Source organism: Felis catus, chromosome E1 (assembly GCF_018350175.1).
Source record: "Felis catus isolate Fca126 chromosome E1, F.catus_Fca126_mat1.0, whole genome shotgun sequence".
NCBI lineage: Eukaryota > Metazoa > Chordata > Mammalia > Carnivora > Felidae > Felis > Felis catus.
This window is the reverse complement of record NC_058381.1, coordinates 57,513,455-57,577,049: the sequence shown is the minus strand read 5'-3', so window position 1 is coordinate 57,577,049 and position 63,595 is coordinate 57,513,455. Positions and strand designations below refer to the sequence as shown.

At 57.3% G+C, this 63,595-nt stretch overlaps 2 long non-coding RNA genes across 3 annotated transcripts; one reads left to right on the top strand and one right to left on the bottom strand.

The window, feature by feature from the left end:
• Positions 1-10,255: 10,255 nt before the first annotated feature.
• On the bottom strand, positions 10,256-11,995 carry LOC109494476. 2 transcript variants are annotated; one of them, XR_006590000.1, is made up of 3 exons: positions 11,714-11,995; positions 10,568-11,009; positions 10,256-10,446 (listed from the first exon to the last, which is right to left on the bottom strand). It is a non-coding gene; the product is annotated as an uncharacterized LOC109494476 (long non-coding RNA). The 2 variants fall into 2 exon arrangements; XR_002738204.2 differs by having other exon boundaries at positions 10,568-10,644.
• Positions 11,996-15,108: 3,113 nt separating this feature from the next.
• On the top strand, positions 15,109-20,483 carry LOC123382107. Its single transcript, XR_006590007.1, has 2 exons — positions 15,109-15,960; positions 18,039-20,483. It is a non-coding gene; the product is annotated as an uncharacterized LOC123382107 (long non-coding RNA).
• Positions 20,484-63,595: the final 43,112 nt, after the last annotated feature.

Sequence of the window (63,595 nt, the reverse complement as noted above, 5' to 3'; positions counted from 1 at the left end):
TGTGTCCAGGAAGTGGCTGGCGAGTCCCTGCTCTGGGACAGTGCACCGGTCACCGTGGCCAGAGCGGGCAGAGAGAGCCCGACGCCTTTGCCCTCCCGGGTGCTGCTTCCCTAGTTGGCTGCTGTTCTGTTCCAGTCTCTGGGCGTGTCCTGATCTCCGCTGCTGGGCCCTCCCAGGCTGCCCAGCGTGGGCGAGACCAAACTGCTCAGTTCCCGCGTCCTCCCTCGGGTGGGACCTCCGCCGTCTGTCAGAGGTGCCCCATCCTACCCCCTGCTCACCGCTCCCAAACCCTGGGCCCAGACACCCCCTGTTCGTGGGGAACGGACACCAGACCAAAGCCTGCAGTTGAGGGAAAGACGGGTGCCTCACCGCTCTCTGACTCACCCCCACGGGGGCCTCTGCAAATATAGCCTTACTCGAGAGCCCCCAGTCCCATCGGTTCGGGTAAACGGAGAAGCCTGCTCACCGGACAGGAGCCTCGAAGTTCCAGCTCTGTTACCCAGGAAAGCAGACGCACTCTTTGGTTCTTCCTGGTTCCAGCTCACCTGCTTAGTCTCTGCTTCTGTACGGAAGTGCCTGGCAGGTGCATGGGTCCTATGGTGGGGGGGGGGCGGGGGAGGGGTGTAGCCGCGAACACGGAAGAGCCAGCTCTCCGAAGGTGGTGTTTGCGGTTTGCTGGTGTCAACGCTCCCACCATTACCTGTGCGATGTCACCAAACAGGGAACTGGCTCTTGTAAGTCTGTGCGGCCGGTTCCAACGCCCTGTGGTGCACAGCCCTGCTCCAGAGGCCCCCACACCTGCTCCAGCCACCGCCTGCCTCATGCACGCCCCGGCGCCTTCCGGGGAAGCAGAGACTGGTCTGCTGGTCAGGGAGGCCTAAGCAGGGGGCTGGGGGCACAGGTGAGCCCGGGACGGGAACAGAGCCGCCACGGCCCTCCATCCGGCCCCGAAGAAAGGGTGAGATTCCTAGAAACGTCCTTAACGTGAAACGGGGGTGGGTGGGAGCTGTCCTACCTGAGGATCAGCAAAGCCTAATGAGAAGGCAGATTTCAAAGCAGGAGACGATTTGAAGTTAATCCTCACCCAGGCAATTAGCCAGAAAGCCACTCTTATGGGGGATCTGGTTTCTTTGCTTATTCCGGAATCCCCTGGCTTTAGGGAACCTCAAAGCACAGGAGGCAAAGGAAAATGAAAATAAATCCTGTCTCTTTCAATAAAGCACAAAGGCCTTGCCTTTTCTGGCAAGAGCCCTGTTCGCGTTTCCCAGACGGCAGATGCCCAATGAGGCCTGGGCCCGGCCGGCTCGCGGCGGGCGGGGGGCTGTGGAGGGGGGGGGTGCTGCGAGGGAGGGGAGCCGGGCGTCATATCGCAGACATCACAGCAGGAACAAGGGCCCTCGATAAACACCCTTGCCACGCCGAGCCATCCGACCTGGAAGATGCCGTCATGTATTTTTAATCTGCCTTCCCCTCGCTGAATAATGAAAGACGAAAATCATAAGGTTTGACTGGCATTTATAAGGAGGCTCTGAAGGAGGCTCATCCGGGAGAAAATGAGTTCCAGGGCTCATCATGGTTAAACTCCTGCTCCTGACTCCCACCGCCTCCCAGACAGGCGCTTTCTGCCTGGGGACCCGCAGGACACCCCCCCCACCCCCGTTTCCCTGTGCGCTGCCCCCCCCCCCCCGCCCTTCTCTGGGAGCTGCTCTGGGAGACGGTACTTCCCTCTGAGAACAGGGAGAGCCCCAGGGCCTTGACCTGCACCAGCCCGGGCAAGAGGGAGGGACAGAGGGAACGATGGCGGCCGGTGATGGACGCCCGCCCTTTGTCAAGTTCCACGGCGTCAAAACTCCCACCAGGGGCCCTTACCAACAGGAAATGGCTGAACACAGAGTACGGAAAAGTCAAAGGTCTAATCTGCAGGGTGGGGGGCAGGGATGGCCAGCAAGTGCCCCGAGGTGGCAGGTCGAGGGCAGAGGAAGAGGGGCAGAGGGCCCGTGGGGAGCTGAGGAGACGGACAGGGTCCTTGGAGGGGCAGCGGGGATGGCTGTGTCACGACCAGGGGACTCCATACGAGTAATAAACGACCCGTGTTACCGCTGGAGATACGAGCTGTTACCTACTTGTTTCACGGGGCTGTCGGGAGGTTGGGAGGAGGTCGTGTGTCTACAATTACCTTGCAAAACTGCCTGTTACCCTTCGAACGTAGTATTACAGTCACAGCTAAAAGGTGACAAGAATACTGGGTTTCCCTGGCTGTGCTGGAAGGCAGAAAGGGAGCTAATATATACACACCCTTACGAAAAACTAACAAAGAGCACTTTGTGCACAGCAGGCAAGCGAGCCATGAAGGTGGCATTATAGCCCGACCCCCACGACCCTAAGTAAGAGCTGCTCACTGCTCGGGGTGGTCCGGCCAAGTGCAGGCACCGGCCCTTAGATGCTTTCCTCCCCAAAGAACCAGCCTTGCAAATAGCACCCCAGGCCAACGGTTGGCCTCAAGGGCACCCATTTGAGAGAGGGCCTTTGGATTCAAGATCTCGGCCTGGAGTTGGGTCCGCAGAGCTCCAGGGACTGGCGGATGATCCGTGGGGACACCCGAGACCCCCCTGAAGTCACACGTGAGGTGCTGCCGTGTGGCCCTTTCCTGGCGATCGGTGCTGTAGATTCTCTCACTGGTCTGTGCGAGGGAGGGAGGGTAGGACCAGATGGGAAGGTGAATGGGAACTCGCCAGGGAGGGTTCGGCTAGGAACACACAGGCGGGAATGATCTCGACCCGCGTGTCGGGGAGCCGTGTGGACAGAGTCGGGGGGCACGAGGCCAGGCTAGACTCAAGGCCGTTTGGATCCAGGCCTGAACCGCGGGGCGGGTGCTTGCAGAGAGAGAGAAAGCTTGGCTGGAGGTGAGAAGCAGAGGGACGCCAGGTCAGGGATGAGGCTCAGACGGGAAGACGGCCTCACACTCCCAGACGGAGTGAGGGGCCCATCAGACTCGGTTTCTCCGGCCAGTCCTTGTTCTGGGCTCAGGCCTGGCTCGTCCCCAAGAACCCTGGGTCTGTTTTTGAGAATCAGAGCCCCAGACCTTCAAAGTGATGGGAGAACGTTCTGTTCCTCCCCCTGGGAGGTGAATTCACTCCTGAGTGTCTACCCAGGCCCATTAACCTCCGCGGCTCCAGGGCTGTGGCCTCCAGAGGTTTCCAGGACATTTGCATACTCCGGCCAGTTTTGTGATTCGAGGAATCTGCTTTTAGTGCCTCCCGCCCCCACCCACCGCAAGCTTCCCCGAGGTCTGAAGGTGCAGAAATGATCTTCACCGTTCCTGCCCGGCCTGGCCCTGGGAGGGGAAGCCTTGTAGACAGAAGTGGATTCGGGGCTTGCGAGCCACGCGTCCAGAGGCCTCGTGTCCAGTCTCAGTGCCGTGTGCGGGTAGAAAGAGGAGGGGCAGGAGTCTCAGAGCACGGAACACACAACCCGCACTGGTGGGGAGCTGGTTTCTCCAGGCCAGAGAATTTTCCACCAACGGCCACCATCTCCCGAAACTGCACGGCCTGCCTTCTCGCCTCCTCCAGCGATAAATCACACTGACCCTTTTCGTGATACTTCAGGACTCTGCCCCTGGCCGTGAATCACGGCCCTCGGGTAGCTTATGGTCACGCCCATGGCGGCTACAGTGACAAGAGCTGTCTGCCCCTAAGCAAGTTGTAATATTTGGTTTCCCGACTCGTGATATTTGGTTTCCCGAGTGTTTTTTGTGTTTCTTTTTTTTTTTTTAATTTCTTTTTCAACGTTTATTTATTTTTGGGACAGAGAGAGACAGAGCATGAACAGGGGAGGGGCAGAGAGAGAGGGAGACACAGAATCGGAAACAGGCTCCAGGCTCCGAGCCATCAGCCCAGAGCCCGACGCGGGGCTCGAACTCACGGACCGCGAGATCGTGACCTGGCTGATGTCGGATGCTTAACCGACTGCGCCACCCAGGCGCCCCTGTGTTTCGTTTTTGTTTTTTATTCTGACTCCCTCCTCCCTCCTGTCTGCCCCTGTCCTGGCTTTCTCCCTGCCCCCCCCCCCGCCCCCCAGCTTGCTGCTTATAATGTGCTAGGGGTTGTAAACCCAGACTGTCGGTGTTCAAGCTCTTTGAGGAAGGAGATACAGTGAGCAGACCGTGAGTGAGGCCCAGGCTCTGGCTGATAAGAATGGGGCCATAGGACACCGATTTTGGCTACTCGGGGACATTTTGCCTTCCTCCTGACTCCAGTGAGCTGCCGGAGCCGTGATCTGTGTAGGCCCTGAGGGAAGTGAAAACCGTCGTGTTTGATTGGGCCAGAGAAAACACGACTTCAGTTCACTAAGCATTTATTATTAAGTGCCTGCTGTGTGCCTAGAGGCTCTGGTATGTTCGGGGAGGTTCCACAAGCAGGGCCGTGGGATCCCTTCTGCGACCCAAAGGGTTAGCTCTGCCCAGGGAGAGGCTTGGCCCTTGCCCCCGGCTTCTGGGAGGTCACCTCTGAGCACAGCGCGTTTACGCAGGGGCCTTGGGTTTGCGCGGTACCTGCGGGACCCTGCAGGGGCTGCAGACTGAGGTCAGCCTCGTGGGCGGGCAGTCCTGACGGAGACGCGATAACAACTCCGGCACCGAGGCTCAGGCGCGCGTCCCTGGTGGCAGCACTCTGTGTGTGCTGTCGCGCATCGTTCTGGGAGAACCGAGCCCGGTCCTCACAGCCCCACGGGGAGACGACACCCGGAAGCTCATGCCTGGTCTCTGTGGACCCAGCCCTGGCCCCATGCACCTCTTCCCTCTGCTGATCTCCAGCTGTGTCCTTCTGCTGTAATGGACCGTCCTCTTGGGAGTATACGGCTTTGCTGAGCTCTGGGAGCCCTTCGGGGTGAATCACGGAGCCTGCGGGTGGTCTCGGGGACCCCTGAACTCCCACCTGCCCGTGTGGAAGACGTATGCTAAGGTAAGTTGTTCCCTCTGTGCCCCTTAAGTCCCTTCTGTAAAGGTTGCTTTTAGGCAACAGGCTTGGGCAATTCTCCCTTGAGCCCACGGCCACCACCAACCGCTGAGCTGACACGAACAGGCTTGTTAGGCGACCCACCTCCAAAGAGCCATCGGCCATAATCGACCAGTTACAACCAGGCACAGTTCGTAAGGTTACCAAGTAAGGGAGAATTCCATATCTCCCCATGCTCCCTCACTCCGCAGTCCTGTGACTATAGTCCCCTCACCACCGCCTCCTGGCTGAGGGTCTCTCCTCTGCTGTCCTGCCCCCTGCTCCTTTGCGGTGTACTCAATAAACTTCTGCCTCTTTGTTCTGCCTTGGGGGGAGCTCTTTCAAGGCCTGCACCACCCAATCTGAACACACTACCCTTTCCCCATTGGTAAACAGAAGGGGAGTTTTCGGAAGACGCCCCGGCTCCTTATAGCACAAACATGGCATGATTCTGACAATATTTGCGTTGTTTTGGGGGAAGCCAAGTGACCGCTGTCCCTGCTGTACTACACTGCCAGGATGAAACAAGGTTCCAGAGTGAGGACAGCGCCAGAGTTATGTCCGGGGTCAGCGTCTCCAGGCTGGGGCTGGGCCCTCAGCAAAGCATGAGCTTGGGCTGGAAGCAAAGGGTGTCTTGGAATATCAGGCTCGAGCGCCAGAGGGGAGAAGGAAGGAGGTCTGACCTGGGGGCTGGTGGCAAAGAAGAGGCAACAGGCAACGACAAGGTGAGGAAGGGGAGCTTGGGACAATCTGGGTCACAGGTGCCTGCGGTCCTCATGGATCTGAATAGAACACAGCTACGGACTTAGAAGGATCAGAATGTACTTTTAACACACTCAGCAGAGCCCCGTTCAGTCTTGGGCGGTTTGTCTGGCATTTCAAAATCAGGCTGGACGTGGAATGTGGGCCGTGGAAGACCCCTGCTCAAATCCTGGCTGCTTGGGCCTCGGTATCTCTCCAGTCTATGAGAACAGACACCCCCTCAAGAATGGAGCTAGCTCCGTAACATTCGATTTTCCAGGTGCTTTGCCTGCAATTTGGGCAAGCTTTCACCTGGAGAACAGCCAGGCTTTGGTCTCCCCTGAGGTTTGAACCTCAACACGGGTCCCGGAGGAGACCAGCACACGGCTAGTCAATTACGATTTTCTATGGAAACTAATCTCTTTCTTGCAGTAGAATTCTTTATTAATCAGTAAGCCCGGAGTGCCATAGAATATTCTATCTCTGAGAGGTAAAAGCACACTTTTAGGTAACACTCGGCACAGTCACTCACAGATTTTGTTTTTGAGAGCAAGAGAGACAGAGCACGAGCAAGGGAAGGGGCAGAGAGAGAGGGAGACACGGAATCAGAAGCAGGCTCCAGGCTCCAAGGTGTCAGCCCAGAGCCCGACGCGGGGCTGGAACCCACAAACCGCGAGATCATGACCTGAGCCGAAGTCGGATGCTTCACCGACTGAGCCGCCCAGGTGCCCCTAAATCATAGAGGTTGGAGCCTGAGCCTGGCCACAAATTCATGGGGGTTTCTGACCTCTCGGACTTTGACGATTCACTGAAATGACTCCCAGAACGCAGGACGGTGCTATATCTTTGCGTACAGTTTTACTATAAAGAGTAGACTTTGTCTCCGTCCCTCCAGGGCCTCTGGCTGGCCCCCTGTTCCAACCTTTAATCCTGTGGTTAGTCTTTGCAGAAGCCAGTCCTCCAGAGGCCACGGGAGCTGCTCATTAGCATCACAAAGAGGAGTTCCTATCACTCTAGAAGTTTCCAAGTGCTTTTGAAGATCTGTGGGGGGTGGCGGGGAACTGGGGACAAAGACCACGTATCCTCTCTAGCATGCCACAGTGGGGTCGTCAGCGTCGTATTACCTAAAGCTGGCTGTGGCACCACCTGAAGGACTCAGGGAAGGGGAGCACTGAGCCAACTCTCCCGAGAGCCAGTGCGGATCAGCTGTCCGGAGGTGAAGTTACACACAAAGACAAGGTTGCTGCTAAGTCAGGAGAAGAGCTTCTGGCGTCAGGGAATCAAAACGAGGGCCTGGTTTTGACTTCAGATCAAGGACACGGAGCCCCTCACATGAACATGACCTCACAGAAGCCCACCAGTTAGAGAAGACTTCCCCAACTCCAACCCCAGCCCTGCCCTGCCCGTCCACACCAGCACCGGCTTGGGCAAGTTCAAGAGCCCCAGGAAGACTGATACCAGTTAAAAGAATGGATTCTCAGCCAATGTAAGAAACAGCCTATTACCCAGGTCTCCAAATCAATTATGGCTAAAGGGTTTTATTTTTATCCTTATTGTATACTGATTTTTTTTTTCAACGTTTATTTATTTTTGGGACAGAGAGAGACAGAGCATGAACGGGGGAGGGGCAGAGAGAAAGGGAGACACAGAATCGGAAACAGGCTCCAGGCTCTGAGCTGTCAGCACAGAGCCCGACGCGGGGCTCGAACTCCCGGACCGCGAGATCGTGACCTGGCTGAAGTCGGACGCTTAACTGACTGCGCCACCCAGGCGCCCCTATACTGATTTTTAAAAAAAGTAATCTTGGGGCACCTGGGTGGCTCAGTCGGCTGAGCGACCGACTTCAGTTCAGGTCATGATCTCTCGGTCCGTGAGTTCGAGCCCCGCGTCAGGCTCGGTGCTGACGGCTCAGAGCCTGGAGCCTGCTTCGGATTCTGTGTCTCCCTCTCTCTCTGCCCCTCCCCTGTTCACACTGTCTCTCCCTCTCCCTCAAAAATAAATACACATAAAAAAAAATTTTTAAAGTAATCTCTACACTGACTGTGAGGTTCAAGCTCACGACCCTGAGATCGAATCACATGCTCCTCTCTGACTGAGGCAGTCACGCGCCCCTGATTTATTTATTTATTTTTGAAGGTTTATAGCAAGCTGGTCAAAACACGAAGCTTTGGGAAAGATCTAGATTTCAAGGCTATGGTTTCTCACCGGACAGTTCCGTGTGTGTTTGTGTGTCGGAAGGGGGGGGGTGTCTGGGGGTTGCGGTCAGAGAGGCTGGATCGCCTCCTTCTCTAGGGTCCTTTTAGCTCTGGAAACAAAGAGTAAAGGATCCCATCCCTCCGTATTACATTTCGACAGAGTTGTGTGTGCCCGGGTCCCTTTTTTGGGGGGAGGTCAAGAGCAGTGCTGTCCAATGGAAAACGCTTGTGAGCCACTGAGGTCATTTTCAGATTTCTAGCAGATACAGTAAAAAGAGACAAATAGCATATTATCACTTGAACACATAATCAATATGAAAATGATTAATGAGCTATTTTCCATCTTTGATTCATACGAAGTCTTTCAACTTTTACACATAGAGCACGTCTCAGTTTGCATGTCGAGAACTTAAGAGTCACTCCTGGGGCACCTGGGTGGCTCAGTCGGTGAAGCGTCCGACTTCGGCTCAGGTCATGATCTCGCGGTCTGTGAGTTCGGGCTCTGTGCTGACAGCCCGGAGCCTGGAGCCTGCTTCCCATTCTGTGTCTCCCTCTCTCTCTGTCCCTCCCCCACTCCTGCGCACACACTCTCTCTCTCTCTCAAAAGTAAATAAACATTAAAAAAATTAAAAAAAGTAAGAGTCACACGTGGCTGGTGTCCGTCCTATTGGACGGCTCATTCCTACATCCCATGCCCAAAAGGCACCCGCTAGGACCCATAACGTTACAATCTCTGCTTAGGTGTCCGCCCCCCTACAGCTTCTTATTTGCATATGCAAATGAAGGTCATCCCCTTCAACTCTGTCTTAAACACGCAGGTCTTTTACAGACATGATACTTTGACATCTGGGGCTTTGCTGGCCTTAGAGGAACCCTCCCTCCCTCCCCTGGCCAGGGAGAGCCAATCCCTAGATATTGTAAACAATTCACCTGAACCCACTTTTCAGATACGAACCGACCAATCCAGAACCCACACCCCACCACCTTGTTTGCTGGGCTCTCGCACTTTGGCCGCGCCCCCTCCCCCCCGACCACCTACCTTACGTATCCCGGGACCAGGTAGGAGACAACCGAGAATAGCTCCTATGCCCCAGAACCCCTGAAATTACTCGAAGTACCCAATCCTAAACCTGCTTACCCTGACCCACTGGGCCCTTCCCACGGAAACCACGAGAAACATTCTTGCCGGGTTTCCCACTTCTTCGCCACGTGGCCCCTCTCCTCGGGCTCTGTGAGTCACAAACCATCTTTTCCGTGGCAATTCCCTCCAGTCTGGTGGCCTCACTCTACCTCAACTTGGCCGTGATCACACTGGATGTTAGAACAGTGCCTTCAGCTTTGCGGGCGGGGGGTGCCGGCCGGGAAACCCGGCAGGTGTCTCTGCGGGCGCCATAAACTGATGACAAATTTCGCTCATCCACAGAAACCCTGCCGGAGCCACCTGTGCAGGACTTCCTCAGGGCCAATTTGGATGAATCTGGAGAGGAAGTGTTCCCTGGGTCCAGGTCATTCTTGTGCCCACCCCCCCCCCCCCGAGTCTGGGAAGGCCGGATGATGTTGCGGGCCCCTGGGAAGGACAGCCTGTGATCAGCGAAGGGAGCCCGCCGGGGTCAGAGGCCGCTGACATCACAGTCTAGGCGAATGCTCGGGGACAGGCACCATGACAGCTGAGTTACAAGAGGCTTCCCAGAAGTTGTCTGACCTCGTGGAAAAAATCAATGCACCTCTTGTTTTTGTCTCCTGAAATATTTCATCCGTGATGATGCTTCCCCAGGTGACAACATATTTTATGACAAAGCGCAGCAGGCTGCTGGGCCCCTGGTGGCTTCAGACGCAGCCTGACATCCTTTCCTGTCGTTACTGATGAACCTCACCTGCACGAGGCTGGGAGGCAGATGCGCCACCAGCCGCTCCGGCCAGTTAGGGAGCCCGGAGGGAGCTCGGAGGCCGGAAAAGCCATTTCCGGAGAAGATCCCACCCGCACTGGGGGGGGGGGAGGGCCGGGAGCCTAGAATGTCAGAGCAAATGTCAGGGCATCGGGGCCCACTCCGCGCCTTACAGACGCAGACAGGGGCTTGGAGAGAGGAAGTCCCCAAGGCCACCTGGAGAGAGAGAGAGAAGCCGAGGCCATGCAGCCAGAGGACAGGGCAGAGATCGAAACACGAGGCTTCTGGATCCAATTCAGTAACCCTTCTGTTCCCCCACCAGCTTTCAGAAAATGGTTCCTCCCTCCCCTTGCACTCCTCCTCCTCCCTCCCTCCCACCCTCCCTTCCTCCCTCTCCTCCTGCGCTTCCCCCCTTTCCACAAACAGTGGAGAACCTTCCGTGTGCCAGGTACTTCTCCGCGTTTATTCCTTCAGCCACCAGGGGCCATTTTAGGGGCGAGCAGAGGAACCATACTGAGAGGCACACTGTCCCACAGTCCTGTGTCCGCGCTGGCCCTGTCTCCCAGGTAGCATCTGCTGTCAGAGCAGGGCCTCTGGGCCCCGGTCAGGGTCACCTGGGCCAGGAAGGGTCACCTGCGGGGTTGGGACGGACCGAGGTCAGGTGGCTTCTCCTAGGTCAGGCGGTTCGGGTGGGGGGAGGGGGTCTGGGCATGGTCCCCAGAGACTCAGCCCTTCTCTTGGATAGGCACCTCACCTCCTGGACGTTTAGGGGCAGTGGAGTGTCCGCACGACTCCCCCGGGGTCGCCTTCTGTCTCGGCACCCGGTCCTGGCTGGGGGATGCAGAGGAGAGTCTGGAGCTCTTTCCTCGACTTCAGCCTGCACCGTGTGGCCAGCTGCCATGGGTCGCCCCGCTCGGTCTCTGGGCCTCTGTCTACAAGTCTATACCACCGGGGCCTGGACAAGCTGAGGCAGGGGTCCCCTCCAGCCCGGCCACTCCCTGGTGGGAGGACTAGGGCAGTGTTCTCAGAACGTGGCCCACGGACCACGGCTTCAGGGTCACCTTGGGGGAATTGTTCAAAATGCAGCCCCCCGGGGCTTGGGACTTGGGGGCTGGGCTCGGGGCTTGGGAGGCTGCTCATCTGCCCACACCTCCCCGCAGGTGAGTGCACGGAAGACGGATCCCTCGATGGCAGGCCTGGGACAGAGGGGCCACAGAGGTTTAGCCTGGAGGAGCCCTCTGAGGACACTCCGGGGGCCCTGCCCCCCCACCCCTGTTAATTGGAGAGGAGCCTCCGCCCCTCCTTCTCCCTCTCCCGCCTGGCCCCGCCCCCTGGGCTGCCGGCCAGCCCTTCCCAGGATGGAGACTTCCGCCTGCCTGCCTGCCTGCCTGCCCGCCCCTGGCAGATCCTGGGAGGAGCCACAACCCAGCCTGCACTAACTCAACTCAGGCTTAACTACCACGCAGATCCCTGAGCCCGGGGCCTGTCGCTCAGCCAGCCGGCAGCTCCCCAGGGACCTGAGGTTCTGTAGCGGGGAGGCTGCTCCAATGAGGGGCAGTGCCAGGCGTGTGGCGCCCGTCACCTCCACCCCACTGGGGCTGGCACATGCCGGGATGCCAGCTCCCGATCTTGGCAAAGGGAAACAAAGTCGCTGCTGCTGAGTTAATTGAGGAGGGAGGGAGGCAGGTGGGTGGGAGCTGGCGAGCGGAGCGGCCTTGAGTGCCAAATGTCCAATCAGTGCCCACGTGCCAGGTCCCGGGAAGGGGGTGGGACATGGAGGGACGGGACTCCTCGTAGAGCAAAGCCAGCCGTGCCGTTTGGAGGTCAGTTCTGCTCCCCCCTGCCTACGCCTGTCAACTCAACAGAAGGGGATGTCTGTTCCCCCACAGCCAGGACTTACCCGGCGCTTCCCGGAGGTGGGAGATCCAGTCCCCACGGTAGAGGCTCACAGGAGGCTGGTGGCTCCCTTGCTGGACAGGGCAGGTACAGGACCTTTCCGGTGTCACAGAACGTTCTGTTGTCCGGTGCCCAGCAACTGGCCCAGCACTTCATAAACAACACAAGCACCTGATGGCTGCGACGATCGTCCTGACAACTGTGTTGATTGCAGCTTAAACACACGAACGTGATTCCTGTGGAGTCCTAGGAAGAGACACGAACACACACCCCCCTCATGGAGGTTGCCAACCAATGCAGGCATCGTTACCAAGCCCCGCCGTGTGTGTATCAGGCTCCCTCCAAAGTCGTGGGGTTGCTAAGTAAGACCGTCCCCCACTCTCAAGGAGCGTGACGCACGGGTGCGCATGAGGGTGATGTCAAAATCACTCCATGTGACGGGACCCGTGCTGGAGGGAAACACAGAAAGCCAGAAGTTCAGAGGAGCTGTTTGGCCAAACCTGGGGTTCAGAGTTAGACTTCTGGAAACATCTGAATCTTTCTTCCCTTCCTTTGAACACTGGACTTAAAAAATTTTTTTTCCTGTGTTTGTTTATTTTTGAGAGAGAGAGAGAGAGACAGAGCACAATCGTGGGAGGGGCAGAAAGAGAGAGGAAGACACAGAATCGGAAGCAGGTTCCAGGCTCTGAGCCGTCAGGGCAGAGCCTGACGCGGGGCTTGAACTCACGGACTGCGTGATCACGACCTGAGCCGAAGTTGGACGTTTAACCGACTGAGCCACCCAGGCGCCCCTGAACATTGGGTTTTTCTGCTATATTTCAAGACTCTGCTCTGTTGGGCCCTGAAGTCACCTTTCTGATACGGTTACTGAGCAGATCACCGTGAATGCTGTGTGGGGCCACGCTGTGTCCTATGCTGCAGAGAGACCAGCTTTGACCTTCCCATTTAAACCGTCCCGGTCCCCACTTAACCCTATAGAACGTTGTCATCCAAGTCTGCAGACCTAGGGGCTCTCTTCCCGCTGAGCACAGACCCCATCTTTCCCCAGGCGGCCATTTGGGGACCCGAGGACAAGGTTGCTGTTCCCTGCCTCCCCTGGGATGACGGTGGAAAGTGGAGGTAAGTATGTAGCCTGCGATGCCTCTGAACACTGTCCCTTTATGTCCGTGAGGTCACGGGGTGCCGTGTGGTCCCCACGGAGCGCCGAATCCCAAGGCCCCATCTCCAGCCCAGACTGTCGCTCCTGAATGCCGCACGCTTACACACGGTGGCAGATGCAGTGGTTCTCATCTCTGCTTGGATGTGTCACCGGCACCTCAAACTCCACGCATTCGGAAAGGAAGGCATCCTTCGTCCTTCCGAGCCCTGACTCTTCACGCTCCCCTCCTCTGCTGCTAGCTAGTGGCCCTGGGGGATTCAGCACCTTGTCGCCTCGGTCAGGAAGCTTTTCCCAAGTTCTCCCAGCCTTGCCCACCTTTCCCGCCTCAGTCCGGCCTGCACGGGACCATCCAGCCACCTTCTCTGTTGTACCCTGCAGCCGCAGTCGTGGTCACGGTCTCTTAGGCTCCTGTGAGCCCCCCGAGGTCGGGACCACGCGTGCCTTCTGTGTATTTCCTCGGTTACTCTAGCTCTTAGCTCATGGCAGGGGTTCCGTAAATGTTCAACTAAGTGACTCTCCCACAACAGTGATTGACAGGTTGGACCATCGGATGCCCCAGGTGTATGGAAATGAAAAAGACGAGCCATGGGGCGCCTGGGTGGTGCAGTCGGTTGAGCGTCCGACTTCAGCCAGGTCACGATCTCGCGGTCCTTGGGTTCGAGCCCCGCGTCGGGCTCTGGGCTGATGGCTCAGAGCCTGGAGTCTGTTTCCGATTCTGGGTCTCCCTCTCTCTCTGCCCCTCCCCAGTTCATGCTCTGTCGCTCTCTGTCCCAAAAAGAAATAAAAAAACGTTGAAAAAAAAAACAAAACAAAAAACAAAAAACAAAAAAGACGAGCCTGAGAACATTCCTGTGAGCAATTCCCTAAACCAGGGGCCAGGAAACTTTTTCTTACAGGGACAAATAGTAAATACTTTAGGCTTCAGGAGCCCTATAATCCGCTCTTAGCTCTGCTTTTGAAGTCTGAAAGTAGACACAGGCCACAGACACACACACACACACACACACACACACGAATGGGCACGCCGTGCGCCAGTAACTACAAAACAGGTGGGGGCTGGATTTGACCTTCCAGCCCTAGTTTGCCTTCCAATGCGCTAAACCAAGCCCAGGGGGGGCTTGACCCAGCACACCGCGTGCCATGCCCGCCCATACGTGCCCCCTGCTTGTACCCTGAAAACCCGCTCCCTGCCCCCTGCCCCCTGCCCCCACGCGATTACTTCTTTGATCCGCATTACCAGCCTGAGTTTGAGACGTCGGAGCATCCCTCTTACTGGGGGCCAGGGACAAAGTTCCAAGCGCTGCAGGGAGTGAGGGCATGGCAGAGGACCCCCCTCGACTCGCAGAGCCGTGGGAATAGGACGTGAGAGATTATCCGGGAATACGCCCTGAAGATAAATACAATCTAGTCCAACTCGGAAGTCAGACTTTCAGGACAGGGACCGGGTTTCCAGGTGACGGTGGAAGATGCGGGGGTTGGCAGGGGAGGCCGGGTCCCCCCACCCCCTACCCACCACCCCCCCCACCCCGCCCCTGCCCAGCTGCAACAGCATTAATTCCCTCATTTTTAAAGGAGGACAGTCCTGGCCCTTCGACTTCGCCAAGCCTTGGGGTTCGCGGCTCTGAATGCATTTTGTGAACAGCTCAGGGCTGGACACGTGTGGCGAATTGGAGAATGATTTCTCCAGTTCCTGCACTCAGACATGAAGTACTTCTTCGTGCCTTTTGCAGAAGAGGCCCCAGAAGAAGGGGTGGGGCAGAGGCAAAGGGGGACGATGAAGACAGGACAAGCCTCGAGCTGAGATCTTCATCGTTCAGATGGAGACGCCTCCAGAGGGTTCTGGTTGCCCTCGGTGGGTGCTCTCATCTCCTCCCTGGCCTCATCGGCCTCCCCTCGCTCCTTTCAGGATGCTGCCTCCCCTCCCCCTCGGAAGGTAGGGACCAGGCCCTTGGGTGAGGGGCACCGGGGAGCTTGAGTGATGGAGGGGCTGGGAGGGGCTGCCATCCCATGCCAAGCTTGCAGTGGAATCGGGTTCATTTTTAAAGCCAAAACCCCTCGTGGGGCTCCCTCACCCGCCCCCAGAGCCCCTCTATTATCCTTAGGCCATTTGGTAGTTGTTGCTATGGAGACCACAAGCAAAATGGCATGCAAATCAACACAAGCAATAACAGCGGAAAGGGCAGGGGGAGGCTGGGAGGGCGGGTGGGGGGAGGCGTGGGGGAGGGCGCGGAAATGCTTCCACCTGCAATGCTCATTAGGGTCTCAAGTGCAAAAAAGGCTCAGAAGGTCTGGGCAGGGGTCAAGGAGGTTCCAATCCAAACTCTAGAGAGAGAGGGAAGACACTGAGAATACAAGCCTCTGTGGCAGGTGGCAGATCAGCCTGGGAAAATACAAAGGGGCCGGTTACCCCCCACCCAGCACTGACAGGGGCGCACGAGGTGGCTTTGGGGGAAGCCCCCCGCCCCCCCCCCACCCCCCGCAGAGTTTAGGCTTGGCTGGGGGAGGGGCTAGTGGGACTTGTCCCAAGGAACACTCCAGCAGACAATGAGAACGTGGGTGGTGTGGAGCTGCCGGCTGGGGGCAGGTGCCCAAGGAGACAGCACAGAGCAGGTGCAAAGGGCTGGGTCTCTGGGGGCAGAGGAGCCAGGGCTCTGCCAGCTAGGGCCCATGGAGCAGGGCAGGTGACACGGAGTTGCAGGTGAGCGAGGAGAGGGACTGTGATGGATCGCTAGCTTGCAGCCACTTCGAGCAGCCGTAGGAACCCAGGTCCCCGGGGCTCGGCCAGGCCCCTCCACTCCCTCCCCTTGGGAACAGTCTGCCTCTTCTGCATGTGTCCGGCTGGGCAAAGGGGCAGCCGAAAAGTTTGGTTTTTGAGAGGAAAACCCGCAGCCCCCAAGCATATAAATGCACGCAATGGAGGCTTCTTGATTGAAACAAAGACCGACTCCATGGAATGGAGAACTTGGGGAGCTTCCCCCTTGTTCCTAGAGGTTTCCCAATCAAGGCAGATCAAAGCCACCGCAGATGTGCTCCCGTGGGCTCCATGAAGGCCGTGCCCAGGACGCCTAGCTCGGAAGCCCAAGAAAACAAAGGTAAGCCCTTCGCACTCCTGCTCAGGGCACAGCCCTAGCACTCTTGCACAAGGTGAGTCAAACGGAGATTAACACTCAGCCTGGGGGCTGCTACCTGAACTTGAACCTGAGTGGCCAGGCATTCTACATGGAGCACGAGGTCTGTAGGAGTTTCGGGAACCTGGGCGGGAAAGGGCCTGCCCATCCCATTCTGCCCGGGCGGGGCCTTCTCCACCAGCGCCCCCTCCCCACCCAGAATTCTGCGTCTCACCAGGGTCTGCATTCCCAGGGCCCTTTGCTTGCTCAAGCCTTTTACTTGAGCTAAAAGGATGTGGGGGTTCCTGGGGCCAGGCTCTGTGCTCATGCTGCCCCAGGGACCCCGCTTCCCCCTGGGATCTTATCTCCCCTCCAAGTAAGTGGAGTATTCAGGGCAGGATGAGGCCAGGTGCCCATCTCCCTCAGCAGGGGATGAAGGGACCAGCCCTCCCTCCCTGCCCAGGACAGCCAGGGGGTGGGCGTGCCCCAGCTCGGCCAATCAGACAATCTCCTCCCTGCCCAGGACAGGGGGTGGGCGTGTCCCAGCTCGGCCAATGAAACAATCTCCTCCCTGCCCAGGACAGCCAGGGGGTGGGCGTGTCCCAGCTCTGTCAATCAGACAATCTCCTCCCTGCCCAGGACAGGGGGTGGGAGTGTCCCAGCTCGGCCAATCAGACAATCTCCTCCCTGCCCAGGACAGCCAGGGGGTGGGCGTGTCCCAGCTCTGCCAATCAGACAATCTCCTCCCTGCCCAGGACAGCCAGGGGGTGGGCGTGTCCCAGCTCAGCCAATCAGACAATCTCCTCCCTGCCCAGGACAGCCAGGGGGTGGGCGTGTCCCAGCTCGGCCAATCAGACAATCTCCTCCCTGCCCAGGACAGCCAGGGGGTGGGCGTGTCCCAGCTCAGCCAATCAGACAATCTCCTGGGACTTTGGCTCTGGAGCAGGGGACTCCAGGCGGGCAGGAATTGGGCAGAGCTGCCCAGTGTGAGCCCACAGCTGCAGCTCCTGCTGCCAACACCCCCAATTGTGTGGGCACCTCCCCCTCCCACCCCCAGCCTCCCAATAAATCTCTTCTGCTTCCGGTGACCGGTGACCGGAGGAGTTTTCTGTAACCGCGGAAGAATTGCCTCTCAGGCCCTCACTTAGAGCTGGAGTGTCCCGGGATGGGAGGCTCCCTGTGGCCCTTGGCACCTGGTGTGCCTTCCCTGCGGAGGTGCAGGGAGCATACCAGAAGGACTGGGACGGGTGAGGGGAGTAAGAGGTCTGGGGCCGCAGGGACCTGCCACCATCAGGCTCAAGTGAGCTGTTCCCCTGACGCTGTGGGCTTCACGGAGGGAGCGGCTGAGCAGACAGGGGCTCGGGTATCGCCGAGTGGCTTCGCCTTGCCCTGGGCCACCTGGGACCTGCCCCACTCAGTTTACGAAGCTCCTCTCCTTCCCCCAGGGGTCTCGGCTCCCGTGCTGACGGTGGTGTTCCTGCTGGTTTCTGAGCGTGTAGTTGAGTTAGGCAGGTCCCACCTACACACACAGGTGCATGCAGCTGCGGGAATGGGGGGAGGCGGCTGGAAAGCACCCAGCTCACGGCAGGAAGGCAGTGGGATCGTCACTGTGAGGACAAGGGAGGTGGAGAGAAGGAATTTCTTCCCTGTCAGCCAAAAAAGGTCTTAGAGAGCACCTCTGCTCCAAATGGCTTTTTAAAAAAATTTTTTAATGGTTATTTATTTTTAAGAGAGTGAGAGAGAGACAGAATGTGAGCGGGGAGGGGGCGGAGAGAGAGGGAGACACAGAATCCGAAGCAGGCTCCAGGCTCCGAGCCATCGGCACAGGGCCCGACACGGGGTCCGAACCCACAAACCACGGGATCACGACCTGAGCAGATGTTGGACGCTTAACCCACTGAGCCACCCAGGTGCCCCTGCTCCAGATGGCTATTTAAAGCCTGTGATGGACGAAGCCCCTTCACCCCCTTTGCAAAGTTAAGCTTTCCCGGATGCTGCTCTCTCTCCGCCAGCCGCCTCTTCCAGGAACTTGTGTCGTTGATTTTGTCGTCTTTTTCCTACAGATGCGCATCTGTCTGTGTCCCTAGACCACTCCAATCAGCTAAACGAAGGCCAACCACGGACGCTGGCATCTAGGGCTCCGACTGTCCCGGCTCCCGGGCGGGCGGCAGAGGCACGGGACAGGTCAAGCCACCAGTCGGCAAGGCAGTTACTTCCAGGCGAGAGGTGAAGGTGACCTTGCCCTTGATGAAGGCTCCAGGAAGCCCCGGGAACCGCAGCTTCTCGGCCAGATCCACGGGGGAGGACTGTCACTGGGAGGGTGGGAAGACGATGGAGGGGCTGGACTGTCCCTTCAGCGTGTCGGCGATCCGGGACCCCCGGTGGTCCCGACTCAGGTGCACAGGACCTCACGGTAACCTTGTCAGAGCTGCTCAGAACGGACCCAGAGCTTGGTGGTCCCCTTCTTTGGGACCCTCGGGTGTTGTGTCCCTCCTGGCTAAGCTTGCTCCACAGATGGTCAATAAAGGAGGTGACAGAGGCCAGCAATGGCTCATCTGGACGCGAGTCCTCGCAGGGGTGAGGAGGCCGTGTGGTGCAGTGGTTAAAGCTCAGTCAGAGACCAAACGGCTGCCAGAATCCTGGCCCACAACATCCTGGCCGTATGACCCGGGATAAGCAATTCAAATGCCTGGACCTCAGATTTGCCCGTCTGACTGTTCACGAGCAGCGGTTGGTATTCACTCTGTTGTCAGCTGCTTGGGCGTCCGGGAACCCCCTCCAAGTGGGACCGGGGCTCCCTAACACCGAACGGCGTTCAGCAGCCCTGTGGGCCAAGCGACTCACGGATCCTGCTGGTGACATCTAAACTAATCACTCCAGGGCAGACATCAGAGCTGGAGAGCTGAGGCAGCCATAGGCCAGAAATGGCAGAAGGTTCCTTGTTGATAAAGACCAGGCATGGACTCTCGCGGGGGCGCGCTGGGTACTTTTCCAAAGGGGGAGGGCTCACCTCGCTCGCCGCTGTGGCCTGCAGGGGACAGGAGCACAAAGATGCCTTCTGCCCAGGGTATTGCTTACTTGGCAGGGGACCCACAGCAGCGTGGAGCGCATGTGCCCAAAGCAGCAAAGGCAGTAGTGTTTGACAAGTCGGACCAGTGCTATTTCCAAATTAAATCACCCAGGCTGGCTGCTGGTATGCCCTCGTCGCAGATGGAGGGTGGCCAGCTCTGACGCTTGGCACGCGGAGCCCCAGGAAATGCTGCCAGACGACAACAATGGGACCCAAGGTGACAGGCCACGTACTTCTCATAGGACCGATGGCACTTGCCATATTCTATTCCCCAAAAGGGGAGACTAGGATTCCGGAACACCCACCAGGCGCCATTCGTAGGCATTGCACTCCTGCCCAACGAGGAAGGAAACAGAGACCAGGCAGAGGTCCTTCGCCCAAACGTACAGAGCTGAGACGTGGGGGGGGCAGCATTGGAACTCAGATCTGGGTGTGCCAATGTTCCCTCTCTTCCCTGCAAAGGTCTCCCTCTCTTCCTTTCTTCTTTGTTCATAGCGGTCATCCTGGGCTCTAGTCGGTGAGCCATGCACGTGTACCTGGTATCCTTAGTGCTGTTTTCTGTAACCGAGGACACTGAAGCTTGGGGACTTCAGTTAACTCAATATACGCTTACTGAGCACCGATACGTGCTGGACCCCCTGCGCTGCCGCGAGCGCTGGATGGGTTCCCCGTGTGTGCCCGCTACGGTGCCTGGTGTGGGCGAGGATGTGCGTGGTCATTCACGGACCTTGCCCCCAGGCTACACGCTCATTAAGGGAGTGTTTGTCTTCAGATGCAGAATGAGCCAGAGCATTTCCTTGACTTGGCTGTTTCCCTAACGACTAACACTAACACGTCGTGAGTTTACCGTTTTATGTAAACTTGACGTCTTCTCATGGGTTATCTGCTCACATCCTCACAAGGCCTCCGGGAGGTACACGGGCTGGGTGTTGGCACCTGTTATAGATGAGGAAATGAGGAGGGAACAGAATGAGTGGGGCGGCAGAGGGCAGGCCTCAAACCTGGGGCTGGTCCTGCTCCTGCTCCCGGGCCAGTGTTCCCAATGATGACTGTCCTCACTTCCTCTGCCTCCCCTGCATGGGCTCCATATTTTGCAATACGTTGCCAACAAGACCGGATGCATTAAGTAAGTGTGAATGTGTTTCCCCATTTTTCTTAATCAAAGACATATGCACCTGCCACTCACAGCTCCTGCTCGGGATCCACCCCCCGAGGAAGAGAGGCTTGAGGGCCTCCACTTAGTGGGGGAGGATTTCCTCCGTCCACTCAGCCCCCAGGATTTTGTGCGCCCACTGAACGCCAGGCGCCGTTAGAGGTGCTTGAGATACGTCGGTGCAAGAGGTGCTTGAGATACGTCGGTGAACCAAAGATCCCCAGAGAGTACGTTCCAGCAGTGGGGAGACAGAGTGAACAACACAATAAATAAATATGTTATGGATGGCGTGTGTAAGACATAAATGCTACGGAAGGGGGGTGGGGAGCAGGAGGGAGCGGGTTCTAGCATAACACAGGGATTCAGGACAGATCTGCAGAGGCTGTGACTCTCAGTTGGCATTTTGAAATCCTGAAAACAACTCAGACTTGTATGTTTGGGGGGAGCCCAGGTTGGTAACGCTTAGATTAGCGTGTCTACTCAGTCTGGAAGCAGACACGACATGGGGGGGGGGCATCTTTGGAAGTACCCACGAGCACGACACCGGGTGCTAGGGTGGGATGGGTGCTGAGTGCTTGTGCCCACTGCGCTCGGGGCTGTCTCAGGGAGGGACGCCCCCATCCCCCGCGCACACCAAACTACAGGTTGAGCCGGGCTGAGCTCTGCCCCAGGATGGCCGAGAGCAGCAAAGCCGGAGAAGAAGGCTAAAACCAAAATGGAGGTAGACTTCATTCCTCCTGCAATTCTGAGTGATTGCCAGAGGCTTCCCTGGGGTCCTTTACCGAGAAAGAGTGGGAGACTCGGCAATCGATTGGTGATGTCTGCCACGGTCGGCAGTGAAAAACTCATCGCTTGCCCACCGTGGTCTAAGTTCTTGTCTGGGAGGGGAGCAAAAGTCTCAGCCAGAGCAGCAGTGCTGACCTTCGAGGCTGAGGGATGGGACAAGCCGGAAATGAGATGTGAAACACTAGGGTTTAGGATGAGCTGGAGAGAGAACAAACTGGGTTAGGCAGGTGGATGCCTGAATGAAGCCAGGTGCCCGAGGCCCGACTTTGTGTGGAGGGGCTGCTGCCTCTGTAGTGGCTTCTTCTGCCCCCCCCCCACCACGGACAGGTCCACACCCCATCCCCCTCTGCTGCTGCTCCCTGCATCATCTGCATCATGTGCCCGATGCAGCCGTGGGTGGAAATGATGCTTGGGACAGGAGCTGTCAGCGGAGTTAGGAGCCGGGGTTCAGATCCCGGCCCCAATCCCAGACTTTCTCTGTGACCTTGGGCATGTGGGCTTCTCCCCTGTGACGTCAAGTTTCCGTATTCACAAAGCGTACACTTCAATGGTGCCCATTGAGCAGAGTCTCGAGGAGTACAAGAGATAATGTGGGTGAGACTCTCCACAGTGTTTTCCTGGCTCAGGAAGGCCCATTAGGTAAACTATTCCTAATGATCATCAGGATGCTTTTGATAGAAACAACAGTAAATTTCCACACACACACACACACACACACACACCCATGAGAGGGACAGCATGGGGGTCATTCATCAAAGGAGTCCCGGACAACTCCACTTAAATTAGGTCCCTGACATCCACAGACCCAGTTAGAGATCGAGTCTGTGGTTCCAGAATGCACATTGGAATAGACACACTTGATGGTTGACGGGGCCCCCGTGTTGTTTCTAGATCCGTGGGGAAGGGCTGTGGTAGCTGAGCCAACCCAGTGGAGACTACTCCTTGCCCCTGACCGAGACGGTGGGTAAAAACCAATAGCTCTTCCCGTAAAGGGTTAACTGAGACTATCCCTCCCACCATATGCAACGAGAAAATACAACAAAATACAGGAAATGGCTCTGTGTTGAGACTTTGGGCAACAGGTGTTACGGAATGGTGACCTTTGAGAGAAAGGGATACAAAGGAGTGAGCCCCGAGATTGCCCATGTGTACTTCTTGAAGGTGGGTGCCGGGCCACAGTGCGGGGAGGGCGACCCACACAGGGTCCCCACATTTCCACTCATTCCACTTGGAATGAGTGTTCCAAGAGACTGAGGTGTCAGGGCCAGAGGAGAGAGAGCCGGAGACAGACGGGGAGACCGAGCTTGGTGTCTCTTCGTCCTTGAGAGGACACCGGTCCCATGGGACTAGGGCTCCACCCTTATGACCTCATTTCATGTAAGCGTCTCCTCCAAGGCCCCAAGTCAAAGACAGACTTGGGGGCACAACTCAGTCTGTAACATCCCCCTGTAACTTACCAGGAGGGTCCCTGGGAAAGTCATCGTGGCTCCACAGCTTCCGTGGGATCAGTATGGCCTCTGTGGTAACAGCATCAGAGTTGAGTTTCTCTCTCTGCCCTGTCCTGTGGCCTCCACTCCCCCCACCCCCACTCACCGCCTGTGACAATCCTCAGGGGGCCCCAGCAGACCCTCCAGACAAATCCTTCCAGGACGCCTCCCAGAAAAGCCAACCTCAGTCAAGTGAACCTCCCGAATGGTCTCAGGATCCGTCTGGAGTTCTCTCTCCTATTTTTTAATCCCAGGACAATGTTTTTCCAGAAATACATCTATCCGGGGGCTCCCGGGTGGCTCAGTTGGTTAAGCATCCGGGTTCAGCTTGGGTCACGATCTCATGGTTCATGCATTCAAGCCCTGCATCAGGCTCTGTGCTGATGGCTCAGAGCCCGGATCCTGCTTTGGATTCTATGTCTCCGTCTCTCTCTGCCCCTCTCCTGCTTGTGCTCTGTCTCTCTCTGTCTCTCAAAAATAAATAAACATTAAAAAAAAAAAAAAAGAAAGAAAGCAATACATCTATCCACTTAGAACAGCTGAGGGCTCTCCAGCCTGGGTGGGGGGCTCATTTTTCTTGAGTACTTTTTGGAAGCAGCAGACGTATGAGAGACCAACAGCAGAGGCAAACCTGTCGTGGCCTTTCGTTCAAGCGCCTTCTTGAGGGAAGCTGGCTCACGATCTGAAGCGGGGTGGATTGCGTCAGGCCCTCACCTGTTGTCACTCTTGTGTGATTTAGTCTGGTTTCCGGGGTGGGGAGCGGCGGGGGGAGGTTAACCGCTGCTCCTCGGAGAGTCCGTAGCAGCGACAAACCCAGCCCGGGGCTGTTATCCAAGGAAGGGCAAGAGGGCAGAAGCCAGTCATTTTAGTGTGGCTGGGACTCCGTGTCCAAGTGACAGATGGGCCCAGCGATGGGGCAGAGAAGACGGAGAGCTTGTGTTGGCCAGCAGCTCATCAGAGTCACGGCTTGTCCACACAGGGTGCACAGAGCAGGGGTTAATAGTCACAAAGACCTGTGTTGGAACTCAGCCCCTTGCTGGCCGTGCCGCTGGGGGAAGGTCCCTCCTCTCAGGCTCTGCTGTCCCATCTGTGACATGGGATAGTAATCTCTCCAGCTCAGGGCCGCAGCGAGGGTGAGCAGGGGGAGGAGCAGAGGCAGAGCGAGCCCAGCTGCGCCCCTCCCTCTCTTCTCGGCCCTCACCCCCTCCACGCTCCCCAGACTCCCAGCCCTAGAGCTGGAACGGATGGCCGGACTCCCCACTTAAGGAAACCAAGGTTCAGAGAAGGAGAAGAGACTCATTCAGAACACAGGGCGATGGGGCCGCGCGGTCCAGCTGGGACCCCAGGCTGGGCTGCTCGGCCTCTTTCCACCATAAGGACCCTGAGGGTGGACCACACTTTCCACTCCGGCTTTGGAAAATAGCAAATGTGATGAATCACGCATTAGTGGCGCATTTTTGTATCAGACACTTGGGTGACTGAGTCGCCCTTGCCTGACATCCTCGATCAGCTCCCTGCCATCCCTGGACGAATTCATCCCTTTGTGGGAAGTGTCACGGGACCCACTGCTGTTCTTTGCGGGTGCACCTGTACCCCCTTCTTGTCTCTCAGGCCCTGGAAGGCAGGGACCACGTCTGGGACTCGCCCGTGTGTCCTCCCTCCCAGGACAGGACTCGGAACACAGCTGGGGCTCAAGAAAGTTGGGACGTGCATCGGAACTTGAGTCACGAGATGATGATTATGTCCCGAGCATGAAAGCTGACAGCTCACTTAGCTTGTGAAGACCGCCGGAAGGGAATTTCTGGTTTAAAAAAATATATTGTTATTATATACGTTCTCTTGCGGGCCGAATTAGGTCCCTCCCCAGATTCGTAGGCGGAAGCCCTCACCCCCGGCTCCTCGGGATGTGACTGTGCTTGGACGTGAGCCTCTAAGAAGGTGATTTGAGTGGAACTGAGGTCATCGATGTGGGCCCTGGTCCGATCTAACTGGTGGCCTTGTTAGAAGCAGAGATAAGGGCACAGACACGCACGGAGAGATGACCACGTGAGCACACGGAAGAAGACGCCACCCACGAGCTGAGGAGAGCGGCCTCAGAAGGGGCCATCGGTGCCGACTCGGGGATTCTGGCCTCCAGGACTGAGGCCGTCCACCTCCGTGTCGAAGCCGTCCACAGACCCCCAGGAAGCCCACGGGTAGGCTTCCCTCTGTCTCCCATCACGGCACGGTCCTGCACGGGAGAGGGCGTTAAGACCGGTCGCTAAAGTAAGCACCTGGCCCTGCGACGCTGATCATTCACACCCCCTTCCACAAAGCCTACTGAGAGTCAACGTCAGAGCGGAAAACACGGCCCTCCCCCTTCGGAGCCAGCTGTCCTGTCCCCAGCCAGGCAGGTGAGGGCCCGGTCCCTCCCCCATGCCCCCCCCCCCCGCCCTGCCATCCGGCAGCCTTGCATAGCTCCCCCCTCCACCCCCTGGTTCTGCTCCGATGCAGGTGCCTGGCCCTCGCTGGCCCAGCCTGCCACCCAGGGAGAAGGTCACCAGAGCCATGCGCCATTTTCCCCCGTGAGGTGGGCGCTCCATCCGATGGACCCAGCTCCCCAGCAAGTACAGATGAAGCGTTTGCTGCGGCTAATTACATTTATTTATGGAGCCCGGAGAAGGTGGGGAAGGTTGTTGCATCAATGAGGCGGAGGCAGGAGCTGCCCGTGGATGTGTTTTCCATTAGGGGCACGGTTGGCCGTCAGCTCCGTCAGGCTTCTGTTGGCTGCCCACAGGGACGCAGGGAAGCAGCGGGGACGAGGGGAGAGAGCCAGAGTGCCTGGGGCCAAAGGGGCCGGGGGGGTGGGGGGGCGGCTGGAGACCCAGGCCCAGAGTGGAAAGAGAAGGAAGGAGAGAGAAATGTCGGGCTCCGGAGACACAGCTGGGGCGGAAAGAGGCTGGGAGAAGCTTGCCGGCCCCTTTCAGGAACCGCTGGAACATTCTGGAAGGAGAAGTCCCTGATCTAGCACTTGAGGGCCCCGTCCCTGGGCAGGGGGTGGGGGTGGGGGGAGGGTTCTGTTGGAATCCTGGTCACGTAGTTGAGGCCACAGTCTCTGCTTTTCCGAGAGCCTTGCAGGACCTGGGCAGGGCCCCTGCACCCTAGCCTGGGGAAGCCCCGGGGAGGTCAGGACCGGGCCAGGACTCCCACCGGCCTGGCCTTCGAGGGCCCCCAGACCAGGCTTTGCTCCAGACTCAGCAGGTCTGGGGGTGGTTGTGGGAGCTCAGAGGCCTGGAAGGCAGACCCACAGGGATGAGAAGTGAGTTCCCCTGCTCGTCTGCAGAGGTGCTAAGGGGTGACAGGGCCAGAGACCCGCCCTGGTCCCCTCCCCCCCCACCATGGATCCAGGGGCCTCCTGGAGACACAGCCTCTCTCTGCGCCTGTGGACCCGCAGGGAAGGTCATTTCTCAGGTCCCCACACTGCCTCCTGCAGCCCAGAAAATTGGTTGTGTGGTCAGCTTCCAGCGTCGGTCACTCCCGGCTTCTCTGTCCCCGTCGTCCTGTGGGAAGGCGGCTTTGATTCCGGCAAAGCAAAAGCGAACAACAAAAAATAAAACAAAACCCCACGAGGGACATGCCTCCCGCAGAGGGACCTACCGCCATTCACAGCGTTGGCGCCTCCCCCGGTGTGCCCCCCGCCCTTGGGCTGGAAGAGATTGCTCCCCAACGCCCCCCCCGCCCCGTCGCCCATGGGTCCCCCGGAGACCCCATTCCCAAGCAACAGAAGGCACAGGGGACACCCTGTGTCTCTCTTGGGCCCTCGGTTTGATTTACAGTCAGTCTCGTGTCAGCGTCTGTATGTGAACGACACGAAATGCAGGTGCCGTGCTGCTGGGAACGGCTGCCTGGAAGGGCCTTCTCCCTGCAGTGGCTGCTCAGAGTAAGTAACCACCCTTCCTCCCTCCCTCCCTTCCTTCCCTCCTTTCCTTCCCTCCCTCCTTTCTCTGTCTCTCTTTCTCTCTCCTTCTCCCTCTTTTCCTTTTTTCTTCCTCACTCTTTCTTTCTTTCTTTCTTTCTTCCTTCCATCCTTCCTTCCTCCCTCCCTCCCTCCCTCCCTTCCTTCTTTCCTTCCTTCCTCCCTCCCCCTTCCTTCCTTCCTTCCCCTTCCTCCCTTCCTTCCTTCCTTCCTTCCTTCCTTTCTTCCTCCCTTCCTTCTTTCCTTCCTTCTTCCCTTCCTTCCTTCCTTTCTCCCTCCTCTTTCTTTCTTTCTTTCTTTCTTTCTTTCTTTCTTTCTTTCTTTCTTGTAGGCTTCATGCCCAGCATGGAGCCCAACACAGGGCTTGAACTCATGACCCTGAGAACAAGACCTGAACTGAGATCAAAAGTCAGACGCTTAACTGAGCCCCCCAGGTGCCCCGTATCTCCCCTTCCTTTAGTGGACACTTAATATGTGCCTTCTGCCACAAGGGTTTACAGAGATCATCTCACTGAAGACTAATGAACGGACCAATGCATTGGGAGCTCTGACTTATCCAGTTTTACCCGGATGAGGACACCAGGCACAGAGAAGTTAAGTAACTTGCCCAAAGTCACACCGCTTATAAAGGGTGGGACCGGGTCTCCAGTCAGGGAGTTTGTTTGTAGACTCGGTCCCCTTTGTCTCGTGTCTTCCCCCAGGGGCCACAACTACTGTGGAGATTTTCCCTTGAATTTGGGTTTTCTGGAGCAATGAGACCATTCCTGGGAGAGCACATTAGTGCCTTGACCTCCACGGAAGAGAGGCTCTCAGGAACCAGGAGCTCAGGTCCAAAAGGGACCTTGCGACCAGGGACAGAGCAGGCGTGGCCTGGACAGGTGTCTGGGCGATGGGGGATGGGAAGGTTGGGAGCTCTCTCCCCCCAGAACCTCGCCAATTCATGATTTTGCCTGCTGCCTATCTTATTTTCCCTTCGAAATTACTTGGATTGCTTTTGGCTGCAAGGGAGATCCGCTGTGAAGGAAGGTGCCCTCTGGTCAACCCCGCTCCCTCCCCTCTCCCCCAAATTAACCAATGTTTTAAATTTTTTTTTAACGTTTATTTATTTTTGAGACAGAGAGAGACAGAGCATGAATGGGGGAGAATCAGAGAGAGGGAGACACAGAATCCGAAACAGACTCCAGGCTCTGAGCTGTCAGCACAGAGCCCGACGCGGGGCTCGAACTCATGGACCGTGAGATCGTGACCTGAGCCGAAGTCGGCCGCTTAACCGACTGCGCCACCCAGGCGCCCCCAAATTAACCAATGTTTACAGGTTTGGTGGGGGTTTTTTTCCAGAAAAAAAAAAAGCCTCCAACTGCACTTAGGTATCTATTTCTATAAACCCCTCTTTCTTCGCACGAAGGGCTCACGCGTAGGCGTTCTTTAGGCACGTATTTTTTCCACACAGCCGAAACCACTCTCCAAGTGCAACTCGTACATCCCGCGTTGTTCGCTTGCCAGTGAAAAGCTTTCTCTTGAGAACGTTTGCTTTGGAGCAGTGCCCCAGTGAGGCTTTTGGGGGGGGGGGGCTTTGGGAAAAGCCGCTCAGGAAGAGGGGGATTTCAAATGCCAGCCTTCCAGCTGACGGAGGGGAGATAACGCACGGCCGTGTCTGCCCTTGCTGATCTCCAGATCCATCCAGCCAACGTTGCCCGCGCGCCGACTGTGGACGGAGGACCGTTTCCCTGGCGTCTTGTCGCCGTGTATTTCTCGAAGGAAGGTCGTGGTGACAGTGCGAGTGACCTCGTGGGCCCTTGCGTTTCGGAGTGCGGGTCTGGCTGGACACAGGACGGACCCAGGGAACTCCGAGCCGCTCGGAGCTCCTGCAGAATCAATCCTACCGAACACCTCTGCCTCTGCTCGTGGCTTCAGAGGCCGCACCCATTTTTCTCTTGGTTTCTGTGCAGCGTAGCCCCCGAGAGCAGCAAAGCAGGGGCCCGAACAGGCTAGGGGTGGTGGTGGGGGAGGCTGGGAGTCAAGTGCCCCTCCTGAGCCCCAAGCCATTGGTGTTGGGCCAGATGGGGAGACAGGCAGGTGTGGGGGGGGGGACAGACGGGCAGGAAGGAGGCCCCACCGTCCTCCGTAGCTGCCCGAGCTGCTGGCCCAGGGTAGAAAGTGGGCACCGGGGCTGGGCTGCAGAGCTAGGCTCCTGGACCCAAAGTCAGAGACCAGCGCCCCACGCACTGGGTGTCCACAAGGCCACTCGGCTTCTGTGGCTTCTGCAAACTGGAGTGATCGTCTGGGGGTTCATCAGAGCCCGTGAGTGTGGGTGGCAGCGCTCAGCAGCTGCCCACGGCCTTGGGGGATTCTCTTCCCAGACGAGGGCTTGCAAGCTGGTGTAAACTTGCTAAAGCCTCAGCGGCCTCATCCGTGCAATGGGACGGCAGTACCTGCTTCCTCGTTGAGCGAAAGCGCGTTTGGTTCTCGACGAATGGTGACAAACACGATGCTCATTGTGCTCCCCCAGTCCTAAGCTGCTCCGTTAGTTTCCTAGCACGGCCACACGAAGTGCCACAAACCAGGGGGCTTAAAATCGCAGCCGTTTCTTCCTGCACAGGTTCTGACATCGGGGCGTGAGCAGGGCCTGCTCCCTCTGAAGGCTCGAGGGGAGGATCTCTCCTGCCTCCTCCAGCTCCCGGTGGCTCTGGCTCCCTCCCGTCTCCGCCTCCATCATCGCGTGGGTTTCTTCTTCTCTGTGTCTCCGAGCCCCGACTCCCCCTCTGCCTTTCTCTTACAAGCACCTCTTGCCCCCGGATTAAGGATGAATCAAGAAGGAGGGGTGACCCCAAGGCTTCCGTCTGGGAACGGGAGGGCTTGAGGCGGGAGCAGGTTAAAAGCGGGAGGAGAGGCCGGGTTTACCTTGGATCTGACGCACCGTCCGGCTGGACACCGCGAGTAGGCAGGTAGACCGGAGTCTGGAACTTGGGGGAGAGGGCGAGGCGGAAATAAAAATCTCACAAAGTGGAAGCATCCCATGCGCAAACTTAGAGAAAAGGGGGTTTCAGAGAAAACTTGACTCTGTCCCGGGGTCTGTAGGGAAAAGCAGGCAAGGACGGCCAGTCAGCCGGACCGCCACGCCCCAAGACTCCTCGAGGTCTTTTCCCAAAAGGTGTGGCCAAGGGCCCTCTGGGAGAAGGACGCTGGACACTGAGGCAGAGGCGAGGCAGGGTGACCTGTGGAGCTCTCCCCACTGCCCCCCGCCCCGGCCATACACTCACCTGCTGTGCATGCTGTGTTCTCCCTCCCTCCCCCTGCCCTTTTCGTCCACTGCTCTCCCTTCCTTCCCTGCCCATCTCCATCCGCTTTGCACGACTCCTCCCAAAGGCCCCTGCTTTCCCTGCATGCCCGGTGGGGGGGACTCGTTCCCAGGGCTGTTCCCAGCTAACCCACAGCTTGTTCTGTGCAGCAGACCCTGCTAATCCGCCTCCGGCCCGAGACTAGCCCGGTGCCCGCCCGCGCCCAGTCGGTATTTATGGAAACGAGTGGGCACGGGCTTCTGGGGGCCCGAACAGAGACAGGCAGAGAATCACCGAGACCCCAAGGGCCCCGGCCCCCAAGGGTCAGGGCTGAGAGTCATCGGGAACTGCGACCGAGGCGCAGGGCGAGCCCGCTTCGGTCCGTCCTCTGGCCGCCCCGTGCCACTGTCCGGGGGAGCCGGCCTTCTCCGGATGCCCACCCACCGCCCGCACCTGCACCAGGAGGAACAACCCCTGTGCCCCCCTCGATGCAGCAGGAGCGATGAGCCTTTGGAGCAGGGTGGTCCGTTGATCCTGTGGAGCACCAGTGACCGTCACTTCTGGAACCTGGTGGGAGGGGGTGTGGGGAGGGCCCTCCGCTCCAAGGCAGCTTCCTCAGACAAGGTGGGGCGAGGGACAGCGTCTCGGGGCCGGAGCGGGGCTGCTATGCCACAGTGTGACTTGCTTTTCCCAGAGCAGCAGCCTCTGAGCTCTGCAAGTTTCCCTGGGAACCGAGTCTCTAATGTTGCATGTGGCCTCCCTGGGGAGGCCAGTCTGGGGTTCCATCCCAAACACACACACACACACACACACACACACACACACACACATACACCTGTGCACAGCCACCCACATACACACACACACACACACACACAAATGCACACCTGGGTGGGGGGCAGAGAGAGGCAGGGGGGCGGAGGACAAAGGCAGCCCGCGGCCCCGTTGGTGACAGAAAGCCCCACCCCATTACTAAGCTGCGGGGCAGCCGATGTGGCCCTTCAATTACGTGGTGGGCGGGCTGCCTGGGCTCGGGGACTCATCAGCCCCCCGGGAGCCGAGGCCCCACGGTCTGCAGTGAGGTGTGGAGAATGGAGAGGCCTCGGCTGCGTTAATGACAGCAGCCCGCACTCCCCGAGCAGCGCGAGCCAACTCGATCGCTCTTTAATTATCTGGAATTAGAGAGCCGTCCTCGCCCGCTTTATGTTCTGGTGGAGGAAATCGGGGCATCCATTCATTACCTGATCCATATGTAAAGTGTCACACGTAATTTTTCGAGAGCCAAAGGGTTCTTGCCCCAAGACCCACATCATCTCTCTCTCTCTCTCTCTCTTTTTTTTCTTCCCCTGCATCATCTCTTAATAATGACGTGAAGCAAAGGGGAAGAAGATCCCGGATTCAGAGGACCCCAAGCCTGGGTCCCGCCAAGCCTGGGAGGCGGCCGAACTGAGGGCTTCACCCAGGATCCTCGAGCGCCAGGCCCTGTGGGCTCTTCTGCAGGGGGGGGGGGGGAAGAGGAGAGAGGGGCCCAGACACAGAATGTAGTGTTTGATAAAGGACCACTTTCCAGCCCCTCAGAGTCTGGTAAGTAGAGAAAGGAATGAAAATTAATTTTTTTTAAATGTGTTTATTTATTTTTGAGACAGAGAGAAACAGAGCAGGAGCAGGGGAGGGGCAGAGAGAGAGGGAGACCCAGAATCCGAAGCAGGCTCCGGGCTCCGAGCCGCCAGCCCAGAGCCCGACGCGGGGCTCGAACCCACAGACCGCGAGATCATGACCCGAGCCGAAGTCGGGGACGCTTAACCGACTGAGCCCCCCCCCCCCGCCAGGCGCCGCGGGAAGTGAATGAAAATTAAAAGCAGACCATGAAATAAGTTTACGCTGCAGCACGAGGGATATAGATGAGATGCGAAGAAGGATTTTCCGGCAGGAGGGAGAATTCAGACGCGATCCTTCTCCCCGGCCGAAGCGTCATGACCAGGCTGGGGAGAAATTCCCTTCCGGGCATCACCAACACAACAGCTAAACAAGCAGATAATACAAGGCCACAGACTCAGCAGTAGCTTCGGACATATGTTCCGGGGGCCCTGGGTGAGGAGAGAGACAGAAGACGTTGGAGAGACAGAGACAGGGACGCAGAGAGATGGACAGAGAGAGAGGCTGACCTTCCGTTTTGCGGACTAGAAACGCCTTCGCCTTTGACCTGGCCTCCCGTGGCCCGTGGAACATGCTGATGGCGTCACACCTGTAGGAAAGACACAGGCTGGTTAGGCCCCCCACCCCCACCCCCACCCCGGCCAGGTTTCCTTCCGGGCAGACCGAGGGGGGCCAAGGGTATGGGTGACGGACGAGGCAGCGACAAGGGTGGGGTGAGAAGGCGCCTGTTGCCTCCAGGGCCCTCCCCCCTCACGGCCCCACCCCTCCTCGCAATTGCCCTGTGAACAGGTCCTACCCTTACCCCCAATTTACAGAAGAGAAGGCTGAGGCCCAGGGCCACACGTTGAGTAGGTGGCCGAGCTGGCCCAGGGGCCCCGACTGCAGCCTGGGCTTGACCACGGGCCACATGGCCACCCACCAAAAAGCACCGGGCGTCCTTCGGGCTCACGGGAGGCGTCATCCTGGGTTGCCTACGTTCTCCCGCCCCCGTGTCGCCTGTCTCCTGGCCTTCTGGAGCTGGGCCTTCAAGGTGGAGACTTGAGGCCACCCGTGCCCCATACCTAGAGTCCTAGTCCATTGAAAGACAGGCTTCCTGGGCTGCGCATGCCCACACTGTCCCCCCCCCACCCCTGTCCCCCTGGTCCTGGTGAGTGGACAAGAAGGAGAAACTACTGTGTCTTTCCAACCTCGGGCTTCCCGGCTTCTCCTGCTGCCAGAAATGAGCCTCCCCTGGGGGCAGCGGGGGCTCGGCCGCAGGAACCCACCGTCCAGGGGAGCAGAGCTCCCTTCCCCCTTCCAGGGTCCCTTGCCACTGGCCCCAGGGTCGGTCCTCTGGGAGCCTCAGAGACACCGGCCTCCCATTCTGGGGTTTTCGGTAGGTTCAGGGTGGGGCCCCGTGGCTGCCCGAGGCACAGCCAGGTTTGGGAATGTCTGTCTCCGAGTTCCTGGAGGACAAGGACAATTCTTCTTCTGCCCTGTGCTTCCCCGAAGGCCCCCCCCCCGACACTGGGATGTCCCCTCGAAACTCCAGAACCCTCTTTCCTGTGTGGCCTTGTTCCCCTCCAGTGTGACTCAGAAATGTTTTTCTTCCCTCTGCTTCCCAGGTCTCAGGAGTGTGAGCTGGCCTGTGGCCTGAGCAGCGAGTGTGAAATGAGGAAAATCTTTCTAGTGGAAAGTCGCTGGGGACCACTGGCCGCCCCCGGGGCAGGAGACGGGGGTCCCCGTGTGGCCCCCCCCCCCCCCCCGGGCATCTGGCACGCTCCGGGACAGAGCTGCGCCTGCCGCCTCCCACCCCCCGCCCCGCCTGGATCTAAAGCTCCACTGAGTCCCCCAGCTGGCACTGGGGGGACCAGGCTTCTGGCACATTCCAGGAAGAACCGCCATCCTTCTGCCCTGGATGTGTCGTGGGGATGACCTAGTAGTGATCACAGCGTGGTTGGCTCTGGAACTTACACAGTTCAGGAGAGGGGACACTTTGAGACAAGGAACACCAAGTACAAAGGACAGAAGGGGATGTGACCGGAGGAAGTGGATGGTGCCCTGCTGGGGCCCCAAGAAGCGGGGGACATCTGGCCCAAGAGGGGACCGCTCACGGGCTCCCACTGCTCTCAGCTTTGGTTGGCAGCCAGGTCGCCTCCTCCTGTGCCCTCAGTCACCCCTATGTGCCACAGCCCAGAGGGCTGGTAGTTCCCGGATCCGAGGCTGCTGGCGAGAGGGGCGCAGCCCAGTTCTTGGGGGGCCGATGAGGGGACTCCACCGCTCTCTGCCTCCCTCCAGCCGCCATTCCGGACCCTGGTCCTTGGAGACCCCAAGGCTGCCCCCGCCCCCCTCCTGTGCGCCAAGCTCCCTTGAGGGGGACGCCCAGGCTCCCTGGCAACCCTGGACACCCAGCCTGGGGGCTCTGGTGGACCCCCCACACCCTGGTTCCCACGGCATCTGCAGACCACCTTCCCCGCCCGAGCCGCTGACTCCATCAGTGGAGGCTGAACCTGGGGGGGAGGGGGAAGCCAGCATCGCTTGTTTACAGACACCCCCCCCCCCCGCCCCGCCCCTCGCTGGCTCTCACTCTCCTTCCCTGCGCGCCGCGCCGAGATCTCCCCAGCCTCTCCCTCCTCCTCCTCCCCTGCGTTTTCCCCTCCATTACATCTTCCTTACATCTCCTGGAATAAAAAACAATTCTCTTGTGCCACCTAATTCCCCCTCCCGACAGTTTAGGACCATGATGTTAAATAATGATAATCACAAGCAGCTCTTTGTTCCGTCTTCAACCACCGCCTGTTCGCTTTAAAGCTCTCAAGCCCAAGGTCACAGGCCCCTCCACGCGGCTGAGATAAATCTTTCCCATCGCTGAATTCTGACAAATCCCCGCGTCTGCCGGCCCTTTGTTGTATAGTCTTTGTTTGAAATATGGCATGCCGTGAGGATGCGCGCCTCGCGCCTGTCTCTCCACCTCTGCATATTAAATCTTGGCCGCTTCCTGGGGCAGGGAAGGGAAGATGAGGGAAGGGAAGGGGAGGGGAGGGGAGAAGATGGAGGGGGAGGGGAGGAGAAGGGAGAAGAGGGAAGGGGAGGGGAGGGGGAGGGAAGGGAAGAGGAGGGGAGGCAAGGGAAGATGAGGAAGGGAAGGGGAGGGAAGGGGAGGGAAGGGAAGGGAAGGGAAGGGAAGGGAGGGGAAGGGAGGGGAAGGGAAGGGAGGAAAGGGAAGGGGAGGGGAGGGGAGAAGATGGAGGGGGAGGGGAGGAGAAGGGAGAAGAGGGAAGGGGAGGGGAGGGGGAGGGAAGGGAAGAGGAGGGGAGGCAAGGGAAGATGAGGAAGGGAAGGGGAGGGAAGGGGAGGGAAGGGGAGGGAAGGGAAGGGAAGGGAAGGGAAGGGAAGGGAGGGGAAGGGAGGGGAGGAAAGGGAAGGGGAGGGGAGGGAAAGGAAGATGAGGAAAGGGAAGGGGAGGGAAAGGAAGGGAAGGGAGGGGAAGGGAGGGAAGGGAAAGGAAGGGAAGGGGAGGGGGAGGGGAGGGGAGAAGAGGGAAGGGGAGAGGAGGGAAGGGGAGGGGGGGAGGGAAGGGAAGATGAGGAAAGGGAAAGGGAGGGAAGGGAATGGAAGGGAGGGGAAGGGAGGGGAAGGGAGGGAAGGGAAGGGGAGGGGAGGGAAAGGAAGGGGAGGGAAGGGAGGGGGAGGGAAGGGAAGGGAAGATAAGGGAAGGGAGGGGGATGGGAGGGGAGGGAAGGAAGGGAGGGGAGGGGAGGGGAGAAGAAGGAGAGGGGAGGGAAGGGAAGGGGAGGGGAGGGAAGGGAAGGGAAGGGGAGGGGAGGGAAGGGGAGGGGAAGGAAGGGAAGGGGAGAGGATGGGAGGGGAGGGGAGAAGAGGGGGAGGGGAGGGGAGGGGAGGGAAGGGAAGGCTGGGCCTTCCTCCCCCCGCCCCCCACCAGTGCTCAGTCAACCCTGGCAGCTCCCCTCCCACCTTGGCACCTGGTCCTTTGTTCTCTGTTGCCTGCTGGTCCTTATCACCTTCCTGGAGAGTGCTTGTCTCTGCTCCTGAGTCACTGATTCCTAATAACTCGATTAAGTCAAAAGGCGTCGTCCTGGTCCCCCACAAACAGAGGCGAGAGGGCACAGGGGGATGGTGGAAGGCTCCAGACGGTGAGCCCGAGGAGGGAGGTGGGTGGGGGGCTCTCCACTCCTCTGCCCCCTGGACCCTGCCACCCCCTGCTGGGCCCATTCCTGCTCGGGACACTCTCGGTGCCCCCATCCACCCTCGGGGACTGTTGTATTCCCCTCTGCTGCTGTAGTGGGTTGGGTAGCATCCCCCCGACCTTCCCGTCCCCCCAGAACCGGAGGGTGTGACCTCACGTAGGATAAGGGTCTTTGCCGATGGAAGTACGGTAAGGCGGGCCCTGAATCCAGTGAGGGTGCCTTGTAAGAGACAGACAGACGACACAGATGCAGAAGGCCACGTGAGGTGGAGGCAGACACCAGGTGGGGGGGCCACAAGCCAAGGAGCGCCAGGGACTTCGGGAGACCCTCAGGAGCCAGGAGACATGGAACATTCTCCCTCAGGGCCTCCAGAAGGAACCAACCCAGTTTCCGCCCTCCAAAGCTCCGAGAGAATACATGTGTGCTGTTTCCGGGCTTCCATTGGTAATACTTGGTTTTGGTGGCCCCAGGACACTAACTTAGCCTCCTTCGGGGCGGAGACCCTTCTGCAGACAAGACCGGGAGGGGCACCAACCACCCAGGTGTGAATGCTGAGGCCTCGGGCATGAAAGGACTCAGGCCCAGGAACTGAGGGCCTCCGCCACCCCGGATTCCCAGGCAGAGACAGGACGGAAGCTTCCAGAGCGCTTTGGCCTCCTCTGTCTTCCTCCTTCATGGGAGAGTGGCCAGGCAGTGGGCTCTCTGCCCCTCCCCGCCTCTGCACTTAGGACCCGGGACATACCCTGAGGTGGCAGAAAAGGATATTTTCCTCCCCATAGATGGATCTTTGACCCCATGGAGCCAGAGTAGAACCCGCTGGCCCCTTGTGTCACAGCCTGAAACGTGCAAAAGTCCAGCAAATGACTCCGCCGGGAACGGGGCGCCTTGAGTTGTTGCTTTTTCCCCTGAGAGGCGACACAAGTGGGGATGTTTTCTCCCTGCTGGATGCCCTTCCGACGACAGCTCGGGAGGCCAGTGGCGCCCCGCAGGTGTGCCTGGGGCTGAGCTCCCCGAATCGCCTTCCCTTCCTGTGCCTTCAAGGTCTCCCCCGTGTCTGCTTCCCAGACACCCCCTCCTGCGCCTTGTGCGCCTGCTCCCAGTCTCTCCCAGGGAGCTGTGTGCCCGGGTTTCTGCCCAGTCTCTGGTCCTAGTTCCGGCCCTTTTGCTTCCGCACCTGCCCACCCCGAATGCACGCAGCGCTCGGTACACGCACGGCTCTCCACACCCCAAACCCAGGGTCCTGGCATTGCCCTGCTGCCTCCTTGACCTCCCTCACTTGGCCCTCACTGGCCAGCCTCTCCTCCACCCTGATGTCCCCCCACGCGTTTCTCCTGCTTTCCGGCCACCTTACCTTGCAGCCCTGAGCCCCGTCCCAGCGTGCTCCGTGAGGACCAGGCCGAGGGGAGGCGGTTCGGGAGGGGGGCTCCTTCACAGTTCTAGAATGATCCGTGCACACCATCGGATGCCCTGCAGCCCCAGTCCCCGTTTCTGGGCTCCTGCCGGGCACGTCCACCTGGGTTATTCAACCCATACCTGCTAAGCGTTGGGCCTGCGCTGGCTGCTGGGACAGGTGCTAGGGACGTCCGGCTGGAAATGGGCTGCAGGGCTCACACCTTTCAGGCACCGAGAAGCCCGGCAGCCAGGCCTACCCTTGGCCTTCGCCTGCACCCCAACAGAGCCAAAGTCAGCCTCGCCTTCCCCGGCAAACCAGCGCCCCCTCCGCTAGCTCCCGGGCAGCCACGCGGACCCCTGGACCCAAACCCTGAAGGCCCCATCGACTCCTGCCTCGCCCTCCCCATGGCCGGGCACAGCCACCTCTAGGCCCCACGTGCTGATTCTGTGTCAGCCATCTGACCGGCGCAGGCCTTTCCCATGGCTTCTGCTGTCACTCGGGTCCGCGTCTGCCTCCCTCAGACTGAGACCTCCACCTGCCCCAGCCCCCTCTCTGTGCCCTCCAGCCCACGCTCCACACCAGGGCAGGCCCGATGGGGGACAAAAGGCCTAAATGCAGGTACAGAGGTGCGTGTATAACACATATGATCAGTAATAAGTACAAGCGATGTGAACGTGCACCTGTGCCTGCCGGAATGAGTTATCGTCACCCTGAGGGAAGACACTCAGCCCCGAGCCTCGCAGCCGGGTTCCCTTGGACGGGTGGCACCCCTCTGGGTCTCAGGTTCCTCGGGGACAATAAAGCGGGGAGACAGGGAGGGGGCTTTGGTGGCCTCTCCCAGTCTGAATTCTTTGCTTCCATGCCTGCCTTATCCGCATGTTCCTGGTTTCACACAGGGGGGTCCCCTGCCTGCTCCGGTTGGAGATCTGGGAACAGAAAGACAGAGGGAGGGTGTCCAGAGGCCGCCCGCCCCCCCTCCTCACCCCTGCCCAGCTGCAGTCAGACCCCGGGAAGGCCGCGCAAAGCAGTGCACTCTTGGGGTCTCTGACTCCCTGCCGGTGAGGACAAGCCCCTCGCCCGCGCCCGTCCCTCCCGCGGCTGCCCTTCAGTCCTTGGCCAGGGAGCCTTGGGGTGTCCTCCTCTTTCTCACACCTGCGGCCCCTCGATGACTTCTGTCCCCGCCTCGAAGCACTCAGACAAGACTTCACCGCAGTCCCGGGGGGGGCCGCGGCCGCAGCGAGGAGATTCGACCGCAGCCACCAGGGCACCCTCGTCGGGACGTGGCATCGAGCGGAGGAGGGGCTGCAGGTTCATGCCTGCCTGGCGCGCACCTGGCTGTGACTTGGGCCGGGAGAGGCAGAAAAGCGCTGAACGCACGAACTCTATTTTTCCCCCTTGGCGGGAGGGAGCAAGGGTTTCTTAGAGATGTAAAATTAAGCGTTAAAAATGACTTCGCAAGGTTTAACCCTGACGATTAGCCTGGACAAACGGTCCGTCGCTGGGCCGGTGGGTAATTTATACAAGGTCCGTGAGGCGGGGAGGCGGGCGGTCTGCTGTGCTGCACGTACATGGAATGGATGACGCCGGGGTGGGGGGGGCACCCTAGGTTCCCAGTCCCAGGGCCCTGACATGGCAGGAGCAGGGATGGGACTGTCTCGAGCCACGGGATCTTCCTGGCCGTCATCCACCCAGCCCTGGGCCGCGGCTGGAAGGAGTTGGGGTGACAGAGGCAGGTGTATACGTGCTGAATACGGCCCAGCACGTCTGCAGGGTTTAAAGGTTGTTCTGCCCCCGGGAGCCGGGTGGGCTTGGGTGCTGCTCAGCCGTTCTGCACCCCTGTTTCCTTGCATGAGAAGTGGGGAGGCAGTGGCCCAGCGGCGTCCTCGGGGGACGTGTCTATCTTGGTTCCCGGCCCAGGTAAGATCCCAGGGTGTGCTCACCCCTCGCCGCCCTGTCCCCGCTCCATCGGGAGCACGCCCATGAGCCTGGCACGCCCACGGCGCCCACAGAAGGGCAGGTAGAGCCTCCCCCATTCCTCCCTCAATAGACACGCTCACCCTTAGCGGGGCACTGACTTTTGAAAATAGCACGTCAGCAAGGTTTTTCCAGAAAAGCTCTCTGGCTTCCTCTCATGGGCGGGAGTCCGAGCCTCATCCCCTTTTTTTTGCCTCCTGCCTCTCCAGACTGCAAACCACAGTGACCACGACGACTCCTGTCTCCCTCCTGAGAACTCCGGGTGCATTTTTGTCCCTTTCACGCAGTTTCGGGAAACCGCCCTCTGCACGCGCCCGTGGCCACTTTCCTCGGGAGTCCAGCACCACGGTTTCTGGGTGGGTGGAGTGGATCTACGTCCTTCAGGGCTGAGGAGGGTGAGCGGGGGGACAGCTGCCTGTTCCTGTCTCCCTGTGTTGGGTGCCCGTGCCCAGGTAGGGCGCAGAGGGAAGGCGGGGGAGCCCGGGGCTGCCTGAGGTTGGATGAACTGACCAGCAGCGGGGAGGCGGGGAGGGCCGAATCACCTCTGCGCTGAGGTGGGGCCCCTCCCTCTCCCCTCTGCCCGCGCTCACCACGCTCTGGCACGACCTGTGGACGACAGGATGTCGCAGGAGTCCCGCCAAATCCTCGCCTGCTCTCGAGAAGCCTCCAGTCCAGCAGAGGAATCGGACAGGGAAACAATCAGTCCCGGGCCGCCTGGGGGGCTCCATCGGTTAAGCGTCCAGCTCTTGATTTCGGCTCAGGTCATGATCTCTCGGTTCATAGGTTCGAGCCCATCGGGCTCTGCCGATGACAGCGCGGAGCTTGCTTGGGATTCTCTCTCCCTCTCTCTCTACCCCTCCCCTGCTTGCTCTCTGTCTCTCAAAATAAATGCAAATAAACTTTAAAACAAACAAACACTGCTTTCCGTTAGCTGCTCCCCCTTGAAACCTCTTTCCTACCTTCCTCATGTTCCTCGTGTTTTCTTTCTTCTTCTTTTTTTTTTTAAATCACGAAGATCTGGGACAGCAGAGCAGGTAGGAGGTCATTTGGGTGATGCTAGTCTTCTCCTGTCCTGTGATACACTGAAGGGTCCTCAGATTTGGTCGTGGGGCCAAGAGGAGAACCCGGGATGAGGTCAGGCCGGGACACGCTCCGCGGATCGCCGGGCAGCTCCGTGCCACACAGATAGAGTCACAGGTTTCGGTCCAGGAAGCCTCCCGGGTTACCCCGCAGGAGGCGCCCCGGCATGCCACACACCCCTGGGATGTCACGGTCACCAGGGGCACCTCTCCCACTGCGGAGGGGGCTGGTCGTGCCCGGGAGTCATCCCCGCCACTACCTGTGTCCTCCACACACAGGCGATCAGTACGTCTCCCCAGATGGTCTGCAAAGTGCAGACAGTAGAGCCCTATGGGTCCCCAGACCGAGGCGAGCTGAGACAGGAGGGCAGAGGGGCCGTTGCAGGGCCGCAGGCATGTGACAGTCCTGATGGGGGATGAGCCCTAGTTGTTTCCCACCTTCAACTCCAAGAAAGAGCTGTGCTCGCCAAGGGAGGGGGGCAGGGGAGGGAACGTTCCGGTGGAAAGTCTTGGCGGGCTCTTTGTAGATGATGTACAGAGAGAGGCCCAGACCTGCCAGCAGGGATGGAGTAGGCCCTCGGGCCTACGGAGTCCCTCCCTGGTTCCCAACACACACACACACACACACACACACACACACACACGCACAGTCAGCTCTTCCCTCCTGGGCCCTTGATGGCTTCGTTGTTAAGCGGACCAATGTTATAACGGCAAGTTTACTGACGGTGCGCACCCCGTCCGCCACCGGGCTAAGCACTTCGCGTGCGTCGTCCTGCTCGGCCCTCCCAACGGCCACGGTCGTTTCCTCCATGAGGAAAACGAGGCGGAGAAAGGCCGGGACACCTGCCCGGGGCCATCCGAGGCGCGCATGGGCAGAGCGAGGCTCTGTCCCAGTCACTCCAGCCCCCGAGCCCACCGTCTTGTCGGTGACACGACCCTGGCACCCGGAGCCAGAAGGACAGAGGCGCGAGCGCGCGGGCGAAGCCATGCTCACGGTCACCTGGGCTCACCCAGGGCCGCACCCCACGAATCTGTGCCAACAAACAGACTGTGGCTTCCAGCAGAGACAAAGGCAGCTTTGTCGGTCCCAGGTAATTGCCTCCTATCACGATGCATTAAAACTGAGGAGTCGCCAGGGCTCCGGTTACCTGAAGATTCACGGTCCGCGACAGGCTAGTCTTTCCACCACAACACATTTGCGTAAGATGCTTACATTTCCCGCAGCGTCATCGGACCTGAAAATGCGGCGCGATTCCAATAACATTTCTCCGGAGGTGGACAATGGGCTGAAACAAAAACACACCATGTGCCGCGGCGGCTCTGCGTCTTCATGAACAAACACGCCAGGATGCACCGCTCAAATCGCATAACTGAACTGGCCCGGAAAGCCCCACCTTAAAGCCCCCGTTCCGCGGCTGGCGTTGTCGCAACGCTCCCAGCCTTCCCGGGCACCACTTTGCATTTCCAGTGGAGATGTTGTGGATGGAGATGTTAGGCTTTTCCCGGCTCAAAATCCTTGCTCTCTGCGCCGAAAAGAGGGCTCAGGGTTGGACGATGTTCCCTCGAGGGCTGTGGATCCTGGCTCCCCGGGCTCCGGGCTGGAGGCAGGGGACCGGCCTTAGGGCGTCTTCTGTGTCCCGTGTCACCGCAGAGGGGAGGGCAGAGCCGGAGGCGCGGACAGGACTCGGGGCGAGATGATGTCACGGCCTTCTGGTGATGCGAATGCTTACATCACCCTGCCGACGTCCCTTTAACATCTGGCGGCGTGAAAATCAAGGCCAAGGCCAAACGCGTGAGAAGGAAGATGTTCGGTCTCGTTCATAATTAAATACACAGTGAAAACAATCAAATAAGCTTTTCCATCCATCCTACTGGCAAACCAGCAGAGGCTTCCATAAGAGCCTTCGTACAGGAGTGGGGAGCTGGGCTCACCTCCTCAACACTACTGGGGGGGCCGTGGGAGTGGGAACAAAGGCTTTACGTCCTGTGACTCAGTGCGGGGTCCACAGGCAGGGGTGTGGCAGCAGCACCTGGGGCTCGTCAAAATGCAGATTCCCGGGCGCCGCCCTGGACCTGCCGTGGGAAATGGGGGGCGGGGCCTGTGTTTTCGGGGGGCCCCCAGGTGGTGCTGGAGCAGCCCCCAGCCTCAGAAGCGCTGCTCTGGAGGACGCCCAGGAATTCTCCTTTTTTTTTTTACCCGTTACATTTTTTTCGTCCGTTAGCGAATGGGATCCGGGAAGACAACGGCATCGTTTATGCCGCGCGTCCGTCTGGTCACGTTGCTGACCTGCCCGTTGGTCCTAATAATTGGTCGGCTCGTTCTGCTGGGTATTCGGGGCGGGAGAGTCTATTGTCTTCGAATAATGGCAGATCCGTCGTGTCCTTTCTGAGGTGTGTACCTTGTATTTCTGTCTTTTATCTTCTGTTCCGTTTGCCAAGACCTTCAGAGCAAGAATGAACTCTGCTTTGGGGAATCGCTCCACAGGCAGGCATCGTGGGGCACGTAGGTGAAGACACCTGCGCGGGACCGGTCACGACAGCAGCCTCTGCAAGACCAAAATGCTGGGCGGGCCAAAACGCCCGTCACGGTGGGGCCGGTTAATAACCCAGGGCCCATCCAAGCACCAGAACATTGTGCAACCATGAAAAGGTTGGGGTCGATCCACATGAACAGATTAAAAGAATTTTTTTTATGCTTATTTATTTTTGAGAGAGAGAGAGAGAAAATGTGAGCACGGGAGGGGGCAGAGAGAGAGGGAGACACAGAATCCGAAGCAGGATCCAGGCTCCGAGCTGTCAGCACAGAGCCCGACGCGGGGCTCGAACTCATGGACCGTGAGATCGTGACCTGAGCCGAAGTCAGACGCTTAACCGACTGACCCACCTGGGCACCCCAAGATTTTATTTTTTACTTTCTTATTTAAAAAATTTTTAATGTTTTTACTTATTTTTGAGAGAGAGAGAGAGAGAGAGGGCGTGAGCAGGGGAGGGACAGAGACAGAGGGAGACACAGAATCTGAACACAGAGCCTGACGTGGGGCTCGAACCCATGAACCGTGAGATCATGACCCGAGCCAAAGTTGGGCGCTTAGCTAACTGAGCCACCCAGATGTCCCCAAGATTTTATTATTTTTAAGCAATCTCTACATCCAATGTGAGGCTCGAAGTCACAACCCCAAGACCGAGAGTCCCACGTTCCACCAACCAAGCCAGCCAGACGCCCCACCCCCAATCGCTATTTTAATTTTTATATTCTGAAAGTTGGGATTTTTTCAGTAAAAAAGTTAGTAGTCATTTCTAAGGGAATTAATTTTTTTTTAAGGTTTATTTATTTTTGAGACAGAGAGAGACAGAGCATGAACAGGGGAGGGGCAGAGAGAGAGGGAGACACAGATCTGAAACAGGCTCCAGGCTCTGAGTGGTCAGCACAGAGCCCGACACGGGGCTCGAACTCACGGACCGTGAGATCATGACCTGAGCCGAAGTCTGATGCTCAGCCGACCGAGCCACCCAGGCGCCCCATCTAAGGGAATTACTTTTAAAAAATAGACCTGTGCAGGCCGGTCAGAGACGCGTGCCTCCCAATCTGCGTCGGGCCTTCTGAGCTGGGCTGCGAGCTAGAATCCCGTGCACCTGCTGTTTGAAGGGCGGAGGCCAGAGCAGAGCCCGGTGCATCACTCTGGCTGACCTCCTGTTGGCACTGAATCCTGTTTCCAGGGGACAATGTCAGCTCAGAGAGAAGTCAGTGTCGGGATTCATTTAGCAGACCCTTCTTCACAATGTAACTTGAGCAGTTTCGCCGAAGACAGAATTTCTGTTCCCCGGGACCCCCTCCCCGCCCTGGCACCTTGCCCACCACACTTGGAGATGTCAGGGAGTGTGTCTTCTCCAACCAGCGGTCAAGGGCGTGGCCTTGGGCCAGGTGGATCCAGGTGCGAATCCCCTCACCACTCTAGAGCTACTGCTCTGGGCAGAGCAGGGCTAACTCTGGGGGATGTTAAGAGGCTTGCCCAAGAAAATGTATCGTGAAAAGTCAGTAGATGTTTATTCCAGGCTCAGCTTCCAGGAGGGGTGCTGGGCTTCCTCTTGTACTCGCGGTACCTGGAGTCAGAGGTTAAATGACTTGGCAAAGTCAGTCAATGGCAGAAAACGAAACACCGCGGTCCGAATGCTGCATGCACCCTGGGCTTTGCACGATTGTAACTTCGGTCGCTTGGACCCTCCCACCTGGTTTTCAGACATCGGCAGGAAAAGGCCAGATACCACCTGAACATATTCTACGTATGTTCCGCTTCTATAAGGAAGGAAAAAATAGGCAGGATATGGCCCAATGTGTTCACTGGTAGGCTTATCCGTTCTTTTTACTTTCTTCCTTATCTTGATCGTCTAGAATCTGTACAATAATACGCTCTTCCTTTGAAAAGGTGGGAACGCTCACATATATTTATGGTGCCAATTAAAAAAAAAACCCCATGTATTATATATTGATACACAGGAAATGGAAGAACAAACACAGCTACAAAATGACTAGTGTAATGTTAAATTTTAAAAGCACAATACAAATCTGTACGTTCAGACACGACGAAAGACGAGGATCTGGGAGGGCGTGATTTCTGAGTGATGGTTATGGGACCACGGCATTATCTCTTTCTGTACTTTCTGGAATGCTAACAAAGATATATACTACCTTTAAAATGATCAAATGTCACCTTCTCCAAGGGGACTTTTCCAAATACTGTGTGGGCAACATTTCTCTGCTCTCGGGGAAGGAAATCACGGCTACTCCTTACTCGTCGCTGTTTTTATCCATTGCCCGTTTTTGCTAGCCAGGTTAGGCTTGGAGGCAGGTTTTTGTCTCTCTGGACCCTGGGTGTCAGGTCTTGAGGTCTGGGACCTTGGCCCAGAAGAGTGTCTGACACACGATGGGTGTCACCCTGCTGGATGAGTGAACAGGTCGGTGGAAGATGGGTGACGGGGGGAGGGAGGGGCTCGCGTTGCTGGAAACAGGTGGACAGAGCAGAAAGGTGAGTGTCATGGAAGCCGTGCTCACCATCCGTGAGGAACATGAGCCCCCGTGGAATCTGGCAGGCGGGGGGCAAGCAGGGAAGGGAGGGAACTAACACGCGTCAAGTATTGGGCCAAGCTTTACTACGTGCGTTATCTCATCTAATATCCTCGGTGACGCCACAAGACATAGAAGGCCGTCTGTCCCCGCGACAGGTGGTTATTTACAAGGTGGAGGGCTTCCTGTGCACTCCGAGCTTGGCAGATGTTACTTAATGGCCCACGCAACATGTGTGCAATGGACACGGCACCCCGGCGGAGCCAGAGAGTCGTCTGAGGCCTGGGGGGCGGGGCACGGGCTCGAGTAATTTGCCCCGTGGCCTGTAACGCCACGCTGTCCTGCAGGATTGTGATGAGAGGCAGACAGGAAGAAGGGTTTGAGACGCAAGGCACGTGGTAGGTATTCAATAAAAATGGGCTGAGTGTCTGTGGTTCACAGACGAGGAAACGGAGGCTCGGAGCTGCTGCGGGACTTAGCCGAGGTCCAGAAGCGTCAGCGGGGCAGCTAAGGATTCGCACCCCGGTCTCTCTGGCAGGGAGGCCCCCGTGTCGCCATATTTTCAGAGCCTATGCATAGAGGATGAAAACCCAGCAGGTCAAGGATGAGAGGTGGACAGTCGGCCATGCCAACCTGAAGGGCCAGGAAGGACAGAGGACCCGTAGGGATCGATGAGGTCTCACGGAGGAGATGTAGGGAGGCTGCCGGGGGCTGGAGGAAATACCCAGAAGGTTAAAGAGGCTCTTCCCTGCGGGGCGATTATAAGTGCAAAGGCACGGAGGCGTAACATAGCTGTGGTTGGACATGATATAAGCACAGGGCAGGAGGGGGAGGGTCCTGGGCAGAAAAACCCCAGGCCAGGTCAGGCGAGTACCCCATGACCTTGAACTTCTCCCGGGAGATCCTGGTTCTCAAGCCTGGCTGCACAGAGATCCAGCAGGGGAACTTAATCCCGTGGCAGAGTCCAGAACCACCCAGACCCCTGCAGAGTGGACGGCCGGTTGGCTGGAGCAGAGGGAGGGAGACCCGGAGCCAGAAGGGGGCCCTGGTCGTTGGGGACCCTGGAGGGCCATCAGGAGGCTGGGGGGCTCAGCCGGTTCGTCTCACGGTCTCACTCAGTCTCACGGTCCGTGGGTTCGAGCCCCGCTTCGGGCTTTATGCTGACAGCTCAGAGCCTGGAGACTGCTTCGGATTCTGTGCCTCCCTCTCTCTGCCCCTCCCCGGCTCACGCCTCTGTCTCTCTCTATCAAAAAAAAAATATATATGAATAAACGTTAAAAAAAAATTTAAAAAGAAGACCCCCTCAGGGGGAGTGGGGATCCATCATCCCCCTTAGAGACGGCTGCCCTGGCTGCAAACCAGGCCTCGGAGGAGGATGTGGGCAGGCCTCTGGAATCTTCTGACTGTTGCGATAGTCGTCCCCATCAAGTGTGGGCTCCGGTCCTATTTTTCCGGAAAACAGGCCTTGATGATGACACGGGGCCGCTGCCCCTGGGGAGCGGGGTGGGGAGACCTAGCAAAGGGACGGGGCAGCTGGCGGGAGAGGAAGACAGACCCAGGCCATCTGGATCCTCTGGATCTAAGCTGCTGCTGGAATTTCCCACCTTCCGCATTGCCGTCACATATTCCAGTTACAAAATAATGACAGAGGTGATAGAGCAGCTTCCCCCTCCCCAGTAATTACCAAATTAACACATTCTAGCAGACCAGCCCCCGGCAGCACGCTGTGATTAATGCCGGGGACAATTAGCTGCGGACCCTTTCCGCCTGCCTTGACCTCCTTAAATAGCCTGATCCAGTGTGCGGGGTCTCTGGGGCCAGTCCCCGCCGCGCACACTCCCTCCCCCTCAGTTTAATGGGATCTGGGGCCAGGCTTAATGTGCCAGGCCACCCCGCGGGTCAGGGAGGCAGCTCCCCGCCCAAGCAGGAAGCCAGAAAATGAGCCCCAAATTAATTTAGTCGGCCAAGTCGCCAGGCAGGGGGGGTAGTGAGCGTGGCCATCTCGCTGGGCCGTGGGCTGTGGGGAGCAAGCTAAAGGTAGGAGGCAGGTGCTGCCTCCCGGGAGCTTCACGTCCAGGGAGAGGCCAGGAAAACGATGCTGTGGCCAGCTCGGGACGGACCCCGAGTTCCGAGCGGACGCAGGGCAGAGGACAGGGCTGGTGCTGACGGCGGCCATGGGACTGTGGGGCATGGGACGCGTTCTTTGAATCCAGATCCGTGGATCCGTGGCGGGAATTGAGCGGAAAGCTGAAACGTGGCCCAGTCTGAAAAGCTGGGCGGCCGATGGGAACGAGGAAACCACAGGAAGGAGTAGGAGCCTGGCCTGGATGTGGCACCGTCTGCACGAGTGTCACCTGGCTTCGGCCGAGTATACAGAGGTGACGGGGAGGAGGAGAAAGAGGTGTGGTGGGGGGGGGGGCAGCAACGTGAGGGCCGCACCTGGGCTGCTGATCCCGGGGCAGGTTGGAGACCAGGAAGGAAGCTGATGCTGAATCCAGGCCAAGGAGGATGGAAGGAGGAAGTCAGAGAGAATCCCAAGGAGGCATCTGCAAGGCTCACATGGGGTTAGACCCGAGACCCAGGGGCAAGGCAGGTGATGGCTTTTGAGGCCACCCTCCAGGAGCAGAGAAAGCTCCAGCCGTGAGCCTACTGGGGGGGGCGGGGGGTGGTGCTGGGGCGGGGAGAGGAGGGTACGGGCTCTGGGCTCTGCAGCGAGGATGGGGAGGGCAGCCCATGTTGGACACTGAGGGTGAGGAGGGGACGGGTGTGGGTCCCCGGGAAGGGCTGCAGCGTCAGGACTCTCGCAACTCAGGCCTCGACATCTTAGGAGGCACCTCCACTCTCTGGCCCTCCTCAAATTCCCGCCTGGCGGAGGAGGAGGAGGAGTCCAGATTCCAGAACGTTCATTTTCTTTTTTTTTCTTTTTTTTTTTTAATTTTTTTTTTCAACGTTTATTTATTTTTGGGACAGAGAGAGACAGAGCATGAACGGGGGAGGGGCAGAGAGAGAGGGAGACACAGAATCGGAAACAGGCTCCAGGCTCCGAGCCGTCAGCGCAGAGCCCGACGCGGGGCTCAAACTCACGGACCGTGAGATCGTGACCTGGCTGAAGTCGGACGCTTAACCGACTGCGCCACCCAGGCGCCCCCAGAACATTCATTTTCTTAATCACCTGAGCTCTAACCGCAGACCCGCAGTAACATCCTTGGCTCTAACACAGCCCATATTCAGAAATCACTCCTTCGCCTCCGACTGCCCTTGGCTGCAGGACCCGGAACCAGGACGGGAGGCCCCAGATCGCCTGGTACCTTTAACGGTGGTGCTGGCCCACGTGGTCTTTTGCTGGCCCGGCGCCCTCCGCAGCGGCCTCGCCCTTTCACGTTCCCACCCCTGCCATCCTCATGGGCGTGAATGGCATCTCGCCGTGGCTTCGATTTATTTTTTAATTTATTTTTATTTTTATTTTAGAGAGGGAGGGAAAGCGCGTGAGTCGGGGGGGAAGGGGAGAGAGAGAATCTTAAGCAGGCCCCACGCTCAGTGCAGAGCCCAATGGGGGGCTCGATCTCACGACCCTGGGATCACGACCCGAGCCAAAATCAAAAGTCAGACGCTCAACCGACCAAGCCACCCGGGCGCCCCATCGCCGTGGCTTTGATTGGCATTTCCCTGTGGATGAGTGATGGTGAGCCTGTGTCCCTGTGTCCGGTGGCCATTTGTGTGTTTTCTTCGGAGAAAGGTCTAGATGAGCGCACAAAGGAAACGTGTCATGTGCCCACAGTGGAGTATTATTCAGCCTTAAGAAAGGAACGCAATCCTGCCAAACACGTCCAGGTGGAAGCATTTTGAGAATCTGAGGCTCCGTGAGGTAAGCCGGTCACAGGAGGACCAGTACTGCGGGGCTCCAGCCTTTCGAGGCATCTCGAGTAGTCAGACTCGGAGAAGCAGGGAGCAGGACGGTGGTCGTCGGAGGCTGGGGCAGGCGAGAAGTTCAGTAAAAGTCCCTGCAAGATGAAAGTCCCACAGATCTGCTGTTCAGCATTGTGTCTGTTGCAACAATACCGTATGTGCTGTTAACTTAAACATTTGTTAACAGGGTAGGGGTGCCCGGGGCAGGGGCGGGGGGGGGGCTCAGTTGGTTAAGCAGCCGACTCTTGGCTGGGGCATGATCTCACAGTTCATGGGTTCGAGCCCCGCGTCGGGCTCTGCGCTCACAGCTCAGAGCCCGGAGCCTGCTTCGGATTCTGTGTCTCCCTCTCTCTCTCTGCCCCTCTCCCGATTGTGAGCACATGTCTTCTCTCTCTCTCTCTCAAAAAAATAAATAAATGTTAAAAAGAATAAAAATGTGTTAAGAGGGTAGATCTCGGGGCGCCTGGGTGGCGCAGTCGGTTAAGCGTCCGACTTCAGCCAGGTCACGATCTCGTGGTCCGTGAGTTCGAGCCCCGCGTCGGGCTCTGGGCTGATGGCTCAGAGCCTGGAGCCTGTTTCCGATTCTGTGTCTCCCTCTCTCTCTGACCCTCCCCCGTTCATGCTCTGTCTCTCTCTGTCCCAAAAATAAATAAACATTGAAAAAAAAAATTAAAAAAAAAAAAGAGGGTAGATCTCATGCAAAACGTTCTCACCACGATAAGAAGACAGATAAGTGAGATAAGAGTTGCCAAGCCAAAGACAGTTTATCTGATATTGTCAATACTTCCAATCTATTGATTGGAAGGGAGATTTGTAACTCCCACAAAAACTAGCCCTGTGTGTGTGTGTGTGTGTGTGTGTGTGTGTGTGTTTTAGCACATTCAGAGCACTGGTTTTGACAGCAAAAGATAGGAAAATGTCTCCCCATCATTGTGTCTTTGGGGGACACGAAGGAAAACGCACGCACTCTTTTAACTCCCTGGTTCGCTGGTGAAAGGTTGGTTAGGAGGCCATCAGGAACTCTTAGTGCCGCCTTCGTCATCCCCCCAGCTCTGCCGCTGTCATCCAGGCCAGGAGAACGCAGCCAGCCACAGCCCCTTACCCCGCATCCCCTCGTCCGGAAGTGTGAGCGTCATATCTTCTGCAATTGGTTGTTTCTTTTGAAGACATCTTAACCAAAGCCTCGTGCCTCCAGAGTCCCCACCACGACGGACGTCAATAACCATGGTGACTCCCTGAGGCTGAATTTTAAAAGAGCATTAAAGATTAAAGGACACACAGGTCAATTACTGGTACAACCAAATGACTTTGGGAGTAATTACACATAATTTTGTCTTGTTTACTTGGCATTAGTTGTAAGTGTCCATAATCCTGGGTCCCGGGGGTCCTTCACTTCGGGTTTGCGTTTGGCAGATGAAGGGACTCAGCTCCAGAGGCAGAGGCTGGGGTGTGTGTGGGGGGGGGAGGGCCCTGGGGCATGGGGACTCTTGGCCTCTCCAGACTCAACCCAGTTGACCGGCTTCAGACCAGACCCACAGACAGACTCGTTCCTCACCCTCCCTCCCCAAACCATCCCCCATGGGCGCCCGTCCATCACGCACCGTGGGAGGCACCAGGCTCTCCAGATGCTTCTCCTCCCTGGGGGCTGACGGTGGGGGCAGACGGTGGGAGGTGCCTGGGAAGACCCGGCAGACGTCCGCCGGGGTCTTCTGCCCAGAGAGGAGGTCATGACACAGAATTTCCAAACACGCATGAAGGAGGAAGGGGGTGCGAAGGCTAAGACAGTTCCTGTGGTTCAAAGGGACAGACACCCACCCAAACCAGCTTAATAAAATGGTCTATCATTGGAAGATTTGTTAGGCACAAACCTGGTGGCCTCAGCGAACAGAAATGTAATCTCTCACGGTTCTAGAGGTCAGAAGCCTGAGATGGGGGTGTGGGCAGTGTTGGCTCCTTCCAGAGGCTCCAAGGGAGACCCTGTTCCAGCCTCTCTTAGCTTCTGGTGGCTTCCGGCATCCTGGGCTTATAGCTGCGTCACTCCACTCTCTGCCTGTCTCACACGGCCACCTTTCTGTGTCTCACCTCATCTCTTTCTGTGCCTCCCTCCTCTTACAAGGACCGGTGACTGGGTTAGGGCCACCCTACTCCAATGTGACTCATCTTAACCTGACCACCGCTGCAAACACCCTTTCTCCAAATAGGATCGCATTCGTAGATTCCGGGTGGACACAAATTTGGGGTGGGGAGGACACCAGTCCGCCCAGGACAGAAGGTTCGCAACAAAGATACAAACGTTTGGGGACCGACAGCCGAGCCAGAGCTGGGCTTCCCGGAGACCGGAGCTGGGGACAGGGAGCTGGGGGCCACAGGAGCAGCCCTGCTGGGGTAGCAGAACCGGGTGTTGTCTGGGTATGGGACATGCGTGTGCTTAGGGAAGCAGGACCACCCCGGACCGAGAGGGTTACTCGTGGTGATTCCACTCACCTGTCAATGACCGCTTTAGTCATGTACCTGTGATGCCACCTTGTACAAGATGGAAAGATCCGTGCTGACAGTGCAGAGCCTTCTTGAGATTCTCTCTCTCTCTGTCTCTTTGGTCCTCCCTCGCTCAGGTGCACACACACACACTCTGTCTCAAAATAAATGAATAAACATTTAAAAAAGAGAGATGAGGCAGTCTTACCATGTCAGAATAATGGATATCAGACTTACCCTCCTGACTACAAAACTGGATAAAATAAACAGGGCTGCGGTGTTACTTCGGACAATAGGTTTTGGACGGCAGACAGTGCAGGCTAGGACCTGTGAGCAAATGGAAACGCGCAAGATGAGCCCCACCCTTACCTCGCATTTCCCAACCGGGGTACGGGGAGCCCCAAACAGAGAGCTGTGGTTTTATTGGGTGGGAATAGCAGAGGCTAGAGCCCAGCGTTGCTGAGGAATCCGGAATTTGCAAAGAGGATACGAGAGCGGAGGGAGCTGGGCAGAGAAGTAGGTCCCCAAACTGGCATGGGGATCCCTTGAGTCTGGGGCCAAAGGTGAGTTCGATTACGCACAGGGCAAGCCTACGAGAGGCCAGGCACTGAACAGCGTCCGGAGGTCTATGGGCTAAGTGGGGATTCCAGAAGTTGCTACGTGATTGAGGTTCTGACCAACCACAGCGCGGACACGGGACTGAGACTCAAGAATGTCACTGGGACTCTCTGGAGAGACCACATCCAAGGACCATGGCTTCTCTGGCCTCCAGTAAGAAATGCTTCAGATTCACCCTCAAAGATTCACCCAGCCACGGCAGGAATGAGCCGGTCCACTAGTAAATTAACTACCTGTCAGAACAAAGGCTAATACTCTTTAAATAAAGACGAAATAATCCAGATGATCGATAATGTGGTGTCCCAATATCTGGCAGACAGTCAAAAATGACTAGCCATCTGAAGCAGGCAACTGTGATGAAATACCCCGGAGAAAAAGCAGGCCAGTAACAAAGAGATTGGAATTAGCCACGAAGATTTTAAACACAGCCCTTATAAAGGTGTTCACAAAATTTCAAAGCCTTTAAAAAAATTTTTTTTTGATGTCTCTTTATTTTTGAGAGAGACAGAGACAGAGCACGAGCGGGGAAAGGGCAAGAGAGAGAGGGAGACACAGAATCCGAAGTAGGCTCCAGGCTCCGGGCTCTCCGCACAGAGCCCGACGCGGGGCTCGAACTCACAAACTGCGAGATTATGACCTGAGCTGGAGTCAGATGCTCAATCGACTGAGCCACCCAGGTGCCCCCGGGTGTTCACAAAATTTTAAAGGAGAGGTATCTCCCTCTCTATCTCTCTATTTATCTGTATAGAGAGGCGCACATATACAGGGATGGGGAATCTCAACAGAGAAATAGACCCTATATATTTTTTAAATCTAATGGAGAGTCTAGAACTTAGAAATTAAAAAATTATTGGGACACCTGGGTGGCTCAGTCGGTTAAGCATTCAACTCTTGGTTTTGGCTCAGGTCGTGATCTCATGGTTTGTGAGCCCCACGTCTGGCTCTGTGCTGTCAGTGTGGACCCTGCTTGGGATTGTCTCTCTCCCTCTCTCTCTGCCCCTCCCATGCTCGCGCGCTCTCTCTCTCAAAATAAGTAAATAAAAAACTTAAAAAAAAAAAAAAGAAATGTAAAAACTATGGACTTAGTGGCGGAAGAGACACTGCCAAAGAAAAGATCACTAAACTTGAAGGCAGGCCAGTGGAAACTCTCTAAACTGAAGTACAGAGGGGTCAAAGCGGCCCGAATGAATGAAAAACTTGGGGAGAAATAGTAACGGTAAATTTCAAATGTGATGGAAAAATATCAGGGCAAACACCCAAGGATTCCAACGAACCACAACCAGCGTAAACAGAAAGCAAACCTTCCCTAAAAAATATCGGGGTCAAGTTGCCGAAAGCCCCAGAGAAAGAGGAGACCCTGAAAGTAGCCACGAGGCGAAACAGGTGAAGCCCATGCAGGGAGAGAAAGAGTAAACATCACCGCTGACTTATGAAAAAAAAACTTGACGCCATTAGATGCAACAAGAATAACATCTTTGAAGGGGTAGAGAAATTAGCCTAGAATTCTATTCGCAACGAAAATGCCCTTCCAATATAAGGGAAAGTACTCAAAATAACAAACAGTAAGATAAATAATTAAAAATCAGATAAAATCATTTCCGATGAATCTATCCTTCGGCTTTGCCTTAAGGTAATTTGGGGTCAAATTAGCCCCAGAATAATGGCGGCTCTGGATCTACCTTCTAAGAATCTAGGAGGTCGGCACCGATCTTATTCTCTTTTTCTCATATGGGAACATTAAGGGACAGGGAGACTTGACCAGCTGGCATTTGGGGCTGGGTCAGGATGTTTAGCAGCACCCTTGGCCTCCACCCACGAGGTGCCAGGAGCAATTCCCCCCCAACCCCAGTTGTGACCACCCATATCGTCTCCAGACACTGCCCTGGGTCTCCTGGGAGCAAAATCATCCCCAGTCGAGAACCACTGGACTAGACCAACGGGCAGGACACACATTACAAAATATATACACAAAAATGAAAAACTTACAAATACGACACTAAAAATATACCTAGAATTTCTAATATTCTCCTTCCGCACCCAGCTGGGTGCCTTGTGTGGCCCCTGGAGTATCCGCGCTGTCTGTAGGACCGCTGTCCTGGGGACAGGGGGGTGTAATCCTCTGCCTCCAAGAAGCTTAAAACCCAGGGTGACAAGACTCCTACGAAGGCAAAGCCTTTGATATAAGACGACGGGTACGCAAATTTCAGCTGCCAGTGGGTTGGTCGGATTGGTTTTTCATAAACAGAGGCAAGTGACACTCTGCTGGCTGGGCCGTTAGGATTTCAGGACAAGGGTGTATCATCCAGACCCTGGACACAAAGGATCAGAAGAAAAGAAGATATGAGACCCTAGAATAGTTTCCTTTCAATGTTTATTTATGTTTGAGAGACAGAGAGAGAGAGCAGGGGAGGGGCAGAGAGAGACACACACACAGAATCCGAAGCAGGCTCCAGGCTCCGAGCTGTCGGCACAGAGCCCGACGCGGGGCTAGAACCCACGAACTGCGAGATCGTGACCCGAGCCGAAGTCAGATGCTCAACCGACTGAGCCACCCAGGTGCCCCTAGAATGGTCTCATGGATGTCTTCTCTCTCCCTCTCCGTGTCTTCAGTTACTGGGGGTTCGTTCATTTATTTAGGCATTCAATAAATATTTATCCAGGGCCTACTCCATGCCACGTGTGGTTCCTGGGGGACTTCCGTGAGAAGGACAGAGACGGCTGCCCTCGGGGGCTCACAGTCCAGCGGCCTTTGGGGTTCAACCCCTGCTGCCCACTCCCTGCCTCCCCGCTGGGTGGCTGAGCCCCGCATCTTACCCCCCCCCCCAGCACCTTATTACACCTCCCTCCCGGTCCGGGGCTGCCGGAGCCGCTTGGACCAGGTTTCTGTCTCCCGGGCCACAAGGCGAGACAGCAGGACAGATACTCTCTTGTGTTCCCGTTTCCTGAAGGGCGCGCAGCAGAGCCCGGGAAACCCCCACTCGGGCCTCTCCTGTGCACCGTGTTTCTGGAGTCAGAAGCCACACGGATCAAGAAACAGCCAACTTTCCCCTCTAACACTGTTTGAGGCTGTTCTTCGGACGCTGTTATAAAGATAAAGGTTTTAAGGCACAGTCATTGGCCAGAACTTTGGACCGGCAGCACGCCACAGTCGGGTCCCGGTGCCAGTGCACGGGCCACGGTCTTCCCCGGGCCAGCGACCCTTCCCGGGCCCGGCCACCTTCTGCGCTAGCCCGGCTCCTTTGTGCGCTTTTGAGAAGTGGTTGACGCGGTGCCCCAGTCTCTCCACCGTGCACGTTTGCGAGAGCCCGTCTGCCCACCGCCGTGGGCTTCTATCTAATAAAGGCCTATACCGTCCTGACTGTCCTCAACCACAGACCACAGCACTGGCTCACTTTCCTGGGTAATTTACTCCTTTATGGGATTTAATCCGCCGCTGAGACTCACTGCGTTATTAACGGAAGCCAGTTGAGGTACAGAGCATCTCAATAACTAAACCATTCACTCAACAAACACCTGCCGTAAATACCCGCCTACCCTCCCAGCCGGGTCTGGGGCTCGATGTGCCCATCCCACACCCCCAGCCCCGGCCCTTGGAGCAGGGGCCGTGCTCCTGACATAAAATCCTCAAGGACCTATCATCCCCTTTAGAATAAAGCCCCATCTCCTCGCCAGGTCCGGGGGGGGGGGGGGCGTCCTCCAGGATGGATGCTGCTCCCACCACCCCCGGCCTCACCCTGTGAAGTCAGATCTGCCCTCACCACCCAGTCTGAGGATACCCTTGCCGTCCCTTGTGGCATCCAGTTTTATTTTTCTTGTGCGCTTTATCACTATTTAAAATCGTCTTGTTTATATGTATCTTGCCTGCCTTTCCCTGCTGGGATTTCAACACAATAGAGCAGGGACCCCACCGGTCCTGTTCCCTGTTCCCAGTCTCTATGCTCAGAACAGCACCCAGGGTGTGTGTGTGGGGGGGGGCTCAGCGAACATGTCCTGAATAAATGAATGCATGACTGTCCCCAGGCCGCCATGGTGTGCAGAAATGTGGGCGACACGAGGACGCCCCGGCAGGAGCCCTGACGGCCCAGCCGATGGCCAGCCTCAGCCACCGGATGTGTATCCCCCTCTGTCCTGAGCTGCATTCCATCTCCCCAGATTCCTACGTTGAAGTCCTACCCCCGGAACCTCAGAATATGCCGCTACCTACTTGGAAATGGGGCCTTTGAAGAGGTAAACAATTGAAAGTGAGGTCTTGCGGGTGGGGGCTGACCCACTCGGACTGGTGTCCTTACAGGAAGGGGAGATGTGGACGCAGACGTGCCCACAGGGGGAAGGTCATGTGCAGATGAGGGCAGAGGTCGGAGGGATGCATCCCTGAGCCAAGGAGCAGCAAAGGTGGCCAGCAAGCCCCCAGCAGCTGGGAGGGAGGCCCGAAGCCGACGCTCGGAAGGAGCCCACCCTGCCGACACCTTGGGCTTGGACTCTGGTCTCCAGAATCGCGAGATGCTAAAATTCTATTGTTGCAGGCCACTCAGTTTCTAGGAAAGGAAGAGCCTCTAATGCACTAATGCCCGGTGACGAGGGTCCGATACCGATGGCATCAAGCTGGTGACACCCGGGGGGCCGGTCTGCACAAAAGGAGTCACGAGATGCGCGTTCGTTCTCGCCCACCAGGCTGCGAGGGCCCAAAACACAGGCGTGAGTGAGGCCTCTGCGGCCCTCCCCGGGCCCCAGCCCGCATCCGTGCGCCCAGCTTTCTCCGCCAGGCGCGGGGTCCCTGACTAGAATCCAGCGTTACCCCCAGCCGCGGCTCCTTCCCCTCATCTACCGACTCTGAAATCACTAGCCGGGTCATCCGGGACTGCCGCGGCACCCGGCACGCGGAAGCCGGGGCTCTGCCCCTCGGCCCGCTCTGCCCCCTTTAGTCCTCAGCCATTACCGTGATACATTCAAGGTGCCTGGGCCTCCTTGGGGACCGGGCTCCAGCAGGGTCTCTGGCACCATAATCACTGTCTTACGGCTTTCCTACATCGCCCTGGAAGCATCTTTTGAAATTTTCATTTTTGTTCTATAATGTATATAGGTCTTCCCGGGCGAACTTCCTTGGCTCAGTGGAAGGACGGCGTTTAATTTTAAGAGCCAAGAGCTGGGCGTCCGCAGAGCGCTGGGAGGGTAGCTGATGGCCAGCGGGAGACCAGGTGCGTTGGGATCCCGAGGAGGGTCTCGGAGGTACTCAGCACCCGCGGGCCGGCCACGGGGTGCCCCCTCCGCTCGCTGAGAGCCAGCACGGGGCTCCTGGCAGTCCAGGGGGTCTCGAGCTCTCCCCTCCGGAGCCCCGTCCCTGCCACGTAGAGCAAAGCAGTGCCGCGCCACGCGTCGGGCCTTGATCACGCTTCCAGGAGGCCGCAGGGCTCCTGACGCACAGTAGGCGCTCAGTACTTGTGCGGGGAAGGGCGTTTCCTGGGGCCGCGCTAACAAACCACCACAAAGCAGGCGGCTTCGTGCAACACAAAGGGATTCTCTCCCGGTTCTGGAGGCCAGAAGTGCAAGACCAAGGGGTTGGCTGGGTTCGATCCTTCTCGGGGCTCCTGGGGAGACACCATCCGCGGCCTCTGTCCCTGCTGCTGGTGGCTCCGGGCTATTCTTGGCATTCAGGGGCTCACCACTCTCTGCCCTGCCGTCGCGTGGCTCCTCGGCACCACCCCCTCTGAGCCTGTGTCTCCCATCTTTCTCTAAGGACCCCAGTCACTGGATTTAGAGCCCCTCTAGGTCCCGGACGATGTCATCTCTAATCCTTGACTCAGTCACATCCGCGCGATCCCTTTTCCAAACAAGGTCCCATTCTGAGGTTCCACGTGGGTATCTCTGGGGGACACGACGCCAGTCAGTGCCAAGGGAGGGAAGAGCTCACGCCCGGGGGTTACTCCACACCCAGCGATTCCGAGGCCGCGCTGAGGAGCTGTCCATCCTGGACTGAATGCCGCATCTCGGGCTGAAATGAGCAGGTGCCAATGTTAAGGTGAAGGGGGGGAGAGGGCGAGGGGCGGGGGTGCGGGCGCATCGTGGAGGCTCTGCCCTGCCCGCCAACTGGGAGCGGAGGAGCGAGGCTCCCATCAGCCGGGGTCCCAGTTTGGGGCCGGGGAACCCTCGGTCTTCTCGTCTTCTGCTGTGTCTCCTTGCCCACCCACAGCCTCCTCCCGCTCTGTTCCCTGACCTTCAGGCTTCAGAAGCCTTCAGTCCTGGCCCCTGAGACTTCCTTCAAGCCTCAGTGGGTTCCAAGTGGCGACCCTCTCAGGGGACTTTACTGGAGGAAACATTCCAACCTGAAGAAGAGGGGAGAAAACGAGGAGGGATCTACCCGCGGGCAGAGGGGTCCCTTGGTGAGCAGGCCATCCGAGGCAGGTCCTCAGGCGCCCTCCAGACTGCCCTGAAATTGTGTCTGGACTCAGTTTGTAATTTCAAATTCAGAATTCCAGAGGGACAGGCAGGTAAAGCCATTAGCTTTGGGAGTCAGGATGGTGTCATCAGGACGGCAGGTCCGTTCAGTCAAAACGCTTGACCGGAGGAGGGAAGCCGTGTCCCAGGAAGGCCAGTCCAGCAGGTACAGCGACCCCAGAGGCGAAGCGCTCCAGCCTCTGGAGGAACCGACAGCAGGCCCTCGCTCGCTTGCCTCTCCCCGTAGGCAGACTTTTCCCGCCACCGGGAAGGTCCTACCCAGCGTACTTGTGAAGGGTGATTGACGACACGGGGTCATTGTTGTCCTATCAGCTGTAATTATCTTAATTCAAACATACTCCCTTATAGGACTGACATCATGCATGCTGTTTTCTAGAACAAATAGCTGTCAGAGCTGTCGGGCAGAGCTGCTTACTGTTTTCTATCATTACAATATTTCATTTCAATTCTGCCATTTTTTCCCATGGAATGCTCTGAAGACCATTTCTTCCACTTTTATCTGGAAAAATTGGGGCCAAGGAGAGTGAGACAGAAGAAGCTGTTCTCTCATATCAAAGTAAGTATTGACTTAGAAGAAGAAAGAAGGAAAGGAAGGAGAGGAAGGAAGGAAGGAAGGAAGGAAGGAAGGAAGGAGAGGAAGGAAGGAAGGAAGGAAGGAAGGAAGGAAGGAAGGAGAGGAAGGAAGGAAGGAAGGAAGGAAGGAAGGAAGGAAGGAAGAGGAAGGAAGGAAGGAAGGAAGGAAGGAAGGAGAGGAAGGGAAGGAAGGAAGGAAGGAAGAGGAAGGAAGGAAGGAAGGAAGGAAGGAAGGAAGGAAGGAAGGAAGGAGAGGAAGGGAAGGAAGGAAGGAAGGAAGAGGAAGGAAGGAAGGAGAGGAAGGAAGGAAGGAAGGAAGGGGAAGGAAGGAAGGAAGGAAGGAAGGAAGGAAGGAAGGAAGGAGAGGAAGGGAAGGAAGGAAGGAAGAGGAAGGAAGGAAGGAAGGAAGGAAGGAAGGAAGGAAGGAGAGGAAGGAAGGAAGGAAGGAAGGAAGGAAGGAAGGAAGAGGAAGGAAGGAAGGAAGGAAGGAAGGAAGGAGAGGAAGGAAGGAAGGAAGGAAGGAAGGAAGGAAGGAAGGAGAGGAAGGGAAGGAAGGAAGGAAGGAAGAGGAAGGAAGGAAGGAAGGAAGGAAGGAAGGAAGGAAGGGGAAGGAAGGAAGGAAGGAAGGAAGGAAGGAAGGAAGGAAGGAGAGGAAGGGAAGGAAGGAAGGAAGAGGAAGGAAGGAAGGAAGGAAGGAAGGAAGGAAGGAAGGAAGGAGAGGAAGGAAGGAAGGAAGGAAGGAAGGAAGGAGAGGAAGGAAGGAAGGAAGGAGAGGAAGGAAGGAAGGAAGGAAGGAAGGAAGGAAGGAAGGAAGAGGAAGGAAGGAAGGAAGGAAGGAAGGAAGGAAGGAAGGAGAGGAAGGAAGGAAGGAAGGAAGGAAGGAGAGGAAGGAAGGAAGGAAGGAAGGAAGGAGAGGAAGGAAGGAAGGAAGGAAGGAGAGGAAGGAAGGAAGGAAGGAAGGAAGGAAGGAAGGAAGGAAGGAAGGAAGGAAGGAGAGGAAGGAAGGAAGGAAGGAAGGAAAGGAGAGAGATAGGGCAGGAGGGGAAGTTCATGACCAGGGCCACTTTCTGGCTGGCCAGGCAGATGCACCTAATAACCCAGCTTCTCTGGCTATCGAGTACTTGTGGGAAAACAGGCAAACGAGCAAAGGCATCTCGGTGGCCTGGTTGGCAGCTGTCCTCCTTTGGAAAAGTACGTTTCAGGGCTGGGTTGAAAGATCACGAACGAACAGACCAACCTCAGAAGACCGGAGGCCTCGATGATCCCAAGTCACGTAGGTTTTGATTCAAGACCAACATAATTTTCACCATTTACTGAGCTGTGTTTGTGGGTGGATTTTTTTAAAGCCAGATTCACCGTCTGTTTGCATTTTGTGCTTTATCACAGACTCTTTCTCTGGGCACATTATTTTCTTTGCCCTGTGCCTTGAAGGTAAGTTGGAGACATCATGTCCCCTACTCTCTAGACACTTCTAGATGCTTCAGTGGGCATTTTCTTACGAATGGGGACACTGTCTTACATAACCATAAGTGTGCATAACACTACAGTTCTCAAAATCAGGACATTTACCACTGATAAAATATTATTATCTAATCCATAGTTCATACTTGCTATGGACTGAATGCCTGTGTCCCCCTCCCCTCCCCCCCAGATTCTTATGTTGAAGCCCTAACCCCCAGCGTGATGGTATTTGGAAGTGGGGCCTTTGGAGGTGATTGAGTTGAGATGAGGTCACGGGGGGGCCCCACGATGGGATTGGGATCCTTTATGAGAAAAGACACCAGAGCTCTCCCTCTCCCTCTCCGCCTGGTGGGGACACAGCAGGGAGGTGGCCATCTCTAAGCCAGGAAGAAGACTGTCACCAGAGCCCGGCCACGTCAGCACCTGATCTCAGACGTCCAGCCTGTGGTGTCTTATCGTGGTGTCTTATTATGGTGCCCTGTTCAGACTCCATCAGTTACCCAAATAATGCCCAGATAATTCCATCAGTTACCCAAATAATAACGTCCTGCTGACATGCTGCCTGGTCCGGGACACCCCCCCCCCCCGGGGTCACGAGTGGCACTTGGCTGCCCTACCCTTTTAGCTTCCTTTCATCTGAAACAGCACCATCCCTCGATTCGGGTCGTTCTGATGTTCCCTCAGGATCAGATTCGGGGTGCGCGTCTTCGATGGGAAAACCACAGAAGTGATGTGTGCCCTTCCCAGCGTGCCCAGGTAGCACGCACTGTCGATGTGTCCCGAGCTGGCCAGGTTCTCCCCCTGTGATGTCACACTTGTTCCAGATCCACGGGCCATCCATGGATGGACGGATGGCACTCTCCTTCTCCCTGTGACCACGCATGGATGTCAGCTCCATCCGCCGCCCTTCTGTACTCGCTGACGTGAGACCATAAAGCGAAGTCTTCCCTTCACCCCTCTTCATTTTCATGTACTTTGGACAATTCTATCACCTCCAGACTCACTTGCGAACATCAGCACAGACTCAACCATAGCGATGTTTCAGACGGGGTGCCCGCTGCCTCCTTAGGGCTGGAAAACTCCAGAATCGTGGGAGATCACTTGCTTCAACGACATACTTCTACGGATGGTGCGGCCGGGTCTGGACAGAGAAGGGACGAGGCCAGAGTCACGCGGCAAAGAGGCACAGCCCCAGGGCAGAGCCGTGAGCCGCGGTGGGGACCCTGCCCCCTCTTAGCGACGCGGTTCCCAAGCCCGAGCTGATGGAAGCCCCCCGGCCGGGGGCTTTGCTGTCCTCTCCTCTGTGGCCTCAGAACCATGTCGCTGACCCACGACCTCGGATGCCCTCCAACGGCGGTGCGTGGGGCCGAGGAACCAGTAATCGCCCGCCCGAATTTAAGAGGACCCGGATCGATGCCAGTACTGAAGAAATCTGCGGCCGCGAGGCAGAAACCACGCGCGAAACAACAGAAAGCCTGCAGCTTAATCAGCTGGGACCAACTGCCAATGACGGTGGGAGCCGTCGCCTGCTTCCTTCAGATGCATCCAGGAGCTGACGTCCAAACTGAGCCCCCCAAGTAGCCCTGATAATGCACGGGCACGTTACACGAAATTCTTCAGGCTTTGCCTTCCCCAACTAAAAACGACAGCAACGGATTTGATTCGCTCGAGGTTCCTGCCCCAGCACTTGGATTCCGGAATCTAGGACTACGCTCTACCCGGGACCTTACTGGGTTTAATTCATGCAGAATCCCTTATGCAAAACCGAGACGTGATTAGCGCCGGCAGTGGAAGTGGGAGCAGAATTGTGATTCCTGCCTCTTCTAATTGTTCTTCTCTTCGGCACATTTTCACCTCCCCTCCCCAGCCTTGGAGGAACATATGTTCTACACGCACGCGGACAAATAGAATCACACTGGGATAAATGAGCGTGATGGGGGGGGGGGGGGTGGCGCAGAATCTCAGCCAGCTGCTCCCTGGTTCCCTCCGTGGGTGTCTCTGCACTGGGGACAGAGGTACAGAATCCTGTCGCCTCTCTTGCAGGCACAAATGTGCTATAAAACACCCATAAATTCTCCTGACATTCCAGTGACCTTCGTGGGGTCTGGAAGAGCCACATTTCACACCAAAGATGCAGCTGTAAATATTCTGTCTGTGCAGTAAACAGGGAGCTGGCACCTTGCTCGTGTCCTCTCTGCCTGCCACCTCTCAGAGGAGAGATTTATTTACTGCCGTGGAAAATTCCGGCCCCGAGGCAGGCAGCTTGCTGCTTGCTGCTGCCTGTTCTCTGTCTTACACACACACACACACACACACACACACACGCACACGCACATGCACACACACGCACGCTCCCTCCCGTGATTCTAAACCCGGGAGCAGGAAGGCCCCCGAGCAAATTACACTCAAACATACACTATATAGTCTTATCAGTCTTTCCTGGGAGGTGATTTGAGAAAGGGTTTGCATTTTCTTTTTCTTGTTGCTAGTCTTGAGTTTTATTTTGTCTGCGGGAGTCAAATCGATCTTCTATAATTTTTAATTTTTCCAACTGAAATGTGTATTTCAAAGCGAGAGCTCCCCACCCCACCCCCACCCCCAGGAGAAGGGGGGTCTTGGAGAAACAGGACGTCCCCCGCCGGGCCAGCTGACCTGTCTGGGATCACCCGCCTTCAGACGAGCAGACGGGCCAAGGGGAGACGTGTGGGTTCTTGGCCGAGGAGGGTGGTTCGTGTAGCCTCTGCCTCCTACAGCCAAGAGGCACCTATGCTTTTCAGAATAATTTCACGGGGGAGTCTCCAAGGTGCTGGGTCTGCCCAGCTGGGAAAGCCATCCGTGCTCGTAGGGCTGTGCGGGGAGAGAGAGCCAGACAGATGGCCGGACCATCTCCTGTCTCTTGTGGCCTCCCAGAAATCAAGTCCCAGCCTCTGAAACCACTGAAACCACTTTGGCCCCCTGTTCCCTCCCCGCCACCCAGAAATCAGGGCTCCCTGTAAGCTCCCCACCTGCTTCCCAGCTCTTGCCCTCTCCACCCCCCAATTTATCTCTGCAATT